This window comes from Adiantum capillus-veneris, chromosome 1 (genome assembly GCF_014529385.1).
Source record: "Adiantum capillus-veneris isolate H3 chromosome 1, ASM1452938v2, whole genome shotgun sequence".
In the NCBI taxonomy this organism is placed as follows: Eukaryota; Viridiplantae; Streptophyta; class Polypodiopsida; order Polypodiales; family Pteridaceae; genus Adiantum; species Adiantum capillus-veneris.
In genome coordinates this window covers 61,468,712-61,540,800 of record NC_140931.1, presented here as the reverse complement: position 1 = coordinate 61,540,800, position 72,089 = coordinate 61,468,712, and the positions used below count along the sequence as shown (strand labels likewise).

The 72,089-nt window shown below is 45.5% G+C and overlaps 1 protein-coding gene across 1 annotated transcript; it reads left to right on the top strand.

Annotated features, from left to right (window-relative positions):
• The first annotated feature begins 16,579 nt into the window (after window positions 1–16,579).
• LOC147464879 (L-type lectin-domain containing receptor kinase VII.1-like) lies at window positions 16,580–50,802 on the top strand. Its single transcript, XM_086516959.1, has 2 exons — window positions 16,580–16,716; window positions 48,891–50,802. The coding sequence occupies exon 2, from the start codon at window positions 48,984–48,986 to the stop codon at window positions 50,469–50,471; it is 1,488 nt and encodes a 495-aa protein (XP_086373085.1). The 5' UTR covers window positions 16,580–16,716; window positions 48,891–48,983; the 3' UTR covers window positions 50,472–50,802.
• Window positions 50,803–72,089: the final 21,287 nt, after the last annotated feature.

The window sequence follows — 72,089 nt, the reverse complement described above, 5'->3', positions numbered from 1 at the left end:
CACAACACTCTATCTTCTTTAGTAGTTCATCACCGTGCCCATCTCTCCTCTTCCTTAGCATTAGGCTAGCCAGCATATCCAACCGCTACAATGCCTATTACGATTGCAATCCCACGGGTGTCTCGTAGTGGGTAGCCCTTTATGGGCCACAATCGTATGTCCTGAGCTTTTCAACTAATTGACGTTCCTACTGAGATGAGCGAGGCACAACTGAACAAGGAACTCGGGTAGTGGGGAGCTGGTGAAATTAAAGCATTGGACCTTTCCCCAGCTGCCTGCACCTACACTCAGATACTTAACCATTGTCGATTTTTGGCATAATGAGAGCGTGATTACTATCCATTAATTTGACGTGTGCTCTGCCAAGAGTGTCCTTTCTGGTATCCAAAACCAACATGTCCTCCCCCAACAATGTATCCAATAGGAGTTATCCCAAGATCAACATTCTTAACAACAATCCCACCAAAGGAACAATCATCTAACCCAATTGTGGTAGAATGAGAGCTTGAGAAACTCTCAAGATCCATAAAGAAATGCTCCCAAATGCAATCCCCTCCTTGCAAAGTGCACCCTCCCTACTCCCGAATACAACTCTCATTTGCTTTCACTCTCCACCACTGTAAGGTCTTGTCAATGCCTAGTTTTCGAGGCTTGCATGGGAAGTACCTCCCTTTCCCTCTCTCTCTCTCTCTCTCTCTCTCTCTCTCTCTCTCACACACACACACACACACACACACACACACACACACACACAACGATAGCAACAAAATGATATTGAGTAGGTCATGCATTTCCATCCCCAGAAATGGTAGACGAGAGAAGCGTGGATGCACCCAACTTCCTCTCTTCTCTCTCTCATCACAACTACGCACACACAACCCCTCACACCCACACACACATCAATGAAATTCTCTCTCTCTCTCTCTCTCTCTCTCTCTCTCTCTCTCTCTCTCTCTCTCTCTCTCTCTCTCTCTCTCTCTCTCTCTACTCAGTTGGTGATGCACTTGGGTTGCATATTCAATTTAGCTGAGTGAAGAGCTACATCTCATGGGTAAACAAAGGGAGCCGACATGCAAATGACGTGCCATTCAGCCTATTGCACACTACCAAGCCAGTAAATAGGGCAACCCACAATATGATGACCAGCCTTGTCACTCTCAAAACTGATGAACGCCCATTGCCCACCCCCCTAGGCTTGCTTGCTCGACTCGTGTAGAATGGATCACCCATGTACATAGTGGCTAGTCTCACGATGGAGAGAACCCAGTATTTGGATGGTTCCTATCCGAGCTATCACTCTTTACAATCTAACTTAATGCCATGCATGTCTATCTCTGTTTGTCCCACCACCCAACACACACACACACATACACTTTGATTGGCGGTGTGCTGCCATGTTTGCGACTGACGTCAAGCAACTCTCTCTCTTTGTCTCTATACATGCTTCGACTGGCATGTGCTGCCATGTTTGCAATTGATGCCGAGAAACTCTCTCTCTCTCTCTCTCTCTCTCTCTCTCTCTCTCTCTCTCTCTCTAGGAAGGCCACCATATTGCAGCAGCTTCAATTGCGTGTGTGTACACGTTCGAGCGCACTATTCTTCGACGCATGGCATGGTTGAGAGCTTTATAATTTCTCAAGCTCCATGAAGAAATAGAATAGACTAGCATGCTCTCTAAGAGTACTCACCATCCTTGACTTTGGGTGGGAGGGTGAAAATGGATATGCGCCATGCTTCACTTCACACATGTGCATCACCAAGAGAGTCAGTTTATACAAAGGCATATAATATATTGTCACAATCCTTTTCTTTAGTCTAGCTTTTCTTCCCAAGGTACCATATAGGTCACATAAAAGTTTCGATTCTCTTTTCGTGTACCACACACTGACCCATATGGGCAGCCAATCTATGAGATTCCTCCATGGGGACCCAATGTAAAAGCTTCTATGTAGATATGGTCAAATTGTTACACACCATTTGGGCGAGCGAGACAGTCAAGAGTTGATAACGAGGCTTTCAACATGAAAGATACCCGTTTGATGTGAAGCAAAACAGCAGTGACATGCTTGCCATCTTCACATTTCTATATAAATAAAAGGACGATCCAGCGAGAACACAATCCACACACTTGATTATTTTTATTTTGGAATTAAAGAAAATCTTGAAAGATTCTTTGTATCTTTATCCACGTGATTGGTGAATATCATTTGTAGAGGCGATAAGGAAGTGTCAAGTTTGGCATGGGAAGGCATCATGTCTACATGGTGGTATCGGGGCCGTTGGGAAGTGATATGAGGGCACATTGTCGTGATTATAGGTCTACACGGTAGTATCGAGACTGTTGGGAAGTGGTATAAGGGTACAATGTAGCGATTGTAGACGATAGTGCATGTTAAGCCTACACATGTGTATGGGGGTCGCTGGGAGATGGACAGAGGCGATAGCACGCAAAGGGGGCTAACTCGGGAGATGGAGATGGTCCTGGCAGAGGTGGAGACGGAGTTGGAGGCGAAGGAGGTTGGTTTTAGGGGGCTGGGGGAGGGGAATCTTTAGAGTAACGAGTGAGACTACCGTCACCTCCGACGGCGGTGTTGCCTGCGAGCAGCAACAAAGGGTACTACTCAAATTTACATATATATTGAACCTTTGATGGTCCCCTAGAAAAATCACATTGAAGGTCCAATCTCTTCTTTTACTCTTGTAGCATGATCCTTACAATGATGTTAGTAGAAATTTGTCACAAGCATAAACTCATGGCACATAATTGAGACAAATATCGTAGCACAAAAACCTCAAAGATGTGCATATAAAAATGAGGCCTCCTAGGAGTAAGGCATACAACCACCATTAGCGTTAAGGGTGTCTCCATAAAAACAAAAGGATGACTTTCTCTAGTTATTAAAAAAGATTGCTAGAAGTAATGAAGAATGATAGCTTGCATTGTCATGTAGTCCATTCCTACGAAGATTGATGTTTTTTCCTTTGGGATAGGGGTAGTGACATGATGAAATCAATTCACAATTACCATACTCACATAATACGCCATTGCATGAAATGATAATGACGGACATGGCTAAGCTCAATTTTGAAGAAATCAACTTCAAAAAGCATGGAAATTGTGAGTATATGAATAGCTATTTACTTTGAGACATGCCTTAGGCTTACACATTACTTTACAAAGAGAATGGTATACACTTATACATATGCAGTAAAGGCAATGCTAAGGAGGATGTTTTCTTTCAATAATTTCTAACTAACAATATCATCATGAATTCTTCTGCCCATATCAACATCTTGTGTAATGCGACATGCTTTCAAGGTGCAAGTGTATGTAATTGCATTTTGAAGGCAGGGGGATGCTCAACGTGCATCCTCCTCCACATTAATTGTTGGCAATTGCTCACTGGATTCCATGTCGACGGCTATCGAGGGCTAGATGCAACTCTAGCAAGGATTTGCTGCCACATGGAAACAAACCCTCTCATTTGCTAGCCCACAAATTCAAAATTTAACTCTTTCAAGATTGTTCCATTCGTTGTTGGTATCATGTATACCATCGTCTCAATTGTTTCATTCCTCTCCTGGAGAGAGAGAGAGAGAGAGCGAGAGAGAGAGAGAGAGAGAGAGAGAGAGAGAGAGAGAGAGAGAGAGAGAGAGAGAGAGAGAGAGAGATAGATAGATAGATAGTTCTATTATCGTCCTGGGAGGTCAAATATGACCTATGGGACCAAATGAACATGTGACGTGGTGTGGGTGGAGTTCATAAGTGACTCTCGATGCTCAAAAATGGCTGAAATGAGCGTCGCAATAGAGAGTCCACATCGTGGTTGGGAGAGGAAGGTATGTAGGGAGAGCTCATGGCTGAATATATGGGGAAAAGAGGACCTAATGTGGTCAAAAGCTGAGCACTCAAGTAGTGTGTGGTACTCACTCTCTCGCACTTGACGAGGGCATAAGGTGCAAAGTCGATGACACTCCTCGCCAGTGCCCCAACGTCCTGTCTCGCAGCGTAGAGAATGGGAGCTAAGACGAATGGAGGCAATGGTGCGGATCGCACTCAACGGGATGGGCTCAAGGATGTAGGAATGGGTTCGGTTACCTCGTTCCGAGAAGAAGAGAGATTTGTAGTTTGGGGCAACGTGTGTGGTGTAATGGCTTGGGGAGAGAGAGAGAGAGAGAGAGAGAGAGAGAGAGAGAGAGAGAGAGTACAGGCTGGTTGCAAAGAAAGAGAAATGAAATATTATATTAAATGTCTTCAAAAGGCCAAAATGACCCATGAGACCAAACCGAAACAATCTTGGTGGATCTAATACAGTGTTTGGATACAAAAAAGAAAAAAGAAAAAGTGAAAGACATCATCATCACCATCACCATCACCAATGATATTGAGGATGCCCGACATTGGACGTTGTTCGAGAAAGTATTGCAACGGTTGCCAAAGAGCATCGTCGATGTCTGCCTCTGTAAATAGTCGCACTGGATGCCTCCCATGTCGAGAGAGAGAGAGAGAGAGAGAGAGAGAGAGAGAGAGAGAGAGAGACTAGGGAAGATTAAAAATGCACCATTATGTTCTCACGCTTTGCTTGTAAAGCATATCCATTGCATCACAGTGGCTTTGGCCGTTGGCAAATAGCGAGAGAGAGAGACAAGGGACTTGTTCCAAAGAGAGAGAGAGAGAGAGAGAGAGAGAGAGAGAGAGAGAGAGAGAGAGAGAGACAACACAGCTACGATGTTGCATTGCAATATTACTTCGTCAATTGGAATGGCTTATCCCTCTGTTGTGAGCCACCGACAGCTACCTGCAAGGATGGGAGAGCTCAAGTAGCCCCATATCAGAGTTCAAATTGGTTGCCCGCATCTCAAGGACACTATGGCTAGCCTCAACTTAGAGGTGAGAAGGTATGTAATGGGAATGGCCTATGAACTTTGAGAATAGCGGAATTAAGAGAATTAAGGTGAGCATTTTTGTGAGATCACTTTGAGAACATAGAGGGTGAACTTAATTGATGGTATCAACATAAACATAGTACTTAATTAACTTGACATGAACAATACTTTTGCAAGAGAGAGAGTATTATAGAACATGGCAATAGTTGAGGATCGGATTTACTTGGAGCCGGTCCCCCCTCCAAAAGGCGTTTGTATTCTAGATTCTCCCTTGAAGAGAGACTTTGTTACAATACAATCTTTGTGTTCCTTGTGACCTTGGTGATGCTATGAAGATGGAAAGCTTCATGCATCACGAGCTTAACATAAACTTTGCAAAAAAGCATCAACTATCCCAAGCCTAAGTCTCAAGGCCTCAAACACCTTCGAAGGTGGAGAGAGCTAGCGGGGAATGAGGGTAGGGAAGAGGAAGAAGAAACATTCCATAAGAGAAAGAAATAATTCCTCACTTATCATCACTCTTCATGCTTAGCATAGCATAATAGCATAGTAATGAAGATGAAGAAGATGACAACCTTAAGCATTGAAGCATGGCTCTTGGTTGGATTTGCATTCCATAGCCAAGAGTGTTGGTGTAGGCTCTCCACTTCTCCACAAGCTTGGAGAAGGAGATGGAGCTCTTGCATTTTGCACTCTACACAATGAGAGAATGTGTGTGTGCGTGCAACAGAAATATATTTCTACTCCTTGAAGAGTAGATTATGGAATCCTTCTTTGCCCCATATAAGGAGAAGCATGGGATTTATACATGACTTTCTTATTGTATGGGTGAGTAAAACATAGCATATTGCCGTTTGGAAGATAATCATCCTTCAAGGTAAATGGTTCTTTTTTTCTTCCCTAATGCAAAGGTTGTAATTACCAACTTAAAGTCTTGGTCAGTAGCATACTCATCTATCATAAAAGATAGATCATTGTGAGTTGCTAAAGACACCACATTTACCCGTGGCCATGTGAAAGTGCATCGACCACTTGATTGTGCTTGCCAGCAATGTGATCAATATGAAACTTAAATTGCGAAAGAAAGTTTGCCCACCTCATTTGTTTGTCAGAAGCTTGGTTTTGTCATGAAGTACTTGAGACTTTGTGATCCATTCGTAGGATGAATGGAGCCCCGAAGAGATAGTGCTTCCATGTGTCTAGGGCATGTAGAACAACTAAAAGCTCAGTTTTGTATATGCCCAAGACCCGTTTATCGACATTGTGACTTCGGCTCTCATATGCTATGGCATGCCCTTCTTGAAGCAAAACTGCTTCAAGGCAATCACCACAAGCATCACATTGGACCTCAAATGGCTTTTGGGACCTTTGCCATGCAGGGTAAGTTTTGCAATGTCCTCTCCTCTTGTATCCTCTAGAAGAATAACTATTGCTTTCTTCGGAATAGAAGGAAGGTGAAGAAGAAGGAGAAGAGGGTGACCTCTTTCTTGCCTTTTTCTTCCTTTGTTTCCTCTCTTCCCTTTCAGAATGACGAGGAGAAGGACTATGGGTTGATTGTTTCCTCTCGGGAGGAGTTGGCGATAGTATAGACCGCCATCTTCATGGAGCCACATCTTTAGAGGAACTTAGGGATTCACTTCTTTCTCGTTCTTTGGATTCCTCCTCTCTTATGGGAGAGAGTCTTTTTTTGAGAGTCTCATCAAGAGGCCTCCTAAACTCTCTCTCCATGTTAAGTATGGAGCCTGATTTACCCTTGTAATTTTTTGTGGTAAAAGTGCACATTTGTAAGGCCCCCACTATGAGAAGAAGCCATCGTGCATGAAGGAAAATCACTCGATGGAAACTAAAATTTTCATGGCAAAAAATCAGGGGCAACTTTAGGGGCCTCGGGGATGAAAGCCCCCGAGACTTTTTTTTTTCTCGCCGAAATATTCATTTTCGTTGGAATATTATGGCCGGACGGCGACCGGAAAGTGGTCGGAAAACAACCGGTCGGTTGGCCGGTGGCCGGTAGTCAATGGCTGGTGGGCCGGTGGCCAAATCCAATGGCCGGTGGCCGAATTCAAAAACGGACTTGTCTTTTCAAGGGCGGCCACACATGGGCGGATTGAAGGGTCCGATTTGGACTTATCTACACAAGGACGGCTACACATGGCTGCCTCTCATGAGAGAGGGCAGCCCTTTTGGCCTATAAAAGGAGGCTATTTCTACACACATTTCATAGTGTGAAGTTGATGCAACAAGGTGAGTGTGAGGTGGTGAGAGTGAAGCAAGGCGGGAGCTCCATTAAGGGTATAATCCCTTTGTAAACTACTTCTTGTTTTGAAGTACTAAAGCCATTGAGCGGCTGCTTTCCCATGGACGTAGCCCACATTGGGTGAACCACGTATATCATGTGTACTCTCTCTCTCTCTACTCTATAATCTCTTGTGTGTGAAATCTATCTCTCTCCATTAAGTAATCTACTCAAATATCTATTTAGCTACGTCATATTTCCTAACACTCCTCTTGGAGAGAAAGGGAAATCCCATAAGCACGAAGTTATTGGGTAACTTCGGCTTGCAAAGTAGGGTTGCCCATAGCTTGACGCAACCTTGTAACAAGATAATTGATAAACATGGGGGGAACATCATTAGCACCTTCATATGCAAAATCAAAGTTGTCAATGTTCATTCTACTCTCTTGGTTATTATCAGCCATGCTAATTATACTTATGTGTTTACTTAGTGTATTCTTTGCAATGCAAAACCTTAGTTGTACTCCTCTTAGCCTTTGAAAATAAGCACTTAAGTATCTACACCCATGGCTCGAATTGGTTAATTATAGAGAGTAGTGGGGTGGGTCTAACATAGTAGAATTGCCGAGCGATAGCTCCTTTTGGACTTCTATGGCTCAATAATGGTAAAGCCGTAGGAAAGTAAAAAAAGACTCTATTATTAAGACCAAAGCTCCCGAGGTGTGCACCATATCCCAAATAGTGGGCTCAACAAAATCGATAATAGATCCCAGTCCCAGTTACCCTAATATAATTAACAAAATTAATCATTAATAGGCTACTTAAGGACCTCTCTTCTTAAGCAAGAAAAGGGAAACCAAATACTCTGATACCAATGTAATGGGAATGGCCTATGAACTTTGAGGATAGCGGAATTAAGAGGATTAAGGTGAGCATTTTTGGGAGATCACTTTGAGAACATAGAGAGTGAACTTAATTGATGGTAGAAACATAAACATAGTACTTAATTAACTTGACATGAACAATACTTTTGTGAGAGATAGAGGATTAGAGAACATGAAAATAGTTGAGACCAGATTTAGTTGGAACCGGCCTCCCCACCAAAAGACGTTTGTATTATAGATTCTCCCATCAAGAGAGACTTTGTTACAATACAATCTTTGTGTTCCTTGTGACCTTGGTGATGCTGCTAGGAAGATGGAAAGCTTCATGCATCACGAGCTTAACATAAACTTTGCAAAAAAGCATTAACTATCCCAAGCCTCAGTCCCAAGGCTTCAAACACCTTCGAAGATGGAGAGAGCTAACGGAGAATGAGGGTAGGGAAGAGGAAGAAGAAACATTCCATAGGAGAAAGAAATAGTACCTCACTTATCATCACTCTTCTTGCTTAGCATAGCATAATAGCATAGTAATGAAGATGAAGAAGATGGCAACCTTAAGCTTTGAAGCATGTCTCTTGGTTGGATTTGCATTCCATAGCCAAGAGTGTTGATGTAGGCTCTCCACTTCTCCACAAGCTTGGAGAAGGAGATGGAGCTCTTGCATTTTGCACTCCACACAATGAGAGAATGTGTGTGTGTGTGTGTGTGTGTGTGTGGGAGAGTATACCCCCCTTCTCATGCTTGGTCCACCTCTCTCTCTCTCTCTCATGATTTTATTATTTCATTTGGACATGTGTCCTCTTTTTTCTCTTTGAGAGAAAGAACTTAATTATTTATTTTTATGTATCTAAATTCTCATTGGACCCCTTTAAAACCTAACCAATAGCATTCAAGCACATCATGAGGGCCACATGTGGAGGATCATTTGAACATGTGTCTTTTATGCTTATTAAGTCATTTGGTTGAATTGAATACTTTAAGGACTTAGTCAATCAAGCAAGCATATGTCTTCTATGCTTCTTAAGTCATTTGTTTTGAATTGAATACTTCAAGCCTTAGTCAATCAAGCATGTACTTTCATGCCTCTTGAGAATTTATCTTTGAATTTAACATTTCAAAAACCTTATTCATTTAAGCATAAAAATCACCTCAAGCTTTGGGCAAGGTTCCCACAACCACTTTAAGAGTCTTATCACCTCATGCTTGGGTACTATTCCCACCTCAAGATTAGCCCTAGCTTGCATAAGGTCAAAGGACTTTTTAACACTAACTTTTGGAGGTCGTTAATGAAGCTAACCCTAAGGTCTTTTAAGCTCCATTAGATTCACGTTGCTTTTTGATAGACTACCTCTGTTTGAACTCCTTTTGAGATGTAACCATCCTCCTCTTGGTCCCTTGCTGAGGTAAATCTAGAAGCACCCTTTGCACATTGCTCTTTGGTAGACCGTCTCCTTTTGGACCCCTATTGAGATGCAACCATTTCTCCTTTTGGTCCCCTGTTGAGATAGGTTATAAGCACATATAAATGTACTAATTATTGTTCCCCTTTTATCTTCCCATATTAAGTGATCAGTTTAATATGAGAAAATCATTTGATAAAGTTAGATATTATATTTTATGACAGGGTAGGAGGGTTGCACATAGGGCCTCTCGGAGTTGAGGGATGCCGCGAGCCAGTAGTGTGGGAGGTGCAGGCAAACCAGCGGATGCTGATGGAGGAGGCATGATGAACATCAGAGGTTGCAGCGAAGGTGGAGGAGGCCATGGGCCGAGGCAAAAAAGGCGGCAGAGGTGAGGGCTGCCATGAGCAGACAATTGTGTGAGAGGTGCAGACATGCCAACGAATGAGGATGAAGGGGCTTCTCATGGATTACAACACCAAGCTTGTCTCTTCTGCGACTTCTTTTGTAGCAACAGCTCTCATTCCCTCATGTCTTGGATGCTCCATTGAATGAAGTAGCTGCCTTGGATGCTCAATTGAAGGCCTCCGACATGTTGCAGGTCATCGCAGGAGCGAGGGAGGGAGACTTGAGAGAGAGAGAGAGAGAGAGAGAGAGAGAGAGAGAGAGAGAGAGGGGGGGGGGGGGGGGGGGGGGGGGGGGGGGGGGGGGGGGGGGGTAAGCGGGATGGCTTATACATATCCATTGTACCTGCCCGCTGTTCGAGGACCGTTGCCAACACTCCTGCTCAATGTGCTCAATGCTCACAGAAACATCCACAACCACTACCCGCCCGCTGCTCGAGGCACTCATGGTAGCTGGAAGGCCACGCTGTCAGACACAAAAGAGGAAGGCATGAAGGCAGGGAGATGCTCAACGTGTGTCCTCCTCCACGTCGACTCTTGTCGGGGGCTGGCTGTATAAGCTCTTGCAGGGATTTGCTGCCACATGGCAACATACCCTCTCATTTTAATATAGATATACGATGCATTTTATAAAAAAAAGCTACTGGTATATACAATGTAAGTTAACTTAGGCGAGTAAACAACAGATAACGGTGGCACGTTAGAAAGACATTAAAAAAAAATTCGTATGCCGATCTTGGTTTCTCCTTTGTGGTGTGTTTGAATATGTAGTAGAAGACTAGAAAGACATTAAAATAGGATTTATACGTTGTAGGAACAATCGCAAAAGCTTATTTGATGGGTCCTATTGTCAACTCAAGGCCTATTACTCAAGAGGGAGCTGCAATAACCAATCCACCCTAGTTGGGTGATAGATATCTTATTCCATTTTCCTATGTCTCTCTCTCTCTCTCTCTCTCTCTCTCTCACACACACACACACACACACACACACACACACACACACACACACACACACACAACCTGCCAAGAGTCGACGTAAGGCTGAAATGTTGTAGTCAATGGAAAGCTTGGAGGAGTCTACACGTGGAGGCCCTCTCCTTCCTCAAAAAATTTAAGCTACATAATATATAGTATAGATGTGCTTGTGTGTGTGTGTGTGTGTGTGTGTGTGTGTGTGAGAGAGAGAGAGAGAGAGAGAGAGAGAGAGAGAGAGAGAGAGAGAGAGAGACCTCGCACGGACTACAGCCTTTCCACCCGAATGTCAACTCTTTATAGGCATCGCTAGAGAGATCTAGAGAGGATTGTATGTGCGCATAGCTGCATGTGTGTGTGTGTGTGTGTGTGTGTGTGTGTGAGAGAGAGAGAGAGAGAGAGAGAGAGAGAGAGAGAGAGAGAGAGAGAGAGAGAGAGAGATGTGGCGAGGAAGCTCTGTTTTGTTTTCAACAGATGCGAATTAGGGATGGAAAATTGTGCTCTCCGACTTGAGTTGGACCAGCATGAGGCACGAAGAGTCCAGACTGTCGAGATCTCTCAGAACCGCCAACCGCATAGGATTTAGTGTGCAAGAGAGGCTGCAATTGTAGTGCATGGAGCGATAACATCGCTCGTGAAGGCAACATAGCCATGCACTATTAACACTCCTGGATTTACTTTTGGATTGCTTAAGTGGTCAAAGCATGGAAGCTTATCACTTGAAGAAGTGCTAAGCTTTTCACACACGCGCGCGCATGCACGCCAGTCGTGTAGGGAAAGGCAACAACGACTATAGGGGCAAACAAAAAAGGGCAGATCAACGCCTCATGGATGTGAAGATACTTCTTTAAAATATGAGAGGTTCTTCGCAGATGAGAGACACTCTTTGAAAATTAAATTACCTCCAGACTCAAGTTCGTGGGGAGTCAAACTCCCATCAGGGCTATAAAAATATGTTTTGCATACCCGAAGAAAATAAGGGCAAACTTGAAATTCCTCTGGTTTTTAGGTCAAAATTTGAAGCTTTTGCCGGTACATTAAAACTTGTGAAAATTTTCCGGTTCTCTTTAAGGCAAGCTCAAAATCTAACTGGGATTTTAGGATTTTAGCCGGTTAAAATACATTGGACCCCGTTTTTTCCTAACACTAACTCCCATGTGATCTTGATTTTTGGCACTCGTTTTTCGAGGGAGGAGGTCAAGCATTGTAATGTTGGGTCTGTTGGTGGGTTGGAGCGATGGTGTCATAGTAGAGGAGCCAGAGCCCGTTGTCCTACAATTAAAAACCATTGTGAAGAAATTAGCAAAGATCCATGTGCACGTGCCTTAACAAATGGAAACAAGTAGGTTGGTAGTAGAATATGAGCATGTATAAAAGGATGGGTCGAGGCTTTGAACTAGAGAGAGAGAGAGAGAGAGAGAGAGAGAGAGAGAGAGAGAGAGAGAGAGAGAGAGAGAGAGAGAGAGTTGTGTGGTGAGGAAGCTCTTGGCTATTTTCAGCAGATGCAAAGGGATGACCTTTCTTCAAATGTGCTCATTTATGCTTGGACATATGGAAGACATTCGCATAGATGAGATAACTCATGACTTTTCGAGGGATTGTTGGAGAGACATAATATGCTTGGCAATGCTTTGGTCGATCGGAATGCCAAATCTATTTACCCTATTACACAACCATATTCAAAGAAGCTGATGATGAGAAAGAAGTTGAATAGGCAAAAAGATCTTGATCAGAGAGAGAGAGAGAGAGAGAGAGAGAGAGAGAGAGAGAGAGAGAGAGAGAGAGAGAGAGAGAGAGAGAGAGAGAGAGAGAGAGAGAGAGAGAGAGAGAGAGAGAGAGAGGAGAGAGATTGATTGATTGATTGAATTATCGTCCGCGGAGGTCAAATATGACCCATGGGACCGAAATCAAAACATTACAAAGGGGTTCTTCTAAACAGGGGGATCATGAGATACATCTCAGTTAAGGACTGAGGGTCCAAAGAGGTGTCAAAGGAAAAGGAAAAGTTGAAATGAACAAAACTAAGAAGGGGAAGGTGAGGGCGGGGCCGGCTTGGGAGTTCGAAACTCCTGGATAATGGCTTTACCTCCTCGATAGACTGCCCATTTCCCTGCTGTGCGTGCTTCTCGCATCTTCTGGAGTTCTGCCTTTTTTTGTTTGAGTTGGGCGAGAGAGAGAGAGAGAGAGAGAGAGAGAGAGAGAGAGAGAGAGAGAGAGAGAGAGAGAGAGAGAGAGAGAGAGAGAGAGAGAGAGAGAGAGAGAGAGAGAGAGAGAGCAAGTGTATTTGACCATTGTGGCTTATGCTACATTGTGGCCATTGGCAAGCAACTTCATGATTAGATTGTTTTGTCCGATTCCAAATATGATTCCAAATATCATGCTTGGGATTACTTTGCTCATCATGTATATCAAATGTGGTGTACCTTTGAATGCACAAAACGTTCATGGAATGCACTAATTGTCAACAAGGGCAACCTAGGGAGGTCTAGGAAGCGCCATGGACATAAGAAAACGGCTTCATGATGGATTTATTCACATTAAAGGCTCTTGGGAACATAATATTGTACTTGAAATTGTTGCGCAAAGTGTAGGTCAATTGTCGTATAATTTTGAATGCACAAAATTACCTTGGAATGCAGTGATTGTTGAATATGCCCCAACATCGGTAGGACTAGGAAGTGGTGGGTATACTTCCAAAAGCATAGCAGGTTCTTGACAAGCTTCCTGCGTGGAAATGAGGATGCCCATTTACTTCTATGCCTGTGTCCAGGAAGGAGTGATACCTCTATTTGTGCTATTTATACTATTTTTGGCAGTCAATTCGCATAAAAAACAATGTACTTGCTCTTGCCCAATCTTTGTCATACCCACTATGAGAGATGTAGCTAGCGCATGCACAACATTTTAGTCATCACTCAAGTGTCTCCAAGAACCCCATGCATGTTGTTACTACTTATAGATTTTGTGGTCACTGATTGCAGCCTCTTGCTCCTACCCACTATGTTCCTTCGACACTCTTCCATTCCTCTCCCTCTAATTTGTCACTTGCCTAAGAATGTGGGCCGATGTAGCATCACTACCAATTGTAAGCTTTGCTTTTGCCATCTATTGCATCTATGGCCGTGCCCTATGTTTTTACTTTCTCCAATGATAGAGTTACTACTCCATCATTTTGATGGTGGAGGCTTCTCAAATTGTCAGTAAGGAAGTTTGACAACGCAAGAAAATGATGTCGAATGACGACTCATGGTACTACCTACTTTTCACTATGAATCCATATTCAGGCAAGCCGACGTAGGAACAAATAAAGGAAAGTGGGGAAAGGAAAAAGGGGTGGGTGGGTTGGGTTGGGGGGGGGGGGGGGGGGGGGGGGGGGGTAGCATCGTCAGGTTCCATCATCATCTCCCACGAGGATTTCCACACACCGAGCCTCTCCCTCGCCTTAGTGTGTTGTCACCTCTACCCCCATCATGGCTTTCAACTCTGCCAATTTGGGAAAGGCTAGAAAAGGAATCCCTCTACCCCACCTCCACGGTGAGAGAACATGACTTTATACATGTTCTAAATCACTTGACTCAATCTACATTTAGACAAAGGCTAAAGGACAATGAGGCATGATTTTCAGATTGGTCCAACCTTTTCCTTTTGTGGAGCATCATTGCTGGAGGCAATAGGAGTCCAATCATGTGGTACAGAAAGCACATCAAGTTCTTGATGAGTTTTTTGCTCAAAATATCATCACTTGGAATGAGTTGACTGTAGGATGTGCCTAACATTGTTGTGGCTTAGAAGGTCTATGCTATTTTTACCAAATGCAAAGGGAAGGCCTTCCACCAAATGCAATCGCCTATGCCAAGCACCTTGAAGACCTGAGAGCCACCACACGCGCTTTGCAATGGTGAGTAGAAGCGATGGGGAAAATCCAATGATAAAAAATCATTGCAACCTGCACATGCACCCCAATTACCTATCCATCGATCGATTGATTGCACACGTGTTTGGCTTATGCATTTGATCGGTGAGAGAGGACATGACTGCAATATCTAAGTATTCTTATACATTGCAATACTTGTTGTGTGTTGAAATTTTATGCAAGCCAAACCATTGCCTATTGAATTCCCTATAGCTCTCTATAACACACACACACACACACACACACACACACACACACACAACACACACACACACAAAAACACACACACACACACACACACACACACACACACACACACACACACACACACACACACATACATACATGAAGCCTGAAGGGAATGCGTGACATTGAGGAGTATGCCAAGAGACTGTTAAGATCTATCTGAGGAGTCTTGAACTCAAGATGAGGACACTGTGTGTGTGTGTGTGTGTGTGTGTGAGAGAGAGAGAGAGAGAGAGAGAGAGAGAGAGAGAGAGAGAGAGAGAGAGAGAGAGAGAGGTCTCACTGGTAGCTATCACTTGCTTGATGGGTATTTATCCTTACCCATTCTCTCTCCCCCACCCCCCAACACACACACACACATTAGGAACACTCTAGCAAGATCTCAAAGTGTTAATGGCATACGAGGGGAATACCTAAAGACCTTTTTGGCAAGTCTTGAAATGAAGACTAAGATATTAGGGACACTTCAACAAGATATCAAAGTCTAGATACTCAAGTATGGAAAGGGATAACCAAGTTATGGATGGAGAGAGAGAGAGAGAGAGAGAGAGAGAGAGAGAGAGAGAGAGAGAGAGAGAGCAAGTGGGTGTTGCATTGGCAAAGGAGAGAAGAAGAAGAAAAAGGAGAATTTATAACATTGTATGAACAATCCTAGGAGACCTCCAAGATCAAAATGATTCTCGGTCGAAAAGAGAGAGGGGGAGGGGGGGAGGTGTATGTGTGCAAATGGACATGCCCTAATTGAAAAGAGTGTGTTGGGGCTTGGCTGAAAAAAGCAAGTACCTAGCATAGAAACCACAAAGGATTACTATATCTTGGTCTAACAAGGAGCATGTGGAGGGTAGGAGGAGAGTAGCTATATCTTATAAGTTGTTAGATCTCTCCCTAGAAAAATTATTCAGAGGGCTAATTCAAAAGGGGGAATGTGAAAATAGTTAAAGTGTATGAGTTGTAAGCCCTTGCCATAAAGCAAGTAGCTAGAGCAATAATTGATGCACGATGCATGTCAAAAGCTCAAAAGAGAATCACATGCATTTACATATAATTGTGGAATGAAAGAAAGCAAGGTCGCCATGATTGAGGTGTACCTTCTTCTTAAGACAAAGTGCACGTCACATACTAGTACACACAATTGTAATGACCCTTCTTCTTCTACGACATTGTGGAATCTTTGATGCAAAATGTAAATGTGGGAAGGCCTTTAGTTTGGGGGCAAGAAGGGCCTCTTGGGGCCAAGAATCATTGATTCGCCTAAAATGGGATTGAGTCGAGCAGCAATAGTGTACTGCTGCTTGATACTCCAGTCGTGCTGCAGGGCATTTCAGGTGAGCTACCGGAGCTTCAAGGACGTGGACGGTCTGCTGCTGCAAGGGGGAGTCTCCTCCCCTTCTGAAAGCAGCCTCTGGCTCACGCAGCCGGGCCGCAACGGAACCACAGGCAGGGTTCTCTACCAGCGCCCCCTTCCTTTCAAGCCCTCCAACGCCTCCTCCCTCCTCGCCTCCTTCAACACTTCCTTCTCTTTCCAGATTGTCGTGCCTGACGACGTGGAGCCTAGCCTTCCCGGTGATCGAGCTGCTGATGGCCTAGCTTTTTTCATTGCCCCCTCTTCTGAACTCCTCCCCGAGAGCACGGGCATGCAATTAGGGCTGGCTCAAGGCCTCTGGGCGGCACAGTCTGACCGTCACCTCTTTGCTGTCGAGTTCGACACCTTAAAGAATGCCCAGCTCAATGACACCAGTGACAACCACATCGGCATTGACATCAATGGCTTGGTAATGAGAGAGAGAGAGAGAGAGGGGGAGAGAGAGGGTGTTGAGTCTGGTGCATCTTATTATTCTGAGTTTTTCTGAGATGACATACCTTTTGTTAAATAAGTTTTGCTCTCTCTCTCTCTCTCTCTCTCTCTCTCTCTCTCTCTGAGTGAAGACATGGAGAGTGAGGACACGGAGAGCTTGCGTCCAGCCATCCTTGTTGCAGCAGCATAGGCTGATGTGGAAAATATGTTTCTGAGGCCTCCCCTGGCTGGCACGCACTGCCCCTGCAAGCTGCCATTGTTTTCCTCCAGCCTCCAAATGTGGACAAGCTGTACTTACTTCTAGGGTTTAGGACAACCTAGGAAGTGTTTTGGCAACCTTGTGAGCCTATACGCAAGACGTGCATGTCCAGGCACATAGAGTAGCTGCATACCCTCTGATTGCACAACCCATTAGCATTAGCACGAGTACCTATCACCAAGCATAAGCATTTTCACCGCATGAAACAAGTTTCCCAACCGCACGTGAACCAACCCTTAGCAAGCATTTTATCAATTAAAGTGACTCTTCAGTTCCCAAATCGTGGGGTTTAAATGGAGGCTGCCCGATTCAGCCTGTAGCATCTATTTAACCAGCCCCTTGGGCGCTTGGAGAAGCCAGAGGAGCAAAGCAAGGTGCCTCTCACAGTACCTCAGCAGTTCAGCGTTTCTGCAGCCCTGCAGCAGCGATTTCAGCCAAGGAAAGACGCCATGAGTCTCAGTGATTTTCAGCCTTAGCCTCGTAGAACCCGCACCCGACCCGCAATAGATTCTTGCCGTATTTAGCCACCATTGTCAGCAGATCCTTAACATTTTTGCATTCAGCCATAGCCTCTTCGCACAAGCAATTCGACCAAGCATCGTCGTCACCATGGCCATCGTTGTCGTCACAGCCTTTGGAGTGGGGTTTGGGACCCCATCTGGTGTCGTTTGTTCTCTCTCTCTCTCTCTCTCTCTCTCTCTATCACTCTCAACACTTTTCTCTCAAAGTTTCCACTCTCTTTTGTTTTGATCATTGCACAATCTCTCGTTAAGTCAACTAAAGCTCTCCCTTCCCTTCAATAAAAGGAACCTTGAGCACACACTGCTCACTCATCGTGAGCGTACACCATCATTCACTTCCGCTGCACATTACATTGGTATCAGAGCTCTTTGGCAGTGTATCACTCAAGGGAAGAAGCATAAAGAACTACTTTTTTTTTTTGGCTTGTTGTGATCGCACGTAACCCAAGACCACTTGGACGTGCTAATCCCTAATCTGTGTTTTTGAAGAGTGGTAGGTAACCCAAGAAAGAGGCTTGTCCAGTCTCCCCTCATTTCTCTTTTCTACTCAATGAGAGCGGACCTTGCACTTAGCGGTATGCCAATCGACGTGAGGTGTCACAAACTGCTGACGTGCCAAGCCATTGAAGAACGGAGCCAACTTGCAGATCTAAGCCGAGGAGCCTAAACCCTAAGAAGAAGCAACAGAAGAAGAAGAAGCAACAAAAGAAGTTTTTACCTACTTCTGGAACCCCGTCCCATGGGGCCGAAGTGAGCACGACCCCCCCCCTCCCCCCAACACATACACACACACACCAAAATCCCTTGCGTAAAGACTTGATGATATGACAAACTTATTCGGAATTCCGCATATTGCGTTGATAGTGCCACGTGGCAGCATGTATGGACTTGCGCGTTTTGAGCTGCTGTTGATGACGTGGCAAGTGTACAGATTTCCGCGTTTTCAATTGCTCTACGCTTTTGGACCAGATGCCTTCAGAACTTAAGCTTTTCATGTAACTACTTTTGAGAGGCCAAGGGCCTTTGAATATGAGCCAAGGGCTCATTCTTTGGCACGCTTTTGCGAATGTGTGCAAAGAATGGAGCACTGACATTGTATTGAGTTCAAGTAATATAAAGAAGTACCGAAAGGGGCGCCAAGGTTTGGAAATAGTGCCCTCTTGGGGTGGAACTCCGCCACTCCGTGACTCGTGTGTTGTTCATCTCTTTTAGTTCAGTTGTTATTTGAAGTGCTTAAAGTTGTTTAGTTTGTTCTTTTCCTTTGGCAATTGGTGTCCGACCCTGTGACATGCGGTGGGAAAAAGCAACCTTGGTGTGAGCGCACGGCCGCCAAGGGGTGCACCCGTAGGAAGATGTTGAGCTCGGGTAAGAGAGAAACCTTCTTAAACGCAGAGTGCAAGCCAAGAACCCTAGGTACCCAAGAACCCAAGTACCCCGGGAACCCAAGCACCCAAGTACTCAGTGCACGGTCATCACCAAAAGCGGAATGGATACTTTGCGTGAAGGTGTTGAGAGTGGAGTTGGAGGAGACGAAGTCTCTACAATAGGACGATTGTTCCTCGATCCTCCCCAATCCCCATCTACGCCACAGATTGCACCAAGCCCTATGAAGACTTTGGTCAAGTCGATGATGGAGATGATGCTACAACAAGAGGCGGAACGCGTCACCATGGATTGAGACCGTCAAGAACAAAGGGGAGCTATGGAGCTTGAGCGTGAGCTAGCACGCGAAGCTCAACGCGTAGCGCTTGATGAAAGAAGCGCAGCTATGGAGCTCGAGTGTGAGCAAGCACGCGAGGATCAACGCATAGCGGCCGAAGAAAAGCGAGACCAACGCTTGCAGGAGTTGCTCCCGAAGGTACTCTCCTTGAAGACCGAGCCACTTAAGGAGGCCGACGAGTCATCACGTAGCACAAGTAAAGGCGACGACTCCAACAGTCCAGTCACACTGAGAAGTTGACGTTCAATAAGTATGATGGTAAGATGGATGCTCCTGTGTTTTTTTTTTTCTCGAGAAAAAGATCCTTCTATTAGTTAATGAAATTGCCCATGGGGCTACAACCACCTCTGCTAGAGAGGGCTACAACAATCAAACGGGGAGACTCTCCCAATGAAAAAACAACATATGTACAATGAGGGCTAAATCAAGAGATGGGAGGAGGGAAAAGCCATACAGGTGGACGGTAGTGCCATCTGAGCACACCCTGGACCATGGTGAAGAAAGGCCCAGGGCGCAAAACAAAAGAGTGCCAGCCCTTTACACATTTAAAGGCCCTTGGCCATGAAAATCAGTTACATGAAAACAATCAAACTCAAAAGCAATTGGTCCAAAAGCTACCAACGCGTTTTGCGGAAATCCGTATAGTTGCCATGTCATCAGCATAAATTGCGGGCGTCTGTATAGCTGCCATGTCAATATGTCAGCGCGAAATCCGAAAATCTTTACTGTTGCCACATCATTAGCTTCTATGCCAATTAGCCTGTGTGTGCGGTGCTGGTCTTACTTTTATTTTAATATCTTTTAGGTCACTTGGGCCCCATCGGACGGGGTCCCATAAGTTGGTGGAAACTTTTTCTGCTGCTTCTACTACTGCTTCTTTAGGCTCCTTGGGTGGGATCTACAAGTTGGTTCCGTTCTTCAATGGCTTGACACGTCAGCAATTTGTGACATCTCCCCTTCTTGAAAGAAAGTAATCTTCCGTGATTACAACATATTTGCACAACAACTTAAGTTAGCTCAAAAATTTCTGAGGGTCATTCTGAGGGACATTCCGAGGGTCATTCCGAGGGACAATCGGTTTTCTCATTCCAAATCAGAGTTCTTGATTTCGTGGGTCTTTGGCTTCCTATAAGAATCTCATCCAATAAGGAGTCTCATTCTAGATTGAAGCTCTTGATATCTTGGGTCGTTGGTTTTCTAGAAAAATCTCATCCAATAAGGAGTCTCATTTCATATTGGAATTGTTGATATCTTGGGTCGTTGACTTCCTAGAAATATCTCATCCAATAAGGAATATTCAATGGTTGGCACATCACATTGCAACACAAATGCTCACATATGCATGTTACAAGACATAGAACATAAAGTCGCCGATGAACACTCCCCTCGCAAATAACCATCCATGTTCGGGCCATGAGTTGTTCAACGACTCCCTCATCACTCCTCTCGCATAACCTTAAAAGGTATGGGCTGGGAGATACAGAGGGCTTTTACAACCAAACGTCCCCCAGACCGCAACCTGCATCATTTGGAGGTTCAATCATGCAACGAAACGCTCCCCAGACATCTCGTTTGTGTCGTTTCGAGGTCTTCAAGCATATAACGAAATGCTCCCCAGACATGCCGCTTGCGTCGTTCCGAGGTTCACTACTCCATGCGGGAGTAAATCACCAAGCATTGAAACCAATATCAAAACCAGAGTCAAACAATTCAAATCGGCACCAAGATAGGTTTAAAACAGATACCACCCATTTCAAATTAATTTCAAACAATACTTCCTCAAACAGAGTTCAAAAGTATCTAACTACAGAACAACTAGAAAATTCATTCAGGTTTTTGTTCGGACAGTCGAACTTTGAGGACGATTGGCTTGTCCTTCTGCATCAGGGTAATGTTTCGGTTCCGGATGTGAAGAGTCACATCATTTTTGTCGTGCCAAGACATGCCCAAGAGAACTTCGCAATTGCCCAACTTCATAATGTGGAAATCAGCTTTTCCATGATAATCCTGGATAGTCATTGGAAGAGCACCAATGAGCCATACCACTTTTTGAGTTTGCTCCGTGGCTAGCTCGGCTTTATTTTCTCCACCCTCTGCATCATAATCATAGTGCATCTGCTTCAAGAATTTTGGATGGATGAAGTTCTCTGTAGCTCCGCTGTCAGAGAAAATAAGGGCTTTCAAGCCGTTGACTTTGCCTTATACTCGACACAATTCATTTGTACTTTCAAGGCGTATGCCATAGATATCAGGGACTAGTCCAATAGCGGGTCTAGCTCTCTTAGCTGGAGGTGGCCCTGGGTTCTGTTGAGCGTCGGGATCCGTTGGTCTATCAGTGCAATGGGGACATTTAAAATGGTTATGCCCTGTTTGAAAGCATCCAAAGCATCATCCTTCTTGTGATAAGGTGTTTCGTTGTTGAGACGTCAAACGAGGCCTTTGCGGTTGACTTTCACGAGACACTTAAGAATTTGTTCGTTGTGGGCGAGAGTTTTGGTTAGTGGCCGGAGGTTCTTCTGTGGTAAACTCCAGCTTTCCCTTCATCAGTTTGTAGCCGACTGCGGCATGGTCCATAAGCTCTTGCATGGTTGAGACTTGCTTGGATAGACAATATTCCTGCAACGATGATGGTAGTCCAATGGTGTATCGCTCGCACTGTTCCTCCAAGAAAATGAGTTTAAACTTTAAAGGAGGACACCGGTAGGTAGACGTCGAGAAACCTTTGGTTATAATCGTCCATGGTCTCTGCGGCAAGCATTTTCAAGTTGCCCCATTTTGCCAAGATCCGAACTTCAAAGAGAGAAGTCATATAACTATGTGCAAATACTATCTTGAAAGCTTGCCAAGTCCTTGGAGCATGCGGTTGTGTTGCGATTGAACTCCACCACTGCATAGCATTATCTTTAAGAAATCCCGTTGCTTGAGAAATCTTGGATTCTTCTGAATAGTTTCCCAAAGCATAGATGTTGTTGAATTGTTGTAGGAATTGCAATGCTTTCTTTTAATCTTTCTTCCCAGAAAATGTGAAAAATTTGACCGTCGTGCCGCCATCCTTGAAATCTTTCGGTGGTTTGGCGCGTATCTCATGTATGGATAATAAGGGTATCCATATGGGCTCCAACCATTGTAGCTTGTGGGAGGTGGTGGTGGGGGCAACGACGGTGGCACTGGATCAAGGTCAGATGGCTGCACCATATTCTTGAAGACTCCCTAGTGTCAAAGTCGAGGATGCGGAAGCGTAGAGACCAAGGGGAGTGAGCACGAGAGAGAGAGAGAGAGAGAGAGAGAGAGAGAGAGAGAGAGAGAGAGAGAGAGAGAGTCTCCTGAACCAATCAACCTTGGCAATGAATAACTGAATGTGTATACAATGGAGGCAAGGGGTTGCTTGTATAGCAATCCTAGTAAATTGCCCTACCCAAGACTTTGACAAATAAGTAAAATAAATACCTAAAATCAAAACTAAATAATGGGATCACATTGGGCAGTTCACTTGAGATGCCAAAACTTTAACACCCTCTGTGCAGCTCATAGTGGACATCAATAGTGAGACCAAGTCGATGAAGAAGCTACCATGGACACCTCAGTAGTGGCCACCAACTGGATACACCTCGGTGTTGCTCTCCTCAACTTTGTACCTGAAAGTAATGCCATCTTGAGCATTGGTTGCCTTTTAGAAACTTTGAAGTGTAGACCATATTACGTCCAATAATCCCCATTCGTGAACTGTGAACACATCACGTCCAAAATATAAAACTCCAAGATAATGAACTGTTGGAACACATCCTGTCCATAATCTGACCAACAACAATGAATTGGCTAGCCCATCTATAGTGTTTTAGACGTCTGATTGGTTCCCTGCAAGATGCATGTGCATTGAACTCCGACCTACGGGTCCAAACACCAATAACTTGAACTCCAACACAAGGGTCCAAATTAATTATAGGGAGCATTGCTTGTCCCTTGCTGCCACTCACAAGCCTCTCTCTGGCTGAAGCTAGTGGTGACATCTGTCATTTGACTAGAAATCTAATGTCGAGGCCACTGTGGCCACTGCCACGAGTGCCATGCCGATCTCCTTTGTCAAATCTTTATTACCGTAATCTTTGTCCAGCTTGCCTTTGTCCTTGTCTTCAAGTGAAATCTTGCTTTTGCCTTTGGTTTCAAACTCCCGAGCCAAACAAAGCGTCAAATCACAATCATGACTGTGGTGGTACCTCCCGGGTACCGAGGCAGCTTACTCAGCCATCCTTGTCCAATTGACCTTTGCCGCTGTCCTCTAGCGAACTCTTCCATTTGCTTTTGACTTCACAAACTCGTGCCAAACAAATTGTCGGGTTCCTTGAGAATTGTGCCGGTGCATAGGCCGCTAAATGGATGGTTGACAATCCGTTATCCATAGCTTTTGGTTGTCTTTGGTCGATGTCGTCGCAAGGGGACGCCATTTTTAAGTTGCAAGACCTCGAAACTGGTACTTCTCGCACTCCAAGGGCTTCAACGGCGACACGGAGCTACACCAAGCTCTGATACCATGTCATAGTCGACGATGCGGAAGCGTAGAGACTAAGGGGAGTGAGCATGAGAGAGAGAGAGAGAGAGAGAGAGAGAGAGAGAGAGAGAGAGAGAGAGAGAGAGAGAGAGAGAGAGAGAGAGAGAGAGACTGAACCAATCAACCTTGGCAATGAATAACTGAATGTGTTTACAATTGAGGCAATGTGTTGCTTTTATAGCAATCCCAGTAAATTGCCCTACCCAAGACTTTGACAAATAAGTAAAATAAATACCTAAAAGCCAAACTAAATAATGGGATCACATTGAGCAGTTCACTTGAGATGCCAAAACTTTAACACCCGGATCTGAATAGACGGCTGGGAAGGTTGCCGGTTGGAAGCTCTCGTGATTTCTAGTGCTGGAGGAGGAGGAGGTAACACTTGGGGCATCAGAGGGGATAACATGTAATCCAGAAATTGTTGAAAACTTTGCAGCATCGGAAGATTCTGCTGAGGATGCCATGAAAGAATGTTGCGAAGCTCGTTGACGAGAAATTGCAAGTATTTTGTTGAATCCATGAATGCCATGTCTTGGGTTCTTTATGGCTTATGTCCTGTAGGCTGTAAGACAGAGCAGTGAAGATGGGAGCGCGCTCGATGCGTGATGAAGTAAGGGTGGGAGTGGCTAATAATCCGGAGTCAATACATGAAGATACTTCAAACAAAATTCTAGTAGACTTTGGAAGCGCCGGTTTGCTCTGTCTCCTCTTTGGTAGGATCCGTATGCTTTTAGAAAAGCACGCGCCCGAAGCTTTGATACCACTGTCACGGGAACGACACCACGTAACAATAGAAAAGAACATATTGAACAACTTTTAAGCACTTAAAATAACAACTGAACTGAAAGAGATACACGACACGAGACGGGGAGTGGCGGAGTTCCACCCCAAGAGCACTGGCCCCAAACCTTGGCGCCCCTTGCGGTATTTCTTTATATTACTGGAACTCGGTACAAGGCCGATACTCACGCTCTGCACCTCACCTAGAAGAGTGCTGAGGCTGAGCCCTGTGCACATATTTAAAGGCCCTTGGCTATGAAAAGCAATTACATAAAAAGCATCAAACTCAAAAGCAACTTGTCCAAAAGCTACCATTGCGTTTTTAGGAAATTCGTACAGATGCCATGTCATTAGCATAAATTGCGGGCGTCCGTAAAGGTGCCACGTGAACATGTCAGGACGAAATCCGGAAATCCTTACTGCTACACATCATAAGCTCCTATGCAAATGAGCATGTGTGTGTATGTGTTGGTCTTTGCTTTATTTTAATATCTTTAGGTCTTTTGGGCCCCAATGCCCATCGCACGGGGTCCCATAAGTTGGTGGAAACTTCTTCTGCTTCTTCTTCTATTGCTTCTAGGGTTTAGGCTCCTCGATCGGGATTTGCAAGTTGGTTCCGTGCTTCAGTGGCTTGACACGTTAGCAGTTTGTGACACAGAGGGTGCTGCAAGTTAATTTACCACAACAAGAACAAGGGCTACAAGGTGGGCCAACGCGGTAGATCAGGGGTGGTTGTAGGGACTGGGGCAGCGTCACCGAGAGGGCAGAGGGTGCTATAATAGAGCGATAGCGATGGTGTTGTGTGTGTGCCACATGCAAGCTGAGGCTTAATGTGCAACATTGATTGATTGCATGACGACGATGGAAAATGAACAAGGTCAGAGATGGGGGATGCAAAGCAGGTGAGCCTGATGGAGTGGAAGCCATGGTACACACTTAGCTCTATGTGGTTGGAGGATTAGCGTGAGAGTGGAGATGACTTAAGGTGGAGCGAAGGTTGTGTATGGAGGCGGGGGAGATAGTGGGCCAAGGCACCATTATTGGGTGACAGAGGAGGTGTTGATGGGGTGATTGCCTGTAGGGTGCACAAGAGAGGACTACAACATGGAGGAGAGAGAAAATTGGAGCAAAATAGAAGTTTATATGTTAAAATGGGCTACAAATCAAATAGAGAGAGAGGGAGAGGATACGTGCATTGCGGAATGGGATAAATATGAAAAGAGAGAGAGAGAGAGAGAGAGAGAGAGAGAGAGGAGGAGGAGGAGGAGGAGGAGGAGGAGAGAGTTTTAACGTCGTAGGAAACTATCCCTAGAGACCTTAAAGATCTAGCCATCGAGGAGTTGAACTCAAGACTTGTTATTCAAGAGGGAAATGGCATAAACAATCTACCACACTTGGGAGAGAGAGAGAGAGAGAGAGAGAGAGAGAGAGAGAGAGAGAGAGAGAGAGTCCCTAAGAGAGAATTAGAGTGAAATAGAAGTTTGTATATTGAAATGGGCTACAAATCAAATAGACAGACAGGGAGAAAGGACGCCATTGTTTACGAGCAAAAGAGAAAGACATCAAGCACATCTCTCTTTCTCTCTCTCTCTCTCTCTCTATGTAGGATTTATGTAGATAGTGTTTGTGTTAGGTGCAACGGAATGAATGTTTGCGCTTTGCTCAAGATGAGTGCTCAAGGTTCCTTTTGTTCTTATGGAAGGTAGAGCCTTCCGTTCTTAATGAGAGTGTGCTATGATCACAAACAAAGTGAATGGACACTGTGCGTGCAAGTGTATGAGACTGAGAGATAGAGAGAGAAGAGAGATACGACACCAGAGACGTTGTAAACCCTCCCCACTCTCGTCGGCGAGAGTGGTCTACTTATGATTGCACAAACTGTTACAAACTGAATGCATGTGATTGATGCAAGTCTAGGCTATGTCGACGATGATGACGGTGAGGACGAAGTCGACCTAAGGGCTGAAATCTGCAATCTTTCTACTGCTGTCCAAAACCGCTAAGGGCTGAAATCTGCGACTGAGCCAAAAACGCTGATTTTGGGGCTGTTTTCGGTGGGCCTTTGACGCTAAAAATCTGCAGGTTTAGGGCTGAAAACTGAGGTTCTTCAAGGCTGAGAACTGATGGTCTTTCTGGGCTGAATCTGCTACCTCCTTATGGGCTGAATCTGCTACTCTTCTATTGCTGAAAATCGCTGAAATTCTCCATATGCTGAGATCCAAAAACGCTAGGGAAGCTGGTCCAAAAACGCTAGCTGAGGTTTTCTGCTGGCGAGGATGCTGATGCAAAAACTCTATTTGCTGGGATCTTTTGGCGATGGTGTGCTGGTGCAAAAACGCTATCTAATGTGCTCTTCAAAAACGCTGGGCTTGAGAGGATCGTGCGGGAGGATCTGATGCAAAAACGCGAAAGGGTTGGACTTGCTGGCGATGGTGCTGATGCAAAAACGCTATGTCTGATCTTGCTTCTGGCGAGGATCTGCTGATGAGAAAAACGCTAGGGGCAAGGGTTCTTCTGGCTTGGAGGGAATCCACCAAGGTCTTGTAGAGAAGTTGCCTGCTGAGCTTGGCTCTTGTTGCCTCTTCTGCCATTTAGTGCTAACTTTGGTTTGCTTATATATTTTCTTACCCAATTTGCCCTACCTACTTTTGTTGGAAAGTCACTTAAATTAATAAGTGAAAAATGCCAAAAATAGGTAAAAAAAGCTAAATGCATTGGAAAATTCCCTGGATGGAATCTGATAGATTCTGATGATCATGTTGTGTGCAAGCAGAGGATATGCATCTACACTAAGTGATTGGACATGCACGGTCTACGAATAGACTCACAAAAGTGCGAGATCACTTCTAATCTAGACTGATCGGATTGACTGAACCATGATCATGCTGTAGCTTGTCCAGGGACACATAGGTTTGGATGTGTCACGTGACATCCCCTCCTTTTCAAAGTGAGGTACTGGTACCGAACTGTATGGCGTCGAGGGAGATCACCAATAGCATCCGGAATCCTAGAAGGGACTCTTCGCCGGCCCACTCTGATGTGTGGGTCGTACGGTACTTGAACTTCATAATGGTCTCCAACCCTTGCTTCTTTGGGCCGAGCCGAAAGCGACACAAAGTCTTCTGTGGCTCCTTCAATGCTGCAACTTTGTCGAGTGTCATGCTTCTTTCTTCTTTAAGAATCTCCATGGCTGAAAATTCCTGAAACCATTTCCAACACAAAACCATGAACATACCTATTCTATGTAAAGTGAATGGAAAAAATCTTGTCTTCCTCAAAGACTGTGCATGCAATGTAGATGAACAAATAGACGGAGTGCCAAACCGTTCACCACACACACGCAAACGATGAGATCGAATTTTCCTCTTTTGATCTAATTCAATCAACTGTGGCAATTCACCACGGAAATGCCCATGCTTAGTGCTCATACTTTCATGTGCTCTTTCTACAACTATGTCATGCCAAGGAAGAGACATGGAATGTGACGTCCTTGAATGCATACTTTTCAGCTTTTCATGAACAATCCGCATACATTCGTGCCCATTCATGAGTGAAACGTGCTCCACGCATAATATGTCATGCCTAGTAAAAGGGATCACATAAAGACATTGACTAAAATACAGGAAACGATCACGAATGAAACACTCGTACAATGCATGCGTATCAATCATGCGAACACATAATACTTCTTGTGAGGGTTCGTTGGACCTAGGCTCGAGAGCCAAGATCGGTTCTTCCTGAGGGGGTTCTTTGGACCTAGGCTCAAGAGCCAAGATCGATCCTTTGTGACTGATCGAATCTGCAATGAGGTTGGCTTCACTAGAGACAGTATCAACTAACACATCATCCTTGTGAACAATCACATCATCTTCTTGCAATTCTTCATGCTTGTGAGAAATCACATCTTGATCATGCAAATCATCATGCTTGTGAGAAATCACATCTTGATCATGCAAATCGTCATGCTTATCATTGTCAATCAAATCATCATGCTTCTCATAAGCATCCAAATCATCATGCAAATCATTGTCATTCAATTCATCATCATGCTTCACACAATCATACAAATCATGTTTTGGAGAAGAAGAGACTGAGAGAGTCTCCGTCTCCTGAATCTCTTGCATCTGTGCCGGTACTTGAGAAAAGAGTCGCGAGAACTCTTGCATGTATCGGTCTCTCTGTTCTTGTCTTGCCTTTCTCTTTGCTTCTCTTTCTGCTACTCTTGCCTTTCTTTCTGCTTCTCTTTCTGCTTTGTCTTCTGCGTGCCTGCGATCCATTTCTGCTTTTCTTTCTGTGTGTCTGCGTTACATTTTTGCAATTCTTTCTACATTTCGTGCTTCGCGTTCTAAATTCCTTTCCATAAACATCAGGTCTAAAGCCTCCATAGGAGTTAGTGCAATCCTTGACGTAGATGGGGAAGGGTCAGAAAAACCTCCTTGTGGGGAAAATTCTTCTTCGCCTCTCTCATGCTCATCACCTCCAAGCGAAGTATCCATTCCGCTTCGAGTGATGACCATTCGGAAGTCGTGGGTTCTTGTGGTCTTGGGTTCTTAAGTTCACGAGGAACTTGGGTTCTTGTGGGTTCTTGAGGTTCTTGAGGGTTTTCTTTCGCTTGCAAACCGTGTTCCAGAAGGATCTTCTCTTCACCCGAGTTCTCCTCTTTTCTGCGGGCGCACCCCTTGGCGGCCTTGTGCTCACACCAAGGTTGCTTTTTCCCACCTCACGTCGATTGGCCGGCTGCTAAGTGCACGGTCCGCTCTCAATGAGTGAAAAGAGACACAAGGGGAGACTGGACAAGCCCTTCTTTCTTGGGATTCCTGTCACTCTTCAAAAAGACGATTAGGAATCGACACGCCCAAGCGAACTTGGGTTCGTGCAACCGCAACAAGCAAAAAAAAATTCTTCTGATTCTTGTGGTTCTTTCCTTGAGTGATACAGAACACTGCCAAAGCTCTGATACCAATGTTAGGTGCAACGGAATGAATGTTTGCGCTTTGCTCAAGATGAGTGCTCCGAACTGTGCTCAAGGTTCCTTTTGTTCTTATGGAAGGTAGAGCCTTCCGTTCTTAACGAGAGTGTGCTATGATCACAAACAAAGTGAATGGACACTGTGCGTGCAAGTGTATGAGACTGAGAGATAGAGAGAGAAGAGAGATACGACACCAAAGACGTTGTAAACTCTCCCCACTCTCGTCGGCGAGAGTGATCTACTTATGATTGCACAAACTGGTCCAAACTGATGCAAGTCTAGGCTATGTCGACGATGACGACGGTGAGGACGAAGTTGACCTAAGGGCTGAAATCTGCAATCTTTCTACTGCTGTCCAAAACCGCTAAGGGCTGAAATCTGCGACTGAGCCAAAAACGCTGATTTTGGGGCTGTTTTCGGTGGGTCTTTGACGCTGAAAATCTGCAGGTTTAGGGCTGAAAACTGAGGTTCTTCAAGGCTGAAAACTGATGGTCTTTCCGGGCTGAATCTGCTACCTTCTTATTGGCTGAATCTGCTACTCTTCTATTGCTGAAAATCGCTGAAATTCTGCATATGCTGAGATCCAAAAACGCTAGCTGAGGTTTTCTGCTGGCGAGGATGCTGATGCAAAAACGTTATTTGCTGGGATCTTTTGGCGATGGTGTGCTGGTGCAAAAACGCTATCTGATGTGCTCTTCAAAAACGCTGGGCTTGAGAGGATCGTGCGGGAGGATCTGATGCAAAAACGCCAAAGGGTTGGACTTGCTGGCGATGGTGCTGATGCAAAAACGCTATGTCTGATCTTGCTTCTGGCGAGGATCTGCCGATGAGAAAAACGCTAGGGGCAAGGGTTCTTCTGGCTTGGAGGGAATCCACCAAGGTCTTGTAGAGAAGTTGCCTGCTGAGCTTGGCTCCTGTTGCCTCTTCTGCCATTTAGTGCTAACTTTGGTTTGCTTATATATTTTCTTACCCAATTTGCCCTACCTACTTTTGTTGGAAAGTCACTTAAATTAATAAGTGAAAAATGCAAAAAATAGGTAAAATAGGCTAAATGCACTGGAAAATTCCCCGGATGGAATTTGATGGATTCTGATGATCATGTTGTGTGCAAGCAGAGGATATGCATCTACACTAAGTGACTGGACATGCACGGTCTACGAATAGACTCACAAAAGTGCGAGATCACTTCTAATCTAGATTGATTGGACTGATTGAACCCTGATCATGCTGTAGCTTGTCCAGGGACACATAGGGTTGGATGTGTCACGTGACAGTTTGCATGCCCAAGCACTGCCCACGACGGTGCTGTCGAAGGCCTTAGCGTTGTATGATTGGTAAGAGCAAGTGAGGACCGCCGTACTGCCGTTGAAGGCCTTATCGTTGTACCATTGGTAAGCTCGAGCGAGACCCGCCTGCGGCGGGTTGCGTGAGCTAGTGTTAGTAAAGGTCACATGAAAAGAGATTGTCCTAAGAAAGCACTCGCAGAACCCATATCTTTTGTTAGTGTCATAAATGAGAAAACTAAGGTGTTCAAAGTTTCTAATGATCATTTAGATGAGTCCCTCATGAAGTCTTATGGTGATGTGAATGGTCAATGCATTGTGATCTTGTTTGATCATGGCAGTATGCATGATGTGATTAGTGATTCTCTTGTGAAGAGCGCATGTTTAGAAACTATTTCAATGGATCCGATTGTGGTCTCTGGCTTTGCTCTTGGCATGCCCTCCTCACTTACGAATAGATGCCCTAAAGTAACAATCTCAGTTCAAAACGTAGATTTTTGTATGAATTTTGTTGTTTCTCTTGTGTCTGGATGTGATGTGATATTCGGCATGAAGTGGTTTCGTGAGTTTGATCCACAAGTTAATTGGGAAGAAAACTCTGTCACGATTGTGACCATTACATCTACTGCTAGTTGCAGATACGCGAAGTACCATGCCAAGGAGGACCCTTACGCTTGGATGGTCACACCCCTTCGCCCAAGAGACGTGCCTCTTTGCCAAAAGCTATACTCCTTCGACGACTGGTCACATCCCTTCGCTCTACGAGTGCGACTCTTCGCCCAATGGTTGCAGCTCTTCGCCAAAAGGATGTGTCTTTACGTCTAAAGTCATGTCTCTTCACCAGGAGACATGTCTTTTCATTTGTGTCTCTTCGTCTCCTATATAAGGAGCCTATTGTGTCTTCTGAGTCTTGTTTCTGAGTTTAGTTCAAGGTTCTTAAGTCTTAATCATGAGTTTAAGTACTTAATTAAGGATTAGTACCAACCTGAACTGGCTCGCTGCTGCTCGCACCCGCCCCCTCTCCCCCCCTTCGCCATCGCCCTCCCTCACACCCTCGCGCTGCTCTCCCGCTTGTCCACCTCGCGCTGCCCCGTATCCCTCGCGCTACCCCTGCTGCTGTCCGTTGCCCTGGCAGCCCGCAGCTGCCCAGCTCCCCCTGCCGCTCCCCCCACCCCCTCGCGCTGCCCTCCGTTGCTGCCCGCTGTTCAGCCACCCCGAAGCCGTTCCTGCAGTCAACCACGCCAGCCCGCCCCCTCCCACTGTCCGCCCCCCTCGCCTGCTTTTTACCGTTAGCCTTCTCCCTCTCCATTCTTGCTTGACGGGTGTCGCCAGCACCATTGACGTGCTCGGTCCAGTAGGTCTTCCCTCCCTTTTTCGTCGACGATCCTCTGCCTTTTCTTTGCCAGTAGCAGACACAGATGGCGGCTCATGCTCCACCACAGAGGGACTCCAATGAAGCCCCCTCGCTCGACCCCGCTGAGCCCACCATTCGACTTGCTCTCTCGCCGACAGAGCAAGCGAGCCTAGTTGCTGAGGTAGAGCGATTGCAGGCGACTTCGGTCATCTGCAAAATTCTCGGCACCCGACCTAGCAGAGGAGAGCTGCGAGACCTTCTCCAGGCCTGCCTTCTCGCAGAGGTGGGCAAGATCTTGGATGTCCAGATTCTCGGACGGGGGGTACTATCAGATCGAGTTCGAGACCTCCGAGATGGCTTCTAAGGTCATAGCTATGAGTCCACTAGCCATCCGAGCATCACGCGCCCACTTTCGACAGTGGCGACATGGTTTTGGCCCGACTTCGGATGTGCTAGTAGAGGAGGCAGACATCCCCATCTCAGTCTGCTTTCCGGGTTTACGGAGTACCACTTCTTTCCAGGATTGGCTCCGCCATCGGGACCGTCCTAGAGACACCTCGTATGGCAGCATCAGTAGCTGCCAAGGCGGCTGGCATCCCCTCAGTTCGAGTTTTGGTCAGAGATACCTACACGCTCCCGAAGGTCATCCTTTTGCCTCGGGTGAGTGGGGGTTGGTTTAGACAGAGTGTGGAGTACTCGGGCCTCCCCAACCAGTGCTTCATTTGCTGACAGATGGGCCACCTAGCGAAGGCCTGTCCACGGAGGAGGCCACGACCTGCACCTCAGCCTCAGCCCCAGCCTGCCAAGGCTGGGCCGCAGCCACAGTTAGCGGCACAGCGCACAGATTCAGAGCCACCCTCCGAGCCTGGGGCTCTAGCGGAGGAGGGGTGGCAGCAGGCTCGTGGCCATCGACGCCAGGGGCCACAGCGACAGCCTGGCACTCAGAGTGGCCCTCAGGTGCCTACCCAGCAACAGTGGGTTCCCACGGGGAACCGCTTTGGTCCTCTTGAGCAGGAGGAGTCCTCTACGCCAGCCTCCACCTCCGCTTCACCCCCGACAGCCGCTCCCCCTTCAGAGTTCCCCTCCTCCCCCTCGCCCTCTGCTCCCGTCGCCTCTCCACCTCGCCCCTCTACCTCTGTCGCCCCACCCCGCTCCTCTTCTCCTCCGCTCCCCCCAGCTCCTTCTCCCCCTCCTCTTGCTCCAGTTCCACAGTCGACTTAGGAGACTGGTCCCTCGCCGGCAGCTAGGAGATCTCTTGGCAGTGCCTTTGCCACGAGTCGCCTAGCGAGAGAAGGTCAGCCCTTCTTGCGGCCCCCTCTGCAGATTCAAACATCCTCCCTTGCAACTATCCCTCGTGGTTTGACGAGCATTGACCTCCAACGCCGCTGGGACTTCTTTGACTATGGGTTTACTCGCTTTCTCGGGGATTCCGCAGCAGACCACGAGGTAGCCTGCTTCAGGGTCCATGCTTTGTTCCTCGCCGCTAGGGGGATAGACTCTAGAGGCCTTGGACTCAGCAGTTGGTTTCTCCTTCCCCCTCTGTGATAGGGCTGAGACAGAGTGGTCCCTTGACTCAGTGTTGGGATGGTTGCATACACAGGTTCTCGAGTTCTCTCATCACATGGGAGAACTTGGAGTTGCAGATTTGCTGCAGACTTTGTGGCCACTGGCCAAGTTTGCGGTGACACCCCCAGACTCAGCAGGATGTAGGCACATTGTGGTGTACTTCTTTGCTGATACGCAGTGTTTGCCTTGCTATGTATACATTCATGAGGACTCCTGGATAGAGGAGGTTGCTTTACGCACGGCTCGCTCTGCTTGGGCTTGGGCTAGGCACTCATTGCAGTCTCGCCTATCTAGAGGACGCTCAAATGCGGATTACTCCCCATCCAAGCCAGCCTCGAAGATAGCCCGTCTTGCTGCTGTGGCAGCATCTGTTCTCTCTCGCTCCCCATGAGGATCGTCTCGTGGAACGTGCAGGGACTAGGTGGGCCCCAGTTTCAGCGGCAGCGGGGCCGATTGCGTCAGGAGCTTCAGCGTTGCCTTGTGGGAGGAGAGATTGATCTCCTTATGCTTCAGGAGCACCATCTGTGTGAGAGCCGCATTCGGCGATGTGGTCAGATTTATGATATGATACCTTTTGGTCAGCTGCTTTTGGACCTGGAGGCATCCAGGGTGGGGTATGTATGACTATTGCGGATTCATTGCAGCAGGCCATTGTGGGCAGAGGGATTATTGTGCCAGGCAGGGCTCAGTGGATTACTATGCAGGTTCAGGGTGGCCTTGTGGGCTTCCTGAACATCTATGCGTCTAATGTGGCGAGTGCTCGTGTAGAGTTTTGGTCACAGATTGTTGAGTCTTTGCCGCAGGCTGACCATTGGTGTGTAGGAGGGGACTTCAACATGTTGGAGGACCCTTTTGACAGGATTGGAGGCAGCCATGTTACTGTGCATGGAGTCGAGTTAGGAGCTTGGGAGAGGTTGTGTATGACTTTGAGGGTCTCGGATACATGGCAGCAACTCAGTTTTGTGAGGCCCCCAGATAGTCTTGCCTTCTCTAGATCGGACCGCAGAGTGGGAGGAGTGAATCTATCGCGGATATATCGCTTCTACACTAGTGACCACTTCAGTGACTTGGGAGGATCAGTGGGCATCCTGGCAGGGACATCCTTCTCGGACCATGCACCAATGATCCTCACAGTGGCAGACAGGCAGAGGAGTGGGAGCACGATGCTTCGCATCCCAGAGCGGGTCTTGTTGGACTCAGCACTCAGAGAGAGGGTAGAGGCTCTCTGGACAGAGGGCATGGACAGCCAGGTTCTACCTACAGACAGAGTGGCCTTAGGCCTAGCTCAGCTTAGCCACTTTTTTCTCCAGGAATCTCTGGCTCGCCGGGCTGCAGCGAGAGAGGAGGAGCAACGTCTCAGACGAGGCATTGCTTCACTACAGAGGATGCAGGAGCAGCATCTAGACAGTCCATGGTTGGAGGAGCAATTACAGCAGGCTCGACAGGAGCTTGCTAGCACAGAGGAGAGGCGTCATGAGTTTGCCTTTCCATGACAGGCATCTCAGTGGACTCAGGTGGATGACAGAGTGACAAGTGTTTTTTTTGAGACTGTGGGACCTCGGCACTCGCATGCCAAGGTCAATCACTTGAGGAGACCCGATGGGTCAGTTGTTTGTGAGCCCGAGGATATGCGTGCAATTGCTACTGACTTTTACCGTGAGTTATTGTCGGTTGAGCCCCAGTCAGAGCGGCAGGATGCATGCAGGGAGCAGGTTTGGGCACAGATGCCTTGTCTTGTGACTGAGGAGATGCGCCAAAGGCTAGAGATGCCACTTCAGCTTGAGGAGCTGCACACGGCTCTTAGGGCCCTCCCTCGTGGTAGCTGTCCAGGTGAGGATGGGTTGACTCCCAACTTTTTCTTGGAGTACTGGACCTGCTTGGCCCAGATCTTTGTAGTGCCTTTCAATACATTTTGCACACAGGAGTGATGCCTGATAGCATGAGTGAGTGCCTGATTTACCTCATTCCAAAGGAGGGTGGCTCCTTGGATGAGATTCGACAGTGGCGTCCCATCACCATCCTCAACTCAGCCTACAAAATTCTTGCCAATGCTCTGAGTTTGAGGATTCAGCCACTTTTGGAGAGCCTTATACATGGGACTCAGACAGGTTTTGTCAAGGAACGCAGAATCCTTGACAACATCTTCACTTTCTGGGAGGCTTCTGCCCTGGCACGGCTCCGTGGGGAGGACCTTGTGATTCTTCTTCTCGATTTTGAGAAGGCATACGACAGAGTTGACTGGGACTTTCTAGAGGGCACTCTACGCAGGATGGGCTTCTCAGATGCTTGGATCAGAGGGGTGGCAGCTTTGTACAGACAGGCTCACAGTCAGGTGCTTTTGGCAGGAGGTAGAGGTGAGCGCTTCATGCTCACACGCTCGGTCAGACAGGGTTGTCCTCTTGCCCCCTTTCTCTTCCTGTTCTATGCGGAGGCGTTGAGAAGATTTTTGGTGTCACAGCAGGTTGGTCTGAGGGGCTTAGCACTCCCTATTCGGGGAGATGAGCTACTGGACGTTGAGTTTACCGATGACTCAGCCGTGTATTTAGAGGGCCAGGAGGCCAATCTGCACAGATGTGAGCAGGCTTTGGAGACCTTCTGTTGTGCATCGGACGCACTGATCAACTGGAGAAAGACAGTGGCTTTCTCAGTTGGCAGTGCTCCTGTGCCAGATTGGATGCCAGGAGAGGGTTTCAGGTGGATTCCCCCAGGGACTGCAGTTCGGTACTTGGGTTGTCAGGTTGGTTTGGACTTGTCCCCCGAGCAACAGATTGCTCCTCCTCGTGTCCATCAGGAGAAAGCTGCTACATTGGAGCTCAGCACGACTTTCGCTGGCTGGTAGAGTAGTAGTTGCCAACCATGTGTTGTTGGCGACTATGTGGTACATCACTTCTTGCTGGTTCTTCTCGAGTTCTTGTATCAGCCAGGTAGAGAGGCTGATCAGGAACTTCCTTTGGTCAGGTCGTGACACTCATATTGCCCGAGCCAAGGTGGCTTGGTCGGTCATCACACTTCCTTGTTCTCAGGGAGGGCTTGGGATCATTGATCCAGCACAGCAGAGCAGAGCCCTTCTTGGGAAGTTCGAAGTCATAGGACTTCTTCCAGGAGAGGAGCCCTGGAAGGAGTTCTTGCTGCAGAGGCTTCGTGCTAGGGTGCCTCAGTCAGGAGGCCCATGGCAACCTTCGACCAGATGGATCTTTACAGAGTTGTGCCGAGTTGGTTTGAGCAGGAGACTGGAAGACCGCTTCGCTGTGAGTTTGCTTCGATCTTGGGAGCTCTTACGGCGTGGCCTAGAGCAGAGACAGCCGACGTGCACGGAGGGGCGCCTACGACAGCCCCTCGTCTAGAACCCCATGGTTAGCACTCAGAGAGGCCACTTGGTTGGTAGTCGGCCTCATGTTTCTTGGGGTCCCATGGCAGCAGGTCCAACGCGCTCTCTAGGTGACTGGCTAGAGTTCACAGGTTTGTCAGAGGAGGTGCAAGGTTCCCAGCTATACAGGGCATGAGAGGGGTGCAGAGCATGTGTCAGGACATCTGAGAGTCAGTTCCAGCTGAGTGGCTCACGCCTCTTGAGCCAGTAGCACCCCGGTGGATGGGAGCCTTCTGGAGGTTCTCATTTCAGTCAGGGCCTGCTCAGAGTCTGTCTCAGCCCTATTCTTTGAGCTTCAGGGTGGGGGATGACTACAGCGAGTTGCAGTAGAGGCCCCGCAGGTAGCAGAGTGCTGTTTTCAGAGGATCCGAGTAGTGGGCATCTGTGGGCGGACCTGCATCATAGACCCTGACCCAGCAGTTCTTGAGACATGACACTGGAGGCTATGGGCTTGAGAGTGTTGTCCGTTGGCACGAGTACAGTGGGATCCTGGTGAGTGGCTATGGAGGGACCCCTTCTCTTCTGCAGACCACTCAGGAGTCCCATTCTTTCAATACACTGTTCGACTGGGACGTCATATATTAGCAGCACAGAGAGAGGCCCTCCCCGTTGCAGCACGTCATTGGCAGGAGGAGGGTCTCACAGTCGAGTTCTTGGCAGACTTTTGGGAGAGGTTGTGGGACTCCAGACAGCCGAGGCGAGTCACCTTGTTTCAGTGGCCGGTCGCACATAGAGCCACAGCAGTAGGGAGCTGGCTAGTGCATAGTGGTCTCTCGGCCACATGTGCAGCTTGTGACCATTTGGTGGAGAGTCAGCGTCACTGTCTTTGGGACTGTCCCTCGGCCCAGCAGGTGTGGCTACGAGTTCTTCGGCTGATGCCTGCTCTCTCCACGGCTCGACAGTACACTTGGGGGGCAGCGGCTTGGTCCACCCTCACGGGCCCGGCACTTCAGTTTGAGCTATCTTCCACCAGCAGGATGATAGTGATGCAGGGGGGACGACCTACACTTCAGCCTGCTACAGAGCTTACTCCACAGGAGTGGTGCAGTGAGAGAGAGGAGTGTTGGGAGCTCATCAGTGGCCTGGCACTTTGTTTCCGCATCTTTGAGGCTCGCCGTGTGCCACCAGCAGAGACTGTTTGTGACTTTTGGCTAGAGCTGATCCATACTCTCAGAGGACAGCTTGAGGGACTACAGGGCAGCTCTGAACGCATGCGGGAGCGCCGCGAGGCTTTCCTTCGACTCTGGCGCCCTGGGCCTTTCTACACCATAGTCCAGGGGGTGCTCAGATGGCACTACTGTCCACCTGTGGCTCTTCCCTCCTCCCACCTCTTGATTTAGCCTCATTGTATATATGCTGTTTTTTCATTAGGAGAGTCTCCCCATCATGCTTGTTGTAGCCCTCTCTTGCAGAGGTGGTTGTAGCCCTATGGGCAGTTTTCATTAACTAATAGAAGGATCTTTTTCTGGGAAAAAAAAAAAAAAGGATTAGTACCTAGAATCCTTACAGTGGTATCAGAGCAAATTTTTTTCCGGGACCTGAAGGTTGTGAGTCTCTCACCCTCGCCGCTACCCTCTCCCCCCCCTCTCCCGGAGTTACATCGAAGCAGAAGAAAGGTGGTGCACATATGCATACGCGTATGAGGTAACCTAAATCTTCTTTCTCAATTCTGTAAGTAGAAAATAAAACACAGATGTGTGTGTGCGCGGACACATACCCGTGATAGGCGATGCTGGTGGTCTTGTTGTTGCCCTTTCAGGGGATGTACCCTTTGTATTTTGCTTGCACCTCTTTGCGCAAATAGCCACATAGCCAGCAGGCGTGCCCCTTCGTGCTCGCACCCCTTCCCGACGGCTTGCCTCTTCGCTTGCTACCCATTGGCACATGAAACACTGGATGAATCGCTGGGCTGAACCAATCACTGGCTGAATTGCTGCAAGGCTTTGCTGGTGTTTTCTTTTACATATCAAAGAACAACAGCGCACCACTTTACAAGATTTCCCACAAAGGTGTTATTTCCAGTGGCCAGCCTCTACATTACAACTTCAATGTGAAACACTTTCCTACGTGCCCTTTGTTACTATCTTTCACTGGCTGTTTTAGGCTGCAAATACTTTTACGATGGCAAGCATACCAACGCTGGCCTTCATTAACTGGCCATAGTTTATTAAGTGGCCACCAAACAACTCATTGGGCGGACACCCTCCTGATGACGTGGCACTGGAAAAAAAAAAACAAAGATCACCAACGAAATGGCAGCCCATCTACATATCTGCGCAAGCATTCTCCTCCACGCATGCTGGCTCTTGGTCGTAGTTCTCACCCTTCTCATGGCAGGCAATGCTTTTGACATGCTTACACTTTACATGTCGTAGCTAGACGAGATACTTGAGAAAACGTTGGCGGAGAATCCTCTTCCTACAAACGAAGTTACCATTACTCCCCATACACCCACTTTGGAACTAGATCCAGAGTCTCTCCCGGAATAAGAACCTCTCTCAGAACAAGTACCCACACTTGTTCCCGCATTGGCACCTGTAGCAAAGAGCCCTCTTTCAGAATTGGTTCCACCACCCATTACTCGCTCCAGAGGCCAACCCCATATAGCAAGAATACAGGTTGTATGTGACGCATTGTCACGCCACGATTCAATTATTCCCTTGAAGCAATCGGCATGGCCGAATCACAAGATGGCAAGAACTCTATTCCACCTAAGGACCCGATGGCAGTTCTTAAAGAGCAGATGGCAGCACTTTCTACGAGCCTCGCATCACTTCACACTCGCTTGGAGCAGATGCAAACGCAAACCTCTTTCCGGAGTCATATTACTACTTCTCGGACTACAAATGCTGCTTCTCCACCAGCTTCTTTTGAAGCTTCAATGGTTGACCAGAAAGAACCACTCACACATAAGCCTTCGGAACCGAAATTTTCTCACCGAAAGCATGGTTTCTCAGAGACAACTAAACACAAAGTACCTTCGTGTGATAACAAAAGTCTCAGCATGAATATTCTTGGAAATGTTACAGTACTAAGCAACCAACTTCTTATTCGAATCATCAGCAACAAAAGCAGCAATATGAAGCTTCCAACGGATCATCAGCGATATCAAGATGGGCTTACTTAGTGGCACATATATCCGACCCTAGTCGAGTACTCGGTCGTGAATGCTGGGACGCTGGACAAGTTCCCCCTCATGAGCCGTGCCCTACATTTAAATCTTTCTTGTTTGATGGTGGTAAAATTGAAGATTTGCTGATTCTTTCCTTGTGCAAGAGGATCCTTTAGAGGTTTAAGAGGCAACAACTCCCTCGACCTCCCCCTTCTCAATTGGAAGCCTTAATACCCGCTGAGAAAGCTGAAGATTTAGACAATTCTGGTTCTTGTGTGACATTGGACAAGCACATAAACCATTCTATGGCCATGATCCAGTCAAAAAAAGTCGCCTCTTCAAACTTGAAGACTCCAGTCCTTACCTTCAGCGGTGCAAAGGATAAAGTAGATACATACTCTTGCAGCCCGACTTTAGTCACTTCAAACGAATCTTTGGACACAACTTGTTCTATTGATAAACCTTTACAAATGGATATACCTCCAAACACTCCTCTGTCTCAGTCTACGATATCCCTTCAGGAGGATTTAACTGTTCCTGACAAACCAATGGAATACCTTACAGATTTCCAACCAGTGGTCATCACTCAACAAAAAACTCAAGTCAGTTTACCAATAATTTCACTCGAAGCAGATACAGTTTCAATCTTTTTTTGGACAAAGCTCGAAGTTACAAATGACTTTGACAAAGACACTTATCAAGTTCTCAAAGGAGATTCTTGAAGAGAATGAATCCCAGATCATAGACAAAGTTGAAGACATGGAGCTGGAGCAAATTATTTTGCATCGCTTTCAGTGCTGCCCAAAGAAGCAAGCATTGCAGTCTTTTTTGAAGTTCAAGTATCACGGCACCACGCAACAGAGTAGGCCGATGAAGATTTCTTTGGAGATTGCCCAGGCTTGTTGGCGGAATGCACAGAAGCCATGCAACTCGGTCCTAGAAGCTCACCTTGAAAAGGGGAGGATGCCACATCTACTATGTGCATGTGGACAAGCTGTAACTCCTATTTCTAGGGTTTAGGACAGCCTAGGAAGTATTCTAACACCCTTGTGAGCGTGTATGCATGACATGCATGTCCAAGCACTTTAGATTAGTTGCATACCTTGTGAGTGCACATGAGCATAGCCAGTGTCGACTACGTGTAGGCGTTGGAGAGTGTTTCCATACAGTTGCATTAGTACCAAGCCTAGGTTTTTGTCTGCATGTGAATCACCTCTTATTGATAGTTCATCAACTTATCAATAAGTGACATTTCTGTATCATTTTAGAAATCATGGGATTTGTAAGTTGGATTGCCCGACCTAAGTGATCCTAGGAGTCACTTCTCAACCGCAAGTGAGTACCTGCAATACAAGCACCAAGCATCTGCAGTACCTCGGCACCTCTTTGGCGTTTTTGCACCAAATCAGCCAACGTTTTCAGAATTCAGCCCATTGTACTAGATCAGCCAGCGTTTTCAGAATTCAGCCATTGCCTCGTCGTCAGGTGCAGATCCCCATCAATTCTCCCAGCGTTTTTGCATTTCAGCCCTTAGGCTCGCAGAACCAAGCATCTACATCAAGTTCCCATCAGCATCTCAGCTTCTAGGACCATTGTATTAGCATTTGTGCCATCTAAAGCAAATACCTCTCTAGCGATAGAGAGGGGGGCCCTTGGAGGGGGGTTTTGGGACCCTCACGCCACCTACTGCTCTGTTTTGCGCTGCCCACGCAGCCCACTCAGTCCCACGCGCTCTCTCTCAGCTGGACAGCAACGTGTTTACTCTCTCACAGCACGCGTAATTAGCTGGACCCCCCCCCCCCCCCCCCCCCCCCCCCCCCCCCCCCCCCCCCCCCCTGTTGTGACAGTACGCCGCCCCCCCTACTCGTGGCTGGACTGCGCCCCCCCCAAGCCCGTAGGTGCATTACAGGGCAGAAGCGCGGAGTCACACCTGAAATTTTTCGAACCTTTTTCGGACCTGCAAAATTTATTCAGACCTGCAGATTTAGAAAATACAGAATTTACATTTATATTTTTCACGAGTTGCGGACCTGCAGGGAAATTTCAGAATTTCAAAGTTACATAAATTTCAGCATTGACAGAAATTTGCAGAAAAGGAAAATCTCAAAAAATGTATGATTGATATGGGGAACACACATGTATGCATTATGCGGGACAGGGATGTATGTGTGATGTGGACATAGTGGGTTGACCTGACAGAAGTGCAGATTGTATTTTTTGATATTTTTTGATGGAGGTCATGATTGCTTCGCCGGTATGTAAGCCCCATCCGAAGGCAACCTTTGTGCTTACAAACAAGCGGATTACACAAATGGAGAGGGAGATGAAAGACTGGAAAGCAGATCTGGAGGGATGGTGGAAAGAAAAGGCCAACCTTCTTCAAATGTTTCTCAACGAAGGCGTGTAGTGGAAGAAAGAGAAAGAGGACCTGCACGCAGAGCTGCAAGCACTTAAGGCGGACTCCAAAGCACTTAAAGAAGAGGTCTCAGCTCTCAAGCGAGAACTTGCTGATAGAGCGAGCAGTGGACTAGAGGAGGGGGAATTCTAGCCTTCGGTAGTAGAGGAAATCAAGGTCATCAAAGAGCAGGTACGGATGATCAAAGAGGAGGAGAAACAAAAGATGGTAAAGATGTCTTCGTGGATGGATGTGATCACGAAGACGCAAAAGAAGGCGGATGAGGCCGAGAAGTGGATAGAAGTCGCTAAGAAAGGCAAAGGGAAAGAAACCACATCTGTCCCCACTCCTACAATCATCAACATGACTCTAGAAGAAGAACAACGAAGGAAAACCAGAGCTTTGCATATAAGAGTAACCGGTCTAAAAGATCGAGATGAGGTGGAAGGGGAAGTTGAAGAACTTCTCCGCATGATGGGTAGTGAGGCTACTCATACAGAAGCATGGAGGGTGGGGAAGAAGACACAAGGCAATGGGGAGACTTCAAAAGGGAGAGCTCTAATCATCCGTTTCCCATCCATGGAGGCAAAGAAGGACTTCTTGAAGCGTCCTACACTAAAGAAAACGGGCATATTCCTTGGAGATGACCTCACTCTCACACAGCTTGCGCATATGAGAGAGGTAATGCCAGAGATTCAAGCGGCAAGGGAGAAGGGAAAGACGGCCTTCTACAGAGATGGCCGGGTTGTGATTGTAGAGCGGCGCTCCACATGACGGTGCGAGACCCATGGGACCACCCTCAAAGTTGCCATGTGGAATTGTAATGGATCTATGCGACTTGATGTGGGCGCCTTTGAGGATAGTTTCAGGGGAAGAGACATCGTCTTCTACTCTGAGACACATCAGGCCCCTGGGCAGTCTATGCCTCACATTAGTGGATATAGATGGGAGATTGCCTATAGACAGGAGACACGATCAGAGCGCAGAGGGCGAGGATCAGGAGGAGTGGCAGTGTTATTCAGGGAGGAGTTGCAGCCATTGATACATATAGCCCGCAAAGATGAGCAAGCTAGGTACATGTGGGTGAGACTGAGAGCAGAGACAGACATATATCTTTACATTGCTATTTGCTACTTTCCCCCGAGCACGTCAGTGTATGCACCACCCAGAGGACAGTCCCCTTTCTCTATTTTGGATGATGACATATGGGAGTTCTCTAGGGATGGTGACATCATCATCCTAGGGGATTTCAATGCTAGGATTGCCCATCATCAGACAGTATTTTATGATACTTCAGAGGAGATGTTGAGAGAGCTGGATGTTTCAGAGACAGGCCTATCCAGACTATCACAAGATGGAGAACACACTGAGTATGGATGACACTTGATAGACATGGGGACTGCACATGGATTGGCCTACAGAGATTTCCCGCTTCAGGGGGTTTTACATGCTTTCCACATAGACATGGAGCCAGCACAGTGGATTATGTCATGGCACAGCCGAGCCTCATCTCTAGTATCCAGGATCTCACGGTTGGACCCAGACCTGTTGGTGTGGCAGTGGATCATGCTCTTGTGTCAATGACCATCTCTTTTCAGTTTAGTGTAGCACACAGGCTACGGACAGAAATCCCTACTCGCTACACCTTCACGCGGGAGACAGACTCTGTATACATAGATGGGATCTACAGACGCCTATGCACAGAGGAGCCAGGGCGACCTCTGGAGGAGCTTACTACTATATTGACACAGACACTACATGATGCAGCAGCACAGGCATACCCACATACCCAGCCTGAGCAGAGACCCCCTTTCGGGGAGCATGCCCCAGAACAGTTGGTATGATGAGGAATGCCGGGACACTAGAGCGGGACACTAGAGCTAGACTTCAGAGGGAGGTGCTTTTGGGGGACATCACTCACAGACAGTCACATATTGACTTCCGACGCCTAGTGCGGCGGAAGAAGAGAGCATTTTTGGCTCGACTAGAGCAGGATCTATATCAGTTGTTCTTGAGTCAAGACTCATGTGAGGCATGGCGGCTCTTTCAGGAGCACTCTTTCCCCCCCGCCATCACTTCTACAGAGGATTGGGGCCAGTACGCATCATCTCTGTACACAGTTCTTGAGCAACCCCCCCTTCCCGCCCCTCCCGATCCATGTCCACACACATGTGCTTTTTTCATCGCGGAGATGGTGAGGAAGGCTATTGACAGGATGAGGACTGGGAGAGCATACAATCATGATGGTTTAGTGGCTGAGCATTTCATGCATGCCAGAGATCTACTAGCAGAGCTTCTAGCAGTGATGTTTAACCGTGCCATGTGTGAGGGCTTGCCTGATACTTGGAGCCTATCTACTATTGTACCTATCTTCAAGTCGGGAGACCCTATGGAGCCTGGGAATTATCGCACTATCATGATTGGACACACATTGGCACGGTTGTACGCATCTATTCTTGAGTAGCAGCTGAGTAGATGGGCAGAGAGTGAGGGGATAAGCGCAGCTGGGCAGGCAGGGTTCAGGAGGGGTTTGACACTTAGAGCCATCATTGAGGAGGGTAGATCGCGTGGGAGACGGATCTATTGTAGCTTTGTGGATTTCCGCAAAGCATTTGACACAGTGCCTAGAGCTAGATTGATGCGCAGATTACAACAGATGGGAGTACCCACAGAGCTCATTTGGGGGGTCATGGCATTATACAGGTCAGTAGTGGGGCAGGTACGCACCTCAGAGGGTCTATCCACAACGATTCACTCCACTATTGGGGTGAAGCAGAGCTGCCCGCTCTCTCCTACTCTATTTGGTATGTATGTGGATGAGGTTTCTGACTACATTGAGAGAGATGGTGATAGAGGTGCACAGTTGGCAGGGACATGGATTCCATTATTGTTATATGCTGATGATATTGTGTTGATCTCCGACTCTCCGGAGGGGATGCAACGTCACTTGGATGCTTTGAATAGGTTTGCTCAGGAAAGTGGTTTGTCCGTCAACCTTGGTAAAACCAAGGTCATGGTATTTAATACCACCCCACAGTGGATCAGGAGGTCAGCGCCAACCATTCACATACGGCCAGGTGGATCAGGAGGTCAGCGCCAACCATTCACATACGGCCAGGAGATTGTGGAATATACAGAGGCGTACACTTACCTCGGAGTGGTTTTTAGTGGGCCAACATTTTCATTGAGGAGGGCAGCAGAGACTAGACTGACCAGAGCCCATGCAGCATTGGGTAGAGTGGAAAGGATGTGTTCACAGGTTCAGTTTCAGGAGCCTCGGAGGAAGCTCTAGCTCTTTGACACTCTGGTGGCTTCTGCATTGCTTTATGGAGCTGAGATTTGGGGACCTTCATTAGATCATCACGGGAGGACAGGCCGCAGTGATGGATGGGGGGACATGGAGAAGCCTCTGGTCTCTATGATCTCGCGGCTCATTAGAGCCAAGGCCTCAGTACCACGTGCTATTGTTCGAGCAGAGCTAGCTGCCCCCCCACTAGTGGTTGAGACGCTCACTAGATCGGTCTCCTTCATACACCGCATGTGGGAACTTCCCAGAGACAGATATGCCCGCCTTGCACTTGAGTCCTCTCGACAGTTAGCCATTCAGGGAGATACAACATGCCGGTATGGGGAGATGACATCATGGTTTCAGGCGCATGGGTTCAGCATAGACAGATTGCCTCCCTTCCTGTACTCACTGGATGCACCCTCTCTGACTCTTACACAGTCCGAGATCACCAGGCTCATCCGCCAAGACTTGACTCAGCTAGACACAAGGAGGACATGAATACAGCCAGCACAGGAGCTGGGCACGAAGATGGCTTTCTACAGAGAGCATCTCCTCCAGCTTACGGTTGATGGTTTTGTGACGAGGCCCAGATACATGGACACCCACCTGTCTCATGGGATACGATGTGCTATCGGCCAGATACGTACATCTTCACACCAGTTGCGGATCGAGACTGGCAGATACAGCGGAGTACCAGCAGAGGCCAGGACATGCCCCCTGTGTGACATCGAGCCTGAGACAGAGTTGCACTACACATGCCACTGCCCCGTCTACAACGAGATACGAGGCCGCTTCCATTGCTTGTTCAGAGAGGGCTTTGGACCATTCTCCAAAGTCATGCAGTACGAGGATTAGAGATGCTTGGGTTTGTTTTTGCTCGAGCTACACAGACACAGAGAGAGCGTGATGAGAGGAGAGGCTAGCCAGTCCCAGAGACAGATCACAGATTTCTTTAGAGCTGCCACTGGACATCCGGAGGAGTTACTACCACAGCAGAGCTCGTCGTCTCACACCAGAGGCACACTGATCGACCGAGCGATTGAGCTGGGAAGATCTAGACGCCCACGACTGCGGAGGACTACACAGCATCGACGGAGGCTGCATCAGAGGATTCGGATCACTTTGGCTCGACATGCACGACGCCTGGTCAGGCTACTGACCATGGAGGAGATTGATGAGATCCGCCAGCGACCGATGCTGGATCTCTTGTGATCTAGCTATCCCAACTAGCTGCTTAGTTCACACCTAGTAGTTTAGGATTCCATAGTATTTTATTGTGACATTTGTCATTTCATTTTTGTCATTGTTGTCATCTTGTTACTTTGACTCTGACTTTGTATCAGATCCACCACATTGTAACTTTCTGGTCTCATAGGTCACTTTGGCCTTTTGAAGACGTTAATATAACATTTCATTTCATTTCATTTCATTTCTCTCTCTCTCTCTCTCTCTCTCTCTCTCTCTCTCTCTCTCTATATATATATATATATATATATATATATATATATATATATATATATATATATAAATAAATATATATATAACCTTCATTCACAGTATCACTCTCTCTTTTCACTCTAGTCTTTGCACATCTCCCATGAAGTAAAAGGAACTCTCTCATTCAGTAAAAGGAACCTTGAGTATGCTCTGAGCACTCATCCTGAGCATTCACCGTCAATCATTTCCATTGCACATTGCATCCGGACCTGACGCAACCTAGAATGACATGCATGTCGGTGGCAGCCTGGGAGCACACTAGCCATAAAAGTAATCTGAAACCGTAAGTGAAGCAACAAGGTGGTGTTAGGGTGAAGCAACAAGGTGGTGTAACTTTAACAAATCTGTCCCTGGCTCGTCAAGAATACTACACCTTAGCCTCCGGTAATCGTGACAAATCGGCATCGTGCTGTGGCACACCTCTTTTGGGTGACTAAGGGTGTGGGCATGATAATGTAACTTAGGGGGGACTACTCTGAAGGATAGGGTGATTGGCTCCAATGGCTTAGGGGAATGGGCCAAAGGATAAGGCTGTTGTGGGCTACTCTGTGCAAGGGCGAGCTGTGGGTTGCATGCGCTAAATGGTCTGTCTTGCAAAGGGCTGACGAGGGTGGGCATTAGCATGCACGACGAGGGGGAGAGTGACAGGCAATGGGGCAGGCGATGGGATTGCATGGGTTGCATGCACAATGGGGACGGACAATGCAGGCTTGCGCAGGATGATGGCGACAAGGAGGGAAGGTTGACTGTGTCATGTAAGAAAGGGTGGATGTAACATCAATAGCAACACATGAACAAAAAACTGCAGCAAACTGAACAGAATAGAGAGCTGCATTTGATATAGAGTCTTAGGCAAATTTGACTAATATAGTCTTAGGCAAATTTGACCATCCAGATCAGTATTTGATACCAAGAATTGATTATGTGGTAGAGCTGTTCTTAATCAAGCAGGCCATGAAAAGGTATGTAAGAGCATAGGAATCAGGCTCTAGTAAAACAAGGCCATTATGTTGGAATGTAATAAATGAGTGGATTATATGGAGGTGGCTGTGTTGAATACACTACTTAAGTGCAACTGGGGCATCAAGGAATTCTCTCTACTATTTGGAAAGATGCTTATATCGGCTTTCTCTGAGAATCAATATCGAGAAGTTTGTGCAAGCCCCCCACATGCCAGAAGCGATGGATTTAACGACCATTTTGCCATACTCTACTTCAAGGATGCCATGGCGCACCTGCGCGCGCGCGCACACACACACACACACACACACACTGCTTTTCTTTGAATTTGTTTAGAAGTACATGGAGAGGTAAAGTTTATTGTAGAACCAGTCAGACCATTGTTATGAGCATTTGAGAAACAACTTGAACTGCTCGTCATAGGTATCACCGCTTCATAGTGATAGCCCAAAGGTGCAAATAGCAGTGGGAGAATCATCTTGAAATAAGCATATGCCTCTGAAGGTTGTATTCTAAGTGGAAAAATTGTGCAGGAAATGATTTTGCTAAATTGATACCACTGTCTATTGTGGGCATCTCTGGTGTCAATCGACACCTCTAATACTAGCAATCCCCTTAACCTTCAAATGAACTACAACTTTACAGCATGGGTGGCCTATGACTCTTTGACCCAAGAGATCATTGTTTGGGCTGTCAATACCAGTGGCAGCATGGCCATGCGCCTGTCCTCACCATGTCTAACTCTTACATACGATCTTGCTACTGTTTTTCTACAAGATATGTATGTTGGGCTCTCTGCTTCCTGTGGCCAATTTTTTGAAGGGCACAAAGTGTTTTCCTGGGAATTCTCCATGGAAGATCTGCAGGTCGCGGAGGCTAGTCCATTGCCGGCTCCCAAGCAAACGGCATCGTGCTCTTACCATCATTGCAGATCAAGAAGAAAGCAGACCATTGTTGTGGTGGTTGGAGTGCTATCTGCAGCATGCCTGCTAGTAGTGGCATGCTGTGTTTTGAAACTTAAGAAGAAGATGTGCAGGTCTAGAGCAGCAGCAAACAAAATTTTGGAATTAGCTTCAGATTGTTCGGTGCCTCGCTACAACTACAATGAACTTAAAAGAGCCACTAACGGATTTGCAACGAAGAACAAAATAGGTGAAGGTGCCTCTGGCGATGTATTTAAAGGTGTTTTGCCAAATGGATCCATGGTGGCTGTCAAAAGACTGAAGGATGGGCTGAAGAGAGAGGCAGAGTTCTCATCGGAGATCAGGATCATTAGTGGAATTCGACATCGTAACTTACTTCAACTCAGAGGCTGGTGCTACGACAAAGGTGAAGCGATGCTAGTGTATGACTACATGCCTAATGGCAGCTTAGACAGATACAGAAGCAGGAAGAAAGCCGGCAACAATAGCCTCAATAGCGAGACGAGACTTCACATCCTTAAGGGGGTTGCGGCAGCACTGCAGTACTTGCACGATGGATTGGGTGTATGTGTGCTGCACAGGGATGTGAAGGCAGGTAATGTGCTGTTGACAGATACATTTGATGCCATGCTGGGGGATTTTGGGCTAGCTCGGCTGGTATTGCGAGATGAAGTGGTGACAATAACTGCTGCAGGAACCCCTGGGTATGTGGCTCCAGAGGTGATCTACACAGGGAAGGCGACTGACAAGGCAGATGTTTACAGCTTTGGCATGCTGGCATTGGAGGTGGCCTGTGGGCGCCGAGTTTTGGATGGTTCTTTGTCACCACAAGAGATGCGTCTTGTTGATTGGATTTGGTTGCTTAACAAGAGCAACAAGCTCATGGAGGCCCTGGACCCATTCTTGTTGGATCATGGCAATACTGGTGATGAGAGCCAGGCTGATGCAGACAATGTGATTATGAGAGAGACAAAATGGAGATGTGTGCTTCATATGGGTCTCCTCTGTTGCCATCCCTTTCCGGAGAATCTCCCAAACATGCGCCAAGTGACGCAAGCACTTCAAGACTTCACTCTTCTGCCCCTGCCCTCCTCACAGCCACTTTGCCCATCCCTCTTTCCATTTGAAAATAGCGATCCCTGCCTCCGCCAATTTAGTCTCTTGTGTGGTTCCTCCAGTGTATCCGCCTAGGGGTAGGCAGACTTTGTTCAGTATGATGAAGTTGATGGTTATCCTGTCTCATGGATGACTACCATGAGTCTATAGCTGCACTGTACTCTATAGGTGAATTTGGCTTTCCTGCTTTCATCTGGGTATATGTTTATTCAGTATCAAGAAGTGAGCTATCCCTACTTCAAACCCTCCGAATGTTCCATCTTCTCGCTTCAATGCGAAATATAAGGGATGAACACTCAAAATGGTAGGTAGAAGTCTACCTGCTGAGACGCAAACACGATCCGTTTCTCTTTGCCAATGATGACACCTCGGATGTGCAATGATGTGCTATTCAAATTATCTGCTACACTAAGCTTTCTGTGCACAACCCCCCCCCCCCCTCTTGCAATTTCAGATATTGTCATGATATGATTCTATTTCCACCCTTCCAATTGTAATTAAGAGCAGGGCCAAATGTGGTCCAGCAAGCCATGCCCCAGGGTGGAGATGTGAGGTAAAGCAATTTGAGCCAAAGTGGCTTCTGGAGATAGCTATGCAATGGCTGCGAGGCTTCCAGTTAAATCAAAGCAGGCGGCTTGTGGCTTACTGTAGATCCCCTTCAGTGCTCGACGGGATTGGATGGTTACAACCAAAATAGTGGCTTTTGGGCAAAATCTTTGACAGAAATGCTGACTCCTTTGGGACCATGAGATGAAGTATCTTAAGCTCAAATTCTTTGTTGGATAGTTACAACCGCTTTGGGCAAAAAAATAGTGGCTTTTGGGCAAAATCTGACAAGAATGGCGACTCCCTTGGGACCATGAGATGAAGTATCTCGAGCTAAAATTCTTTGTCCAATCCAAGACCACTTGTCACAAAGTGATGACGTGGCGGACAACAAAAACCCTAATTTTTGCCAAAAACCCTAAAAATTCCTGCAAACCCTAATTTTTGCCAAAAACCCTAATTTTCAAAAATCGCGGAGGTGAAAAAGCAAAAAAAATTGTTTTTTTTTTTTGGGGAAATTTTCGGTCACGCAAATCTCAGCTTTTTGCTATGATTTGGGAAAAAGAGAACTTGCTTTTTACTGGCTCTCATTGAGAGAGAGAGAATTTGCTTTTGCTTTCAGAAGCTCTCTGTGAGAGAGAGAAAAGAGCTTTTGCTTTCAAGCTTTTGGGCATCCCTTGTAACTTTAAATAAGTGGTTTGGGCATACACTTCTCAGAGCATCTGGATGCAAAGTCGGAGAGTGAAACCCTAACCGCTCTCTTGTACTTTGATTTGATTAATATAAAAAGAAATACCGAAAGGGGTGCCAGTCTTTGGGGCCAATATCTCTAGGCACGGAACTCCGCCGGGCCAGTGTACATCTATTGTGATCTGTGATTTGTTTTGAAGTGGTTATTTAGTGCTGTCGCGGTTGATTCTTGACTTGGAGTGTCCAAGTCTGTTACAGTGGTATCAGAGCACGGACGATTTCTCTTCTACGGGAAATCTGATTCCCGATTTTTTTTTCCGCGGCACCTATGGCTTCAGGCAATGATCAGTTGACTCCCTCTGCATCTGGAGATGCGGGTTGGGATCACAACGAAGATTCTGGCAGAGAGTATGGCCCGCCTCGGCCTACTCAAGCGGAGCAAAGAGAGATGACGTGTCGTTAATTGATCGGTGATGCAGCGAAGATGATGCTCAGTTTTGCCAAGGACCCGAAGATGGCAAAATATATGAACGAGACCTCTTTGGAAGAGGTACAGATGGAGTGGCAGAGAACCACAACACCACTCCCGAAACCCGCTCTCAAGAAACCTTCTGCCTCCAAGAAATATACGGAGAAGGAACTGGAGAACGTGGTTGATGCACGGATTGCTCAGCTTTTTGCCGCGCAAAAGAAAGCCAAAAAGCACCGCAAAAAAAAAGCAGAAGAAAAGCGCTGACTTCCCGGGATATTTGGGTCGTCAATCGACTTTTGACAAGGCAAAGAAACAGAAGAAGCGTGTTCGATTTGAAGGAGTACCCAGTTCTTCTTCTTCGTCTTCTTCTTCTGACAGTTCTTCTAGCTCTTCAGATTCGAGCGAAGAAGACAGAAAAGGTAAAAAGCAAAGCAAGAAACAAAGCTTCGGAAAGGGGAAGAAAAAAGGCAAAGAAGGCTACATCTCGCCCAAAGACTGACAGTTCTACTGAGGACTCGTCTACAGACAACTCAGATTCCGATGATGGAAACTTTTATGCGAACAAGAATAATTTTTTTACAAAGCCAACCAGTATGACTTTCTCGAAGATGAAAGCAAGAAAGTCCGAGAGTTTAAGGAAGGTGGCCACTCGATCAAGTTTGATACTTTTTCAGGATACTCGAATGCTTTGAAGGCTATCTTTTTTCAGCAGTTTGACATCGCTTTCGCGTGAGGACGCTATTCAGAGCACTCCAAGATTCAGAGAGCTGCCTCTTACTTTAAGGGGAATGCTCGTACTTGGTGGTCCACGCTTCTATTAAGCAAGACTGTGCGAGTTACATGGCTGAAATTCAAGAGGCTTTTTATTTCTTCTTGGTTGACTCAAGAGTTTGAGCGAGATATACGAGCTGCTTGGAACCATCTCCGGATGACCAAGAGCGATACAGTGAATTCTTATTGTGAAAGATTCTGGAGCTCTTTTCTACCCACCTCTTCATTCAAGAAGATCTCGTTCAGAGAACAGATTGAGTGGTTTACCTTGGGTCTACCTACAGAGATCCGAGATCACTGCTTGGAACAGAAGTCAGCTTCTATTCAGGAGTTGATGAGTCATGCGAAGCGGGGCTTTGCCATTCACTCTAGCAGTTTGACCTACCCCACAGATAAGGCCATGACACAACGAGCCGAACAGACTTCTGGGAATGAAAGTAGAAAGAAAAAGAGCAACCCAGAGAAAAAAAGATGCACGACGCAAGCTTACTCCTGAGGAGAGAGCTCGCTTCATCAGAGAGGGGAAGTGCTTTGGATGCGGGGAACATGGAAATATCTCCGCGAAGTGCCCTAAAAAGGCACAGAAAAAACAGAATGATAAAGATGACCACAGGTCTGAGAGTTAGAGAGCAGCTGAGGAATGTGGCAGAAAAGGCAGATAGAAAAGCAGAACTGGTACCACATGGCGTGGGACTTGCACCGAATCAAATGAATGAAAGTACAAACTTTGTCGCTTTTTGGGACAAAGTGAAGGATCACGAAGCTCTTTTGAAGGAGCCAAGGCCAACTTCTTTTCACTTGGAATTGGCCGCTCGATTTGGAATTACGCCCAACAGACTGACGCCACAGGCGGAGGTAGTTCGACTGGCACCCGGATGGGATGTTGCCATTACACCGAGCATTGGCAAACTTCGTTTGCAATGACATGGGTGTTCAGGGCACGCGAGTGACGTTCTACTTAGGATCCCTTGGTACCACAAGAACTATGCCGTGGTTGACTACCGGGCCGAGAAAGCGACTTTGATAAATGAAGGGCTTAGAGATTGTACTTGATGAACTTCAGTTTCTTACTTATTCTTTTGGAAGAGAACTGAACGATAGATAAAGGTTGAATATGTTTTGACCTGATCAAAAGAACGCGAAGATTTTTCTCCACACTCATGCCGATTGCTTTTCAGAGGGCCTGAAGATCAAACCATTGATCTGATACCTAGAAGCACGCCACCGAATCGGCCACCTTACCGTGTGAGCCGAGTACAGAATGAAAAGATTATGAACCCAGTGAAAGACCTCTTGGAAAAGGGTCTTGTCCAACCTAGTACTTCACCGTATTGCTCTCCAGTGTTGTTGGTTTTGAAGAAAGACGGATCTTGGAGAATGTGCATTGATTATAGCACTCTCAACGAAATCACCATCAAGAATAAATTTCCGACTCCTAGGATTGATGATATACTCGGCAGGTTACAGGGATCCTCGTGCTTTAACAAGATTGACTTGAAGAGTGGATATCATCAGATCAGGATAGCACCAGGAGATGTCTACAAGACAGCTTTTTGGACGACTTTTGGGTTATTTGAGTTTTTGGTGATGCCTTTTGGCTTAACCAATGCTCCTGCGACATTTAATCGGATGATGGACAGGATTTTTCGAGAGTACAGGCTATTTGTTGGCACTTTCTTTGACGACATCATTGTTTTCTCCAAGAATGAGGCAGAACACAGAGATCATCTGCTTCAGGTCTTTCAGGCATTACGAGATCACACGTTAGTGATTAATGCAAAGAAAAGTGAATTTTTCCTACTAGAGATACACTTTTTGGGACACATTGCGTCAACAGCAGGAGTGCAAATGGATCCGGCCAAGATAGAGACTATCCGTGATTGGCCCGACTTGAAAAATGTTCATGAAGTTAGAAGCTTCTTGGGACTGTGTTCGTACTACAGGCGGTTCATACGAAAGTTTGCAGAGGTTGCTTCCCCTTTGCATACCTTGACACAGAAAGGAGTACCTTTTTAATGGGGACCCACAGAGGTGACTGCCTTTCGGACATTGAAAGAGAAATTGACTACGGGACCTATTTTAACTTTGCCGGACTTGCAGAAGTCATTTGAAGTATATTGTGATACTTGTGGTCGTAGTCTGGGTGCGGTCTTGATGCAAGAAGGCCATGTCATAGCTTACGAGAGTCGTTTGTTCTCTAGGACGGAGATGACAACACAGATCTATGAGAAAGAGCTTTTGGCGGTTATCCATGCTCTTACTCAGTGGCGGCAGTACCTACTCGGAGCGGATTTTCCTTTCTTTACAGACCATCAGAGTTAGCGCTACTACTTGTCACAGAAGTAGCTTTCGGAAACGCAGATGCGGTGGGCGACCATCTTGTCACAGTTCCACTTCGAGATTGTCCATGTGCAGGGACAAAAGAATGTGGTGGCAGATGCTTCGTCTCGGAAACCGTTGGTTCTGGCTATTTCCGCGATACATCATAGGAGCTAAGATCCGAATGAATATTGAATGTCATGTGATGTCCTGTGATGTTGTGTGATGTGACTGTCGCTTGCGTACATGTGCTAGATGTGTGTTCCTAGTACGTTGGTACTAACAATCAGTGTCTGCTAAGACGGTTTATGGCTTTTGTCGGTTTTGCAGGCGTAATCGCGGTCGATTGCAATGCTTTCAAGAGGGGGGTATGTCACAAAGTGATGACGTGGCGGACAACAGAAACCCTAATTTTTGCCAGAAACCCTAAAAATTCTTGCAAACCCTAATTTTTGCCAAAAACCCTAATTTCCGGAAATCGTCGAGGTGAAAAAGCAAAATTTATTTATTTATTTATTTTTTTTGTGGAAATTTTCGGCAACGCAAATCTCAGCTTTTTGCTATGATTTGGGAAAAAGAGAACTTGCGTTTTACTGGCTCTCATTGAGAGAGAGAATTTGCTTTTGCTTTCAGAAGCTCTCTGTGAGAGAGAGAAAAGAGCTTTTGCTTTCAAGTTTTTGGGGCTCTGCTTTTGGGCATCCCTTGTAACTTGAAATAAGTGGTTTGGGCATTCACTTCTCAGAGCATTTGGACGCAGAGTCTGAGAGTGAAACCCTAACCTCTCTCTTGTACTTTGATTTGATTAATATAAAAAGAAATACCGAAAGGGGCGCCAGTCTTTGGGGCCAATATCTCTAGGCACGGAACTCCACCGGGCCAGTGTACATCTATTGTGATCTGTGATTTGTTTTGAAGTGGTTATTTGGTGCTGTCGCGGTTGATTCTTGACTTGGAGTGTCCAAGTCTATTACACCACCACACAAACTTGGACCTGATGCAGCAGTGTTTGGCGAAAATCATTTCGAAAAACATACATAATGCCTTTTTGTGCTTTTTTCAGAATGGAACTCCTCTAAAAGCACGACCCTTTTTGGGACGTAATGTTTTTTTTGACCGACTCTTTGCCTTAAAAAAACTGGAAGAGCCAAAACAACAACTTGCTTATATAATAGTTACTATGCACACACAGATAAACGCGCTACTTAAGGAATTTTATCGGTCTTCTCACACACACACACACACACACACACACACACTAGGTTTTCAATAACATCATTAGTTTGGTGACAGAAAGCTTTAAGCAGCTTAATCTAAACTTTGATTGAGATTGAAATACTTGGCCTCATATGTACTGTTGTTTCCACAAACAAAATACACCAAAAGTAATTTTATTTGAAAATTGATCATTAAGGACACCGATCTTGTTGAAGGGGAAGAGAATGCTCAATGACAACGAACCCGTTTATAGGCCACGGTGGTCGAGATAATTGACTGATCAGACAAGGTGCCTAGATAAACCAAGAACAAGGGACATGGAGTTTGATGCAAGATGCTAAAGGGTTTATGTTTGTGAGAAGGGCCCTAATAAAGAGGATGGGTGGAGAGTTGCTAACATGCCAATGATCTCAATCTGATATCTCAAATTTTGAATAGGCCTATCTATGCCTTTCCCGTCCCCAAGACCACCACTACTCAAGCCTTATGCCCTGCAAAGAACTAGAGAGAAGCCTGCGTGGTGAGAATTATCAAAATATACATATTAAACTCTTTTCTAAAAAAGATAGAGAGTACAAGAACTTTGAAACACACGCACACACCTTGTGTACAGCGGCCTCACAGGTAGGGAGAGAGGCATCCCATCACACACACACCCGCATATGGGAACATTCCCTAAGGACTTAAGAACATATTAAACTTTTGTTTTATAGAAGCCATGCCAAGAATATAGAAATCCTTGGTTTTTCTTTGCAACAAAGAGTTTATGATTAGCTACTGTAGAGGGAAAGCAACAACTCTCTTGTAGAGCAAGAAGAGAGCTCTCTACAAAGCCAAAGCAAACCTAGATAGAGAAGGAGCCCTTGTGTAAGAGGAGGAAGCCTTAGTCTATAGAATAGAAGTTATCTCTACAGCAACACAAAATCCTACTATGCAACATTGTTTTGCAAAAGGCTTTTCAATTGACGGATTCAATGAAAAAATGTTGAACATAAAAGGTGTTTGTTTTAATAGTTTTGAGAAGACAAATGGGCCGTTTCTGGAGAAGCACATTTTTATGCGAGATAGTCAAAAAATTATGTTCACTAGGTCTATTCTTGGGAGTTCTATATCTATTTTCCCTCTTCCTTTGTTTTTCTCATGATAAGGATCTACCTCAACTTTCTTGCAAATATGTAGGTGGTCGAGGTTCATGAACCTTACACTTTTTGGACCTTTCCTGCTTTGTAATACCTATTCGATCAACGACTATACCAATGTCGTTGAATGTGTATTTCTAATCCCACAATGTTGTTAGAAGTGTCGGCATCAAACATTCAATATTAGTGTTGGTATCACAATCCTTATAAGCTTTGATATCATAGTCGGCATATAGCAATTGTGATACCAACACTTATAGCGACCGTGATCCAATGCCTATACCAACTATGCGGATACCATAAATTCTAATGGATATAACGACGATCACTGTAGAATTTCTTTTGGGGTGGTAGAGCCAACATCAACCATAACATTCAAGAGGCATTGCCTCAGCAAGTATGCATGAATACTAATAGAACTTCAAAACACAAAGATGAGAAGCCAAGCCAACAATGAGATTTGAAGTAGACAACTCTTGTATTAGCTTAATTTGAAATTCTTCAACCAAAATCTCTCGATACTAGGTCTATTCTTGGGAGTTCTATATCTATTTTCCCTTTTCCTTTGCTTTTCTCATGATAAGGATCTACCTCACCTTTCTTGCAAATATGTAGGTGGTCGAGGTTCATGAACCTTACACGTTTTGGACCTTTCTTGCTTTGTAATACCTATTCGATCAACGACTATACCAATGCCGTTGAATGTGTATTTCTAATCCCACAATGTTGTTAGAAGTGTCGGCATCAAACATTCAATATTAGTGTTGGTATCACAATCCTTATAAGCTTGTGAACCCAAAACAAATGTGTACAATGACTGAAACACTGATCAAAGTGGCTAAATTGGCAAGATAGAATCTTAAAGAACTGTCAATGTCAGTGTATTCAACTCTAGAAGAGTGGCTTTGGCCAATTGAACACTGTCAAACGCATACGCATAAAGATGACAGCAATGCCAACAATGGCGGGTCAACAGATGCACACCAATACTGCACTAACCGCATAAACATACATTCTACGTTGATGCCGAAACTATGGGGATGTCGGGGGTTCGCACCAAAACCTTATAAACAAAAGGATCTCCACATTTGAGAATCCCCCAGCTCAATAAAACCTTACCACGATTTCAACAATAGGCTTTGCATATTTCCATCATAGTACATAAACCACATAAGCTCTTACATCAACAACAGACACCCTTTTCTGTAACTGTTGTGGCGGTTAGTCTGATTTAACAGAACCTCAAGATCTTGTGTCAAATATGCATGTGACAGAGATTGTAGAAAGAGTCTGCAACAAAAACCTGTACGCAGAAGAACCGACGAAGCTCGACCATCTTGCTGTTTGAACTGAATATCTCTCAAACCGTGCAAAATTTACGAAAATTTTCTTCTGCAAAGTTATAGACTATGCAAAAATAGTTGGGATCAAAGAGAATGGACATGAAATGAGTCGTTTTTACAGATCAAAACAGGTGCGTAAAAATCTGCAGCTTGTACTTCACGACCTACATGCAGTCTGCGTGATGTATCTCAAAATTGGTGAAGATTTTGAAAAAAATTTCTTCTGCAAAGTTGAAGAGGATGAAAAACCGGTTAGGACCATGGGAATCTGCTTGAATAAAGACGTTTTGATAGGCCAAAATAGATCTGCAAAAACATGCTGCAGGTTTTGCTACTTCTCCGCCTACTTCCCCGCTGAGCTCCAATGGTACCCCCAATCTCTAAGCTTGATACCAGTTGAAGTGCGCATGCGAGAGCATGTGTGTGTGCAGCAAGGAGAAGAGACTTTGGGTGGACTCCAAACACAATAGTATTAGGGTTATGAGTCCTTATTCTTTTATGTAGAATGAAAGGTCAGTGGCACATTGGGCTTTACCACCCCAACACCAAGGTGTACCCCAGAGGAGCAGTCCTCAGGCTGGCCTATAATCTTTTGTAGGTGGTTAAGCATTAACTGAGCCATTTTTTAAATCTAAATCCTTGACCTCATTTCCATTCCCATCTATGAGGGAGTGGACGAGGACCCTATCCCATTTGACTTTGAGGGACCTAAAGAGGTGTGCCTGATTGGCCTCCTCCGAATAGAGAAATGTTTCTTTGGATAAGAATTTGTTCCTCCTTAACTTCTTTAGTTGATGTCAATTAAGTCCATTTTAGCTTCTAACCATATTCTGTTTTCATCCTTTGAGGCAGACCCTTCTTGCTTTTTGGTGGCTAGAAGCTCCACTTCGTCAATGAGCCGTTTAAGGTGCTCCTCTGGGCATTTCTTCCTTATAGGACATGCAATCTTAGTTACTTTTTGCATATTCTTGGTGAAAGTATCCCAGGCCCTAGGGCTTCTTGACTCCACATCTTTTTGAAGCTTGCTCAGAGCCTTGTGGGTGAGGCTTTTGAAGAGCGGGTCATTGAAGAGGTGAGCCCCAAACAAGAGTAATTTCTTAGCCCCTTGGGGGAAATTATCTTCTCGTTTGGTTTGTTTAAATTTAATACTTGATGATAGGTGATTTGATAGACACTCTGAAGTTACCACCTTCATTTCAATCCAAGGGGGCAACCAATCGGCTTGATGAGAGCAATAGCAGCGGTCTAGTTGAGAAGCCGTACTGGCATATTGAAGGCTAGTGTATGTAAGACAGAGGGGAGACATACTTGCCAATAACCACCCAACCGTCATATATATAGGCCCCTGGCCCTCTGGATCTTAGCTATATATAGATCCTTATATTGCAAGTGTGTCTTGCACTTTGCCAGGGCCATGCCCTCCTAGTCCTACCCTTGGCATGACATTACTCCCCCCTTGGAGAAGCATTTTAGTCCTCAAAAACAAAAGTGGTAAGATCTTCTGAAGAACATTAATGTTTTCCACATTGGTGCCTCTCAGAGGTCTAGCTATTCATGTGGCCAGTACACAGTTTAGTAGGAGGTTCAATGAAATCAAGAGAAACATCTTGGTTTCCCACATTGTTTTCCCTGTGCAACTGTTGGTGTAACTGGATAAAATCAAACATAGTGTGTAGACTCTATTTATAACTCGAGTATTGTAAACAAGTTACCACAACTAAGAGGTGTCTAGATGAATGACCATGAGTCAAACTTTCTAGAGATACTATAACATTCAAAATTACCGCTTCTCAACTTTCCATGAAAGTGACCTGCTGACATAACTCATCAACCTATACAAAGTCCTTGACTTGCTGTCATTTCTATCAGTAGAAAACCCCATCAGAACTCGTGATCAAGGTTGGAAACTGGACAAAACGTGCAGGGACTAAACCTAGGTGCAACATGCTTTGCATCATCAGAAGCAACTCCAAGCTAGAAAGGTAAACTTGCCAGTTGGGTTGCTTCTTGCTAGTGTATGCTCTTAGCATATCCTTTAGCACCAGGTTAATACATACCAATTTCCCATTTGTCTTTAGACGGGTGGTAGTATGTATTGTTGTAGACTGTTACGAAAGCCTCGTTTGACCAAATGAGTGTCAACTTTCTTATACCAAGCAGGAGTAGACTTCTTTGACCCATACAAAACTTTTTAACATTTTCACACTTTATCCTCTTGTCCTTTCTTGACAAAACCGCTAGGCTGCATTATATAAACTTCCTCAAATATGTCACCATTTAAGAAAGCGGTAATGTAATGTCTGATTGATGTACATCCCAACCAAAATGAGCTACCAATGCACATAGAAAATGCACAGTAGTCATACGATAAGTGGGACTATTGTGCATTGTATAAACTTCCTCAAATATTTCACCATTTAAGAAAGCGGTAATGTAATGTCTGATTGATGTACATCCCAACCAAAATGAGCTACCAATGCACATAGAAAATGCACAGTAGTCATACGATAAGTGGGAGCAAAAGTTTCTTCATAATCTATGTCTTCATGCTGTGTATAGCCTTTTGCAACAAGTCGAGCCTTTTTATAGCGATCAATCTCACCATCCGGCTTATGCTTCAACTTGTGAGCCCACTTCATACCAATGGTCTTTTTTCCAAGAGGCAAATCACATAAAGTCCATTTTCTATACGTGCATCATATTCTGATTGCATGGCTACCATTTAATTTTTTGAATTCTGTGCTTCATCAAAAGATAGAGGTTTCTCAACATCACATAAACTGGAAACAGCCAAAGCATAAATGTATAAGATGCATGGAGAGAACTTGAGAGATTACGACTAGACAAAGGTGCATCCAATTTACTATCACGCAAAGTATGCACCAGTCATTTTGGCATACCTCTAGCCTGCTCATTCTTAGCCCTTTCCTCATCAAGTACATCATGTATATTTGTATCAAAAAATTGGTTGATCTCTAACATTTTCAAAAACCCTCATAGGTTGTACATTAGCCTCATTGGAATCTACATTCAAACTTCCACCACTGAAAAGAGGCAATAAACTAGCATAAATGTCCCGTGAGCTTACATTATTGTCTCTAGTATATGATAGCAAAGGTTGAACAGAATCTTCCACAAACACAACATCCTGTGAAACCAAGATACATCTTGTTTGCGGATGGTACAACAACCTATAATCTTTGCTTTCAGCACTATAACCAAAAAAAATGCACTTGACAATCAAATCATCCAATTTTTTGCGCTGCGTTTGTGGCACCAAATCATAAGCCAAACACCCAAAAACGTGCATGTGATTAATAGATGACTTTCTATCATGCCATGCTTCATATGGAGTCATAGAGTGCAAAGCTTTTGTAGGACACCTATTGAGTACATAAGTGGTACGCATGATGGCCTCAAGCCAAGATGAATGTGGCAAAGCTTCACTCTTGAGCATTATTTTTTTCTATCTCTGTAAGCGACCTGTTCTTCCTTTCAGCACACCATTTTGCTGAGGCATATACATCATTGTACATTGTTGTTTTATCCCATGACTAGCCAGAAATGTATTAAATTCATGAGACATATACTCCCCCTCTCGATCGAAATAAAGGGTGCTCATAGTACATTGCAAGACATTTTCAACCATAGCCAAAAATTTCTTGAAGCACATAAACACTTTGGACTTTGCGCTTTAAGTGGATACACCCATGCATGCTTGGAGTAATCATCAATAAATTTCACGAAGTAAAGGTAATGGCCCAAGGACAGAGTTTGCATGGGTCCACAAACATCACTATGCACAAGCTGCAACCTGCATGTAGCTGTAACCGAGCCATCATTTGGAAACTTTGAATGTTGTATCTTACCTAAAATACAGCCTTCACAAACATGCTTAATATGTGCTTCAAGCAACGGCAAAGAAGCAACCATATCATATTTTTGCAAACGCAACAAACCGACAAAATTCAGATGTCCAAAACGTGCATGCCAAAGTTTTGCATATGAAATAGCCTTAGAATCCACAACTACATTTGCAAAATTTTGCCCACACTTGTCATACAAAGTGAGCTTTTACAACCCACAACATACGATGCTTGATGCAACAATCATATCACCAAAATTGAGATTGTGAGCTGTACATTTGTCATCCACAAATTTGACAACTAGACCATGTCTAACAAGTGTAGATACATACAAAAGGTTCTTCTTGATCCAGGCACATAAAGTGCATCAGCAAGTGTGCAAGAACTGCCATTCATATTAGTAAGCACAATCTTTTCAACTCCCTTGATAGGATAAGAGGCATTGTGGGTACAAGTGACTGAATTTCCATGAGGGACATCCTCTAGAGGGGTAAACAAGTCACATTGAGAGGTGATGCGCGTTGTAGCACCACTATCAAAGTACCACACATGAGCATTTGCAGCAACTGACATACATGCATAATGGACATAAGGATCATAAGTTCACTCTGCACTAAAATGTTGCATGTTAATAAAACCCTCAATTCTCAGAAATTTTATATCTCCTGTTGGTAGGTTGTTGCTATCCCCTGCTCGAAGAGGGGAGAGTCCCAATGACTACTCGTTCGCCAGAACCAGAAGTGAAAATTATGGTAGAAAAGGATCCTGTAAAAACTTCTTTCAAAAGTGGGCTCAGCCTAGACATTTCGCAATAAATTTAGCTAGGGTCTCAGTACCGCTACATGGATTTGTAACCTACACGCCAATGTCCATGAAGAAGTCCAAGAAAGAGATTGTTCGAGAGGTGCACCCTTTCCTCTCCTCTCTGGCGTGTCGTCCTTTCAGACTAGATTTGTAGACTCAAACTAGTGATTTATTCCCTAATCTATGCGTATCCCCTCCAATCTTAGATATTGATATCCTGGTGTCCCAGGCATAGAGGAACCACACCGATCCATCTCGAGCTCGGTGGTGAAATCTTTATTGCGGTAATAATACTGCAGGGGGGCCCTGCGAAAAAATAGATCGACGCCAGAATAAAATAGAAAAAAAAAACGGGAGTCCTGAGCTTACGTGTCTCTCCCGTGACGGGATAGGGGGGAGGGAGGGGGGGGGGGGGGGGGGGGGGGGGGGGGGAAAACAATTGAATTCTAGTCCGATCCAAGTGGATCCCAGAGTGGATCCAGTAGAGGTGGGGCCTGTAGCTCAGGGATTAGAGCATGTGGCTATGGACCACGGTGTCGGGGGCTCGAATCCCTCCTCGCCCGCAACCCTTCATCCTCAAAGGAAATCTCCCTCCCATCTTGCTTGGGTTTGGGTTGGTACCTTGCATTTTCTCTCCAGAGTAGTCGACGTGGAGAATAAGCCGAATCCAACATAGCTTCATTTTGATTGGAGATGGAGCATTTTATTTACCTACTGCTCAATGAATTAATGAAACCATTTCTTATAAGAAAGAAAAAGGATGGCAAAAAATTAGTATATCTGGTGAGGGGTGTCTAACTAGATACTCTGACGTTTTAGGAATGAGATTTTGAGTCTCATTTAAGTCCTTTGGAAAGAGGGAAAGAATGGGTTTTCAAAATCCCATCCCCTGCCTATTTGGGGAAATACTAGGATTTTTGCTCCATCTTATTCACATTCGATTTTTTTTTTTAAAGAGACGAATCACGTCTATGAATCATTCATTCTAAGACGCTAGTTTCTACCCCTCCTTCTTCTCTATCCCATAAGACTATTCTTTGAGTACTGCATTGGGGCGAGACCCAATATTTTATTTGCCGCCCCACCCTTGGTTCGGAGAGGGGAAAATAGAAAAGTAGTCTTCAATCCCATGTACCGAGACGCCTCGGTCCTCCCTCAACGAATAGGTTTGAAGGGAGATCTTAGAGTGTACGGGGTAAAGTTAAGCCAAGACGATTTCTCGACACCTCTTTTTCCCTTCATTCCATCAAATGAAGTCTATTTCTGTGAAGGTATTATCATTGTCCTCAACAAAGAGATGGAACAAAGACACTCGGAAGAATTTTTTGGATAATCTGTATGCTCAAAAACTGGCGAAGAAAGTGAAAAAAGATATAGGAAAAATTAAGTATTCACTATGGGAAAATTCAGCTGAAACACTTAAGTAATTGTGTCTAACGAATATATCAGAATTAATTCACGATTTTGTTTCAGCACCGGTAGAATTGGGTATCTTGCTGGGAAGTCTAGGCAGAATATCACTTGTCATAACATTTAATTCTTCTTTTTCTTGGGGGTCGGTTTTCACTTGTATATCTTTATTATACTTTGTTTCGAATGCTGATTTTGTAGCTACTGTAACAGTCGCTAGTTTATGTAGGATCCATAAATGCTTTAACCGTATTTGCCATCACAATTATTGATGAACTGACAGGTTATGAGACTACTGCATGTGGCATAGGCTTTATCATTACTGCATGGACTTGCACAATCCTTTTTTCAGCATTATCTTTTGTGATTCACAATACCAAATGGTTTGACTCAAGTTTCATTCTTTAATTGGGAATTTCTACATCCGGCACACACGGAAGTAATGTCCAACAACTTGGATACAAGTTCTTGGGAGAATTTGTGATAGCATTTGGATTTTTATCAAATGATCCCGGACGAAACCCCGATCGTAAAGATTGAAAGAGAAGTAGTGTTTCACAACATTTTTATCGATGACAGAAATTAGATAATACATCAAATTAGCCAATTGAGTAATAAGGGAGAGAGAGGGATTCAAACCCTTGGTACATAGAAATTGTACAACGGATTAGCAATCCGACGCTTTAAACCTCTTGGCCATCTCTCCTAAATACTTGGGGTTCTCGGGCCTCACTCAATTTTAATACTAATGTGTATGTCTATAATAACAAAATATTAATGTAGGAATATAAACTTAATTAAACATAGGAGTCAAATTTTGTACAATCTTTGAAAGAAGAGAAGGAAAAAAAAACTTTTCTTTCACAACAAAGTTGTGAAAAGATGTTAGTCCCCCCATTTGCTTACCTATTTTCGGATGCAATGTAAAAGTGGTAATAAGAAGTAGATTTTTGGGATTTTTTTCCGAAATAGGGATTTTTGCTAGAAATCAATGTTTTCCATCCAACCAAATTTGAGTTGTTTAAGCCACTTCTCCTTTTTTCAAATCAAATTGAATTGAATAGCAATAAATATTCTACCTGAGATACGGGTAGACTTTGGGAGTGGTTGAATAGCTACCTTGTCACATGGAGTCAATATCATACTTCTTTCTTTCTCTGTTCCCCTTCTTCACTCAATAAGGATAGATAAATAAAGGATAAATAAATAAATTTGATTGATGTACTAGCCGATTCCCCTTTTTTCTTTCTCTGTTTTCCTTCTTCGCTTAGTAAAGATAGATAAAAAAAGGATAAATAAATAAATTTGATTGATGGACAAGCCTCGCTTTAGTTTGTAGGAACTTACATTCAGCGATCGTCGCTAAATACATACTATCTGATGTTGATTTTGACAAACAGTTTCACATCTTTGATTGAAACAAGAGCTGTTTATATATACCATTTCAAAAATAGGCAGAGAAGCATCATTAAAGGGAAGGGCAAGGTATAAAGTCATGGTAGTCATCCATATGTCGATATAATCATCATCCAATTTACTAGACATATCATGCATAGTGTTTACTAAATACTACATCCCCACTAACATGGTCAATTTCCCAATTGTAGGTGTCTGACTAGGTTCGAATATATGCTTTCACACACCCAAACCACATGCATGTGCGCGCACACACAAATAATCATATAGAAATACAAAGGTTTGCAACCATAAATAAAGAATATAAGCAGCAAAACAACAAAGTTAGAGAAAGAGTTCTAGAGCACTCTACATGCTTCTCATAGCCTTCGTCCATTTGCTTTTGGATGCGGGCAAGTCATTGATCGGCGGTTGAATGATAGACCTCCATGTGCTCCTTCACAATCCTGTTGACGAATTCATCCCTAGGCATTGTTCTAAACTCGAGATTCAACTTATCCCATTTCTCCTCCTCTCGTCAACGATTGAGGTTCTCAGCCTTTCTCACATTCAATGCCCATTTTCTTTCTTTCTTTGCAAAATGTGCCTCTATGTGCTTCTGCCATAGATGCTTGTCGGTCAGTGTTTCAAGTGCTTTGCCTCTAGAACCCATTGCTGCATTCTCCACACTGCCTGCTTTTCGTAACGGGATCTCCACATCCAAGCCATGCTCTCTTTTGAGGTGCCTTTCCATGAGCCACCTAACAAACTCAAAATGGAATTGATTTGGGCACTCCTTGCTGGCTTGGCATTGTCATGCAAGCCTTCCATCGAGCAAAAAGATCTCCACATATGGCAATGGCTGAACTATGCATGGCCAAAGGCTGAAGACACTTCCCACTCTCATTTTGGTCGATAACTCCTCATCCTTTCCTACATCTGGAAGGATAGCCTCTCCACCATCCTCTGCACCATGACTCCCATTGGGAGTACTCTCTTTCCTTTTGCAAAAGAAGCCACTGATAGGTTTTCAAGAAACTGTCTCCTCCCCATCATCATGCATCAGAGCCTTCTTGAAAAGGCCCTCCATCTTTTTGCCAGATTTCTCACGCAGCCGCGGACTGCTTCCTGTGCCGATGGAGAGGATGTGCCATGCGGGTGTAGCCTTGAGTTCCTTCTGTGCCTCCCTTCCTCACTCCTCCCACGGGCTTACGAGGAGCCATTTACATACCTATAGCAGTAGATCCCTCCTCAAGCCTCGACCCGCAGTAGTAGATCCCCCCCCCCCCCGCCAACCCGCGGGCCTCAACGCACACTCCCTCAACCTTCCTGAGTACAAGCTCCAATCGCCTCCTTGTTCCTGCCCTGCGCACAGATCCTGAGCAGCAATGCAAGGTGATGGAATAGCCGATAGCCACCCCCCCCCCCCCCCCCCCCCCCCCCCCCCCCCCCCCCCCCCCCCCCCACACACACACACACACACACACACACACACTCCCCTCTGCATGCAATCCACTCCACCCACCCCACATGCAACATACAAGCCCGTGCGCCCATGTGGAGATCTTGCTACATTAAACTCCATTCTTGCTAGCGTGTCCCAATTCCCCTTGCTAGTGTGTCCCAATTCCTCGTCGAAAACCCCCACGTAACCCTGCCGGTCCATGTTCACTTTATTTGTCCTTGTTTATGTTTACTTGCTTTCGTGGACGATGGAGATCTCCACAAAAACAACGCCTGACTTCCTTGCCTTGGATCCCAGCGCTTCCCCTTCCTTAAAGATCTCGTGTCAAATAGTCCTAAGCCCCCTCCCCCCCCCCAAAAGGTGACCTCTCATCAAATCTAAGCCCTCCGTCGTATGCATAGTCGTGTTCCATCAAAATGGATCGACCGATGGAAGTAGAAGATGGATCAAACTTATCCCGCTCTTGTGAAAGATTGCAACATGAAGCTATAAGGACGAGAGCGAGAGAGAGAGAGAGAGAGAGAGAGAGAGAGAGAGAGAGAGAGAGATCCTTGCCAAATTGACGTTGAGAGCATAAATACTCCAGATAACTTCCTGTTGAGGGTAATTCTTGCCCTACCATCTCCAAACAAAGTTTGAATCGGTATCATACGTGGGCGAAGCCCATTTCTTCTAGGCACGTGATGATAAAAGATCATAGCATCCAAACACCTGATCATAACGACTATCAAAAGTATATTTAAAACCTTGCCATAAAGAAATGACTATCTCTATCACTTTTCTCCCTTTTATGAAGCCCGAGTTGGATGCTCTATCGGCCCTTGATTGAAAGTCTGTGTATATGGCAGCTGGCTGTATATAAACACACACACACACACACACACACACACATCCCGGGCGGGGCGGGGCGGGGCGGGGCCGGGCCCCATTTGAATTTTGCCTCATGTTGTGTGGTTACCTTGTTGGTCCCACTGCTCTATTGTTCTTGATGGTGTTGTATCGTGTCCATATGTTCCCGTGACTTTGTTTTTGAGTGGCAAAGTTCTTGTTAGTTTTGTAATCTTGCTTCCTTCTAATTTAATTCACCGCGCCTATGGTGTTAATTTTTTTTTTTCTTGTTGCACCTCTAGAAGCACGTCAAAATTGTCATATATGTTGACTAAAGCTGTGCCAAGTATGACAATAATAATGGGGACATTGTGTTGTAGTTGGCATCATTCTAAACATTGTCGTACTCACAGAACAACCTTGGCTTGAGGGGCTAATCAAAACTATGTAAGCTTCCTGTATTGGATGTCATCTCTTTAACATAATGCTCATCCCACTGCATGTCCAAACATGGGCAAGGTTAAGAAGTTCTAGGCTATTTGGAAATGTGGAGTGAGGGTTACTTGTTCTTGGCTTGAGGGGCTAATCAAAACTATGTAAGCTTCCTATATTGGATGTCATCTCTTTAACATAATGCTCATCCCACTGCATGTCCAAACATGGGCAAGATTAAGAAGTTCTAGGCTATTTGGAGCCTCGTATGGTGATGGAGCTCGTGGCTCCCCCCCTTATTCGGCATTATGATCTGCTTGTCTCAGTAAGCAGTCTATGTGTGGTGGTTGTAATATGACGGTTAAGTTGGCTGGGTTGTATATTGGGTAAGGGCTCCCTATAAAGCCCTGGTCATCTTGTGTTGATTGAGTTTGGTGATGTATTCCATGGCTCGGTATGAGCATGGAGAGTATTGTAATTTTTTGAGTTTAATTCAATTCACTCACTGATTGTGAGTTTTGCAAAAAAAAAGAAGAAGTTCTAGGCTATTTGGAAATGTGGAGCTCATGAGGGTTACTCTCTGCTCGGTCCATTCTCAAAACATTAATTAATTTCTTCACAAGATTCGCTCTAAGTTTTGCAATTCGAAGGAAAAACTAAAGTGAGAGCCTACGGCCTATTTTGTCGCCCTCATCGTGCCTTTGCGTCTTGCCATGTCTGTGCTACTACCTTGCTCCCCGTCATCCCTACATTGCTATTCTCCACAACACCTGCGTCGATGAGGACATGCCAAGATCGTGCAAAGGCAAAACCACTCCTCCCCTTGCTGCTGTCGCCTGCGCGTCCTAGCAGCAGTCACTGAGAATCCCTTGTTGACCCCTCTTGCTGCATACCACACAAAAAATGGCCCGTTCCCCACCATGCAGAGTAGATGCATGGCTGGGTTCACCCACCTTTCTCTCCATTTGCGCCTGCAAACAAATGAACGAGACAGAGAGCCATCCCTTACTGTGATGCGCTGCCTTTGTCTTTCGCCTTGATGCCAAGCATGCCATGAATCAAGGCCCAATACCCATCATCACCACCTGCATGCAACCCCCCGCCCCCGCCCCCGCCGCACAGTGCACTTCCCTAGCCCGCATCATCACATTTAGAAGGCCCTAATATGCAACACTATGCGAGTCCGACCCTGTAGACTAAGACATGCAGTAGCGGCACACCGACATTGGGCACTTATGATCATGAGCGACACCAGATTGAGTTGTTGACTCCTAAACTCGTCGACACATTCGACCATGAAGCTGCAATCAGGGGAATTTCCCTCCTTTTTCCTCAGATTCACTACATCACCCCACACACCAAAATCTCTCTCTCTCTCTCTCTCTCTCTCTCTCTCTCATATGCTTATGTGAGAATCTTCTTAGATTCTCATTAATTCACCTGCTTTTCAAAATTGGGACGGCCTATTTTGGATTGCTAGTTAACAACCGATAAAAGAACAAGGTCGTTAGAAAATGCTTATAGTGATGTGTATGACAATGAGGTACCTTGGAAAGCACCACTACAACATGGGGAAGGTACGCTAGCCTGGTCACTAAGTGGCACTGGGTATTTGATGAGTTTGATGAAGTGGGAGAAATGGGATCGACAATTGGGAGCCAAGCGTGGGAATCTTGAAAGCGAGTGGACGGCCCAAAAAAAAGCCATGATCAACGTTCACCATCTAAATCGAACCCATGATCTTGCCCGTTGACAGATGGTTGCTCTTATCATGTAGGCATGTAGGTTTCGATGGCATCCATGGCGAATCAAACAATTATATGATAGACACAAACACAAAAAAGTAAACTCGACAAAAAAAAAAAAACTCGGACCAGATCTGACGATACACGATGTTTTTGAATTTTGAGCTTGCCTGCACATTGTTGACCCCACAGCCTGGTCTTCATTGAAGACCCCTTGGTCTTTAGTGCTTAGGGTAGGCTAAGGAAGCTTTGGTCTCTTTTCAACAATGAATTTAAAGCCAAAAATTCTCCCTAATTGTAATCGCCTATGGGACATGCCAAAAGGTATGTCACGTGTTGATAGGGTTATAATGTAGGGTGTTCACATGGGCAAACCATTTTATCATGAGATTAACAGTCGGCAGCTCATGGAAAACGTGTAGCAATTTGTCATGAGGTCTCTTTGTAGTCTAAGGGCTTTTGAAAAATGTGGTCATGCTTTGAAATGCTTTCGTGGAAGAGTACTTATGATAGCACCCCAAAATCTTGACGAGGTTTGTGTCTATAATGTACATCTTGGATGCGTACATTGCTCAAGGTATATTTCTAGCATGGGCAAGGCCTTCAAATTCTTTGATATTTTAAAAATTCTATACATATTTTTCTATTTTTAATAGAGAGAAGAGGCTTAAGACGGCAAGGGGTCGTCAGATCTCAATGGGTGGGGGGCAGCTTTTGTCTTCACGACAGAGGGGAGGAGAAGGGCGAGTGATTCAATGTAGATAACTCCAATTTGGAGAAGATTTTAGAGCTTCGATCTTTGGCGTTCGATGATTATCGAAAGAAATTCTTCACGGGGCGATCAAACAAAGTCATAACAAGTAGAAGATGGTTTTGTGATTCAAGCGGAAATTAATTCAAAAGCGGCGATTCGGAGTCTAGAGATGTGCTGTGCTCACTCATTAGTGTTGTATTTTATGGACCGGCATATGACAACCCAAGGCTTATGGGAGTGGGACGACAACAATGACTAACAACAGAAATGCGATTTGCCAGTTCACGACAGTTGGAAAGGCTTCTATGTGGCAGGATGTGCTTCTACTAAGCAAACTATTCAGGATTTGGTCATGAGAGGAGGCATATGGGGAGATTCTAATTTTGCTTGTGCTATGCCTTGGACACCTGATTTCTTTCCGAATGAAGAATTTATGGACTACTGCCTGGTGTGGGTCACACTCAAGGGCTTTCCTCTTTGGCTTCACGATCACGTTGAC

Coding starts and splice junctions, on each gene's coding strand:
- LOC147464879 (XM_086516959.1), top strand. CDS start 48,984: ATGAACTACAACTTTACAGCATGGGTGGCCTATGACTCTTTGACCCAA.